We start from the raw sequence: 72,089 nt of genomic DNA, 5'->3' as shown, positions 1-72,089 counted from the left end.
CAGGGTTTTTTTGAGTCGTGAGGACACTAGGACTTTCAGGAAATGATCTACTAGAACCTGCCTACAACATGATGTGAGATTTCAGCCGCTGAGGGGAGCGGCCTTTGGCGAGGGCATTCTTGTTTTATTAAAACATGATCGGAGGCATCCCTGGAATTGAAGCTGGAGCCATCAGACTCAGCTATCTTCCTCTATGCGGAGAGCCACTCATCCCGTTGCTGGGTCCCTACCCAGATGAACTCAGCTAACCCCAATAACTTTCCAAAGGTCCTCCTTCTAAATGAAATCAACCTATGATTTTGAGGACTGAATGGCCAACACAGGAATTTGGGCAAAGGGAGACACATTCAAACCATGGCAATAATAGCATGCAATTATTGGCATGTGGGTACTCAGAACCCAAAGAGAAAGTTAGAGGACAGAAGCAGCCAAGGAATATGCAGGGGAGTAAGGCAGATCAAAGACATTTTCTATGGTAGGGGAGCGCAACAATGGGCAAGCTTAACATGTGGTTCTGATCCGGGTGTTTTTGAAAACTTATTACCCTCTGAGTCATCAGGCTTTGTGTTTGGGATATTCTGAGCATAATGGAATTAGAGACATAATGCATCATGAGTCACTTTTAGAAAAGAAATGTTCTTCGGAACACTAAGATGAACCTAAACTAGCTCAGAAGAGGCAGGGGTGGGGAGCTGGTGGGACCTTGGGCTGACTTTCCTTCTAGCGAAATTCTGGAGGCAGGGGAGGGGCCTACGCTTCCCTCTGCAAGCGGGAAAGGAAATTAATCAACTTTATGGCACTTTAAAAAGACTTGTTAATTTTATAAAACACCACAAGTTCCAGGTTGTAAGGACAAAGGGAAGTTTTCTCATATCTTAATTTCCCACCTTATGATTCAATATGGATCTGACAAAAGAATTTGGACCTTAAGTTTTGACGTATAAAACAGCTATGAATTGGGCCTGGTGCGGTGGCGCAAGTGGTTAAAGGTCCTCGCCTTGCACGCCCGGGATCCCATATGGGCGCCGGTTCTATCCCGGCAGCCCCGCTTCCCTTCCAGCTCCCTGCCTGTGGCCTGGGAAAGCAGTCGAGGACAGCCCAAAGCTTTGGGAATCTGCACCCGTGTGGGAGGCTGGTTCCCAGAGGCTCCTGGCTTTGGATCGGCATAGTATCGACCCGTTGCGCTCACTTGGGGAGTGAATCATCGGATGGAAGATCTTCCTCTCTGTCTCTCCTCTCTGTATATCCGCCTTTCCAATGAAAAAATAATAAAAATAAATCTTTAAAAAAAAACAGCTATGAATTCCTAAAATTAGCATCCTTCTGCATACTTCAACGATCTAAAAGTTGATTTTTAAATAGTTTAGTGAATAGGAGAGATGTAATTTTAATACATAAGAATTAAAGTAAATGTGTAAAATTCAGTTCAGTTTTCCTTGTTAAGACTTTTAATAAATCATCCTTATATTGTCAATTAATGTGAATAAATATTTCCTTCTAAATGCCTTCTCATGTGTCATCAATACTTAAAATCTATCTTTAATTGCTTTCACATTTTAATTATTTTTAAAAAGATGTATTTTTTATTTTCTTATTAGAAAGTCAGATATACAAAGAGGAGGAGAGACAGAGAGGAACATCTTCTGTCTGTTGATTCACTCCCCAAGTGAGTACAATGGCCCGTGCTGAGCTGATCCGAAGGAGCTATTTTCCAGGTCTCCCACACGGGTGCAGGGTCCCAAGGCTTTGGGCCATCCTCAACTGCTTTCCCAGGCCACAAGCAGAGAGCTGGATGGGATGTGAGGCTGCCAGGATTAGAACCAACACCCATATGGGATCCTGGCACATGCAAGGTAAAGATGTTAGCTGCTAGGCTACTGCATTGGGCCCATTTTAAAAATGATTCTTAACAACAAACCTTTAAATGATTTTATTATCTCTACATACGCTTATGGTTAAATTTCTACTCATGGACCAATGTTTAGAAAGTTGACATATGTATATGATTGAAGCTGATATTGTGTATTTGATCGTATCAAAATGACTGTTAATGCCCCCAATTACTTTGCTGCAAACCCAGCTTTCTGCAAACGTCCCTGGGGGCAGCAGATGCTGTCTCAGTACTTGCCCTGCTGCCACTCCCACAGGACACCTGGATGGAGCTCCGGCCAACGCCTGGCGGCTGACCAGCCAATGGAAGATCTCTGTCGCCCTTTGTCTCTAGTGCTGACTCTGTTGCTATTCATTTAAAATAAGTAAACAAATCTTTTTTTTTAATTAACTATTTGTGATGGAATCAATATCAGCTGCCCACTCCCACCATGAGACTAAAAGAACAGAAGATACTGATGTGCTCTTTTCATGGCCCGTGTCAAATATATTTTCCCTAAAACTCTGGATAAACCTCTTATATACCAAGACAGGGTGGGGTAGATAATATTGCTTAAGCATTTTAAGAAAAACACAGAAACCAAACAGTCTCTATCACTAAGATAATAGCACCTGGCAGTGGTATTGCATGAATTACACATTAGAGCAAGATCATTACGCCATAATGTCCATCAGAACTACCAAGGACATTTTCCCAGATTAAAACTTCATCCTACACATTTGTATAATACAGTCCTTAGTATAAGACTACACCAAGCCAGACTCCCTTAAGTGCATAATAGAGACAAGATCTTTGTACCTCTGTAACTTCTGCTGAGACAGCAGTATTGACAGTGCTAAATCCAAAAGTTATCACACCATACATCTCACAGGTTGTCATACATGCATCTAACCGTGGAACCGTAAGGAGAAGAGTCAGGCTGTAAATACCTTTGAAAAGACTTGAAGTCTGGGAAACACCAATGACTTTCGTAATTTTGCTTGACCTGTCAGGGCATTGTTGAGGTTCCCCCAGATTCTGTGACCCAAGTTAAGTTTTGTGGAACAGAGGTGAGGCCGAAAACTTTAGGCCTCAAGAAGTTCCACCCCGGATCTGGCGTTATGTCCCACCAGCGGCTCCAGCCTGCAGGCAACCAGCTGTCCTCATAGACACCATCAGCATTAGCCAGAACCTCCCCCGCTACAGCTATTCAATGGTTCCCAGATTTAAATTCAATCAAAAAGAAAAAAAAACCTTCTAAGTTGGAGCTTTCATTCTTCTGGAGATCGGTTAGTTTGTTTTCAGCTATTAAGTGCTGTCCCCCAAAGAGCCTCCATCTTGCACAGTTACAAGTCTCAGCGTATCTTTCTTAGCACCTGTTTCTCTGTAACTGTCAGGTCCTGCCTGGGACCACTATGCTGTGCCTGACGCTGACTGGCTGGCTGAGTGCAGGTTTGGATCAAGACGTTGGCAGACATGCTGCAGGACTGGCCAGTGCAACAGCTTTTCAATGAAACCACAGCCTTTTCCTGAGTGATAAGAAGAAGTAAAGAAACAGCGAGGACATAAAATAAAGGGGAGAGAAGTGAGGAGACTCCAGCTTTGGGAGGCAACCTACACAGCTCTCCCCCGGGAGCCTTTCCCATGCTTCACCATCAGAGGCTTCAGCTGTGGCCCCTGGCAGGTTTACTACAAGAAAGTTTGTCCTTTTGTCTGCTTTCTCTTCTTAACTTTAGGAAGCCCTGGGCTCCCTTCTATGTTGGAAGACTTGGCGGTGCCCCCGTGTGTTTTCACAGACACTTCCTCCATCTACTGAGTAAGGTGAGGCACATAGCATTTTCCCTCCCTAAGGACATGAATAAATAAATTTTTAAAAATCCACTTATTCAATCTCATTTCTAGTTTAATTTACAGGATGCCATCACAATTTTTAACCTTAATAGAGACTAACATAAGGGAGTCCCAGAGTCATGACAAAGGGTAAAGGATGCAGTCAGGAAACCACAGTGACTGTGATTTGATTTCTAGCAGTCACACCGTCGAATACAGGGTCAGTACATGTACTCAGGCGCCACATGCTGACACTGCCGTCAACCATGGCCAGCACACGCGGTCGTAGCCCATGACATCAGATGACCCTCCGATGTCCTAGCCACCCCTTTCTGAGTAGCCCCTGTGACGTTCACACATGACAAGACCACCTAAGGATGCTTGTGTCAGAACACATCTCTGTCATCAGCTGGCTCATGATGACACCGCACCCGTCTGAAAAACGTGATGTTTTGCTATCACTCACGTCCGTCTCTTGTTGAATTGCCTACAAGGTCACGTGCTAAATACAAACTTGCTTCTCTTGCATTTCTTGGCTTCATCACTACCTGCAATGTGGAGGGGACTGTTAAAGTAGACAAAGAATTTTATAATTTATAAAGTAAAAAATTAGCAAATATGCTCTAGGCCCAGTTGTTTTTTTTTTTTTCTTTCAGATCATTTCTAATTTTTTTTTTCCAACATCAGATGCTGAAAGAAAAATCACAAATTAGTCTACTTTTTAAGATCTTTCAGCGTTAAGGAGGAGAGGATTAGCAATTTGTTGTTTTGGAGAGCTCCCACTCTTTGCTCTTTTATTCTGAACGCTTCCAATGTCGTCCTTCTACCCAACTGATGCACCTGCTCCTGACTGGGATGCCTGACACACCAGTTCTCCGGGAACCATCAGGGCATGACTTTCCTAAGGGGCCCCTCTCCAACAGAATAGCTGTGTTTTCACTTTATTCTGCAACTGAACCTTGAGAGGAAGCTAATCTTCCACAATTCAAGGAAAGAAATGAGTAATTTATGCCACTAATTTAAGAACAGAGGCAAGCATAAAGCATCAAAGACAGTTCTCTGGAAAAAAAAAAGTGAAATGTTTTATAGTAGGTTTGATTGAACTGATTTGACCCAAGGGAGGTTCTTAATGGATAATTAACAAATGCATGAGCATGTCAGTTACTCTAGGCATATAATTCTACATTTTTAAATTCAAATAAAGCAAGCTACTTTACAGGTTTTCAATTCTAGAGTTATTAAAAATAATATAAAAATTTCCCTTTTTAAAATTCTTTGTATTTGACATTTTTAAAGAAATCCTACAGAACATTCATTTGATAACTTAAAATTTTGGACATAGGTGTTCCAGTCTCAGCAAAGCATTTCCTACATGGATCAAGGTTGAGGAGACAAAACACTAGAAATCTTTCTCTTGGGCCTGCCATAATAGTTAGCAAAAGTCCTTGCCTTGGGCCCGGTGTTATAGCATAGTGGTTCAGGTCCTCACCTTGGACGCACCACAATCCCATATGGGCGCCAGTTCTAATCCCAATAGCTCCACTTCTCATCCAGCTCCCTGTCTGTGGCCCGGGAAAGCAGTCGAGGACGGCCCAGAGCACTGGGACCTTGCACCAGCGTGGGAGACCAAGAAAGAAGTTCCTGGCTCCTGGCTTCGGATGGGCATAGCACCAGCCATTGAGTTCACTTGGGGAGTGAATCATCGGACGGAAGATCTTCCTCTCTGTGTCTCCTCGTCTGTACATCTGCCTTTCCAATAAAAATAAATAAATGTTTAAAAAAAAAGTCCTTGCCTTGTACGTGCCAGGATCCCATGTGGACACTGGTTGGTGTCCTGGTGTCCCCATTTCCCATTCAGTTCCCTGCTTGTGGCCTTGGAAAGTAGTTGAGGATGGCCCAAAGCCTTGGGACCCTGCATCTGCATGGGAGGCCCAGAAGCAGCTCCTGGTTCATGGCTTCAGATCAGCTCAGCACTGGCTCTTGTGGTCACTTGGGGAGTGAATCAGCGGATGGAAGATCTTCCTCTCTGTCTGTCCTCTCTGCATATCTGACTTTCCAATAAATAATAATTTTTTTAAACTTTCTCTTAATTGCATGATTTATAAAATCCAATTTAAAATCTAAAACCTAGGTCACAAATGTTCTATAATCTCTTCAGCATTATTTACTTTATTTAAGGTTTGTGAAAAACTGCATATTGCCTTTTAAATTCTTATTCATCATTGCTATTTATCCCCAAAAGACAAAGAGAAAGAGAGGGGTGGTAGGAGACAGAAGGGTCTCTCCTATCTGTGAATCATTCCTCTAATACTCCAAACTGGGGGCTCAAAATTCACTGCAGACCTCCCACACAGCTGGCAGGCATCCAACAGACTGTGTATTAGCAGAAAGCTAGAGTCGAAAGCAAAGCCAAGATTGGAAGGCAGGCACTCTAATATGTGATGTGGGCATCCCAGGTGAATTCTAAATGACTGCATCACACATCCACTGCCCACCCCGTCCTCTTTTTGTGCAGTGCCACTGTGTTCAATTCCAGACCCACTCTTCCTTTGTTCCCAGTTACATGGTATTCTTTTTCTCATGCTTTTATCTCCGCCTCCCCCGCCCACACACACATTTTTTCTTTTGCCTTTGTTGTTGAATAGTCAACCTAATATCTATCCTCCAGAAGGAAAAATCATTAATCTTTTCTATGTACATGGCTGTAGTGCTAGGGTTTAATCAGAAAAACAAATGTAAACAATGTAAGAGATTTGTTATAGATAGTCTCATGCAGTTACCGAGTTTGGTTCTGAGTAGGCAGCTTAGATGAGTGTTGTCTTTGTGTTGGTTAGAAATCACAAAGAACTCCACAGGCAGCCCTGGGAACTGTGAGGGCTTGCTATCCTGGCAGGCAAGCCAGCAGAGCATCCACAATCTGTGGGCACAGCATCAGTGCCCTGGTAAACATGTACAGCCTTCCGAGCATAAAAAGAAACATGGCCATGACAAATTGGAACAATGTGGGAAAGACATCTTGGAAAATGTGGTTCCAGCTTCGCTCTTACGATAAAATATTAATCTACTACTGTACAAAGCAAGGCACCAAGGAAGATTTGGCTTATTCTATAATATTTTTGTGTTACTTTTGGGGAAGTTTTTGATAGCTTGGAAAAGGAAGAAGTTGAATAATGCTATGGCAAAAAATACTTAGGTCTTATATCACTTGTTCAAAACTCATTTTTATTTTATATTTTAATTATTTTCAGTTACATGAAGTACATACACTCAGAAGTTATTTCTTTGTTTTTCCAACCCAATATGTAAGACTCTAATACCTGATCCATGAACTTGGACTCGAGAGAAGAAAAAGCAGAAAAAGTTATTTTCCCACTAAAATCAACGCAAGTCTTCTAGCTCACTTTGTGTGGCTGTGACAGACTGACACTGGCTGGGTAATCAACAACAAAGATGTACCTCTTTTAATTGAGGAGGCTGAGAAGTTCCAGATCAATGGGTTGGCACTGATGGGGGGTTTCTTATAGCATCATCTGATGACGATACAGGGAGGGCAAGACAGTGTCACTAAAGAGACCAAACTCATTTTTCCAACGAATTTGCTCCTGTGACAGTCCATTCATGAGAACAGGGTCCTCACAGACCTACTGTCACATCTGGATTGAGATTCCGGAATACAAACTGGAGAAAGAAAATGGTGCTATTTCTACTAGCTAAGTAATCCCATATAAATATCATAGTTTACCTGCAGCACAGGTGCACAATTTGACAAAAAAAAAAAAAAAGGAATAGGCTTTTTGTAAAATTTTAAATTTTCCAGTGAGAAATTTGGTTGATCACATGGCTGCTATAGGAAATCAAAGTTCCTAGCATCATCCCCAGGCCTTAGCAGAGGTTCTGGAGAAGGTGCTGCTTTCCCAGCCTGTGGATGTAGCTCACCGTTTGAATGCATGTAACACCAACAGCTCCAGGAGCTCTGTGGGTCTCCATCTCTCAGCTTTTCCTTCTACAAGATCTTACCCATGGCCCTCTTCTTTCTGGGACACACTGCACAGCTGCCAGCCCTCTCTGGACCGGCAAATGCCTTCTTGCTTTGTGAGGGCTTCAGTCGTTAGGTGAAGTATCCTACTCAGAATATGCATTTCAGGAAATAGTTTCATTTTAGTCCTTGGAAAAATAAAACTTTTGTTTCTTTGTTGGAGGACATGAAGAAGTATATACTTTCCAATTCAATTCCACATAATTTGGCTCATTATGTCTTTAATGTCACCTTATATACTGCAACTCCAGTTTTATGTTAACTATTAAGAATCTCAATATACAGCAATAATATATAGCAGAATATGCAAAATTATGACATTAGTTCTTTCCCCAAATTTGAAAATACTTATATATGCCAAAAGTACCTTTATATTTGTAGCTATATTTGTGTATATTTCTAGATATAAGCACATAGAGTAGCTTAAGACCTCTCTTTCCTTATTGATTGTCTATTTATAAGCTCCATTTATTACTGAATGTGACAACAACGTTACCAGCTATTACCAAAAGCATTTCTTAGTTGGATGGTATTAACTTCTGTTTCATATGGGTGTCAATTTTGTGTTTATAATTGTTATAAAATTTTGATGTAGTTTTCTCCCTTTTATCAATATAAATGTCCTTTAACTAATGTATAATGTGCTTTCATGTTCTCACAGATTTTAACGGTTATTTTTCAGATATTCAGCTTCTTTTAATTACTATCTCTACAAATATGTTTCATTTTTTCTACTTTCAATCTGCATTAGTCCTTGTATCTAAAATTTGGATCATGTTTTTCTCTTTTTAATCTGTTCTGCCAATGGATGACTATTCCTTAAGAAAACTAATCCATTTACATTTGATATCAGACTGATAAACACAGTACTATCTAGTAATTTTTCCATTTTTCTGTATTGTTTCTAACTTTAAAGTTTGACTTCCTCTAATTTTTTTCCGTTTTCTCAAGTAAACAATTTTTATTCCCTTTTGTATAAAGATATTTTTTGGGATTACCATAATGATTAACTAACATCCTAAATTTATAACTCCTACTTTAACTTTAATGACAATTTCTCTTCCTGCCTATTTTATATTTTGCTGCAAAATTATACCCTTAAATATTACGTGCCTAACATAATCAGTACGTAGTTATTTCTAGTACTTTCATAGTTTAACTGATACAAGCAAAAAAGTGGAATTTTAAGTAAAATATACAGCACTACTGGCTTTAATATTTTTACATGTACTTACTTTTACTGGAAATCAGTTTCCTCCTATAGTCGTAGGGTCTCATGTCCAATCAGTCGGACTTCAAGGGATGCCTTCAGCATTCTTGTTGGTCAGTCCCAATGGTAAAAAACAACAACAAAATAAGCAAACAAATAAAAGAAACAGAATCTTAGTTGATACTGTTACGCCTTAATTTCTTCCTCATTTGAAATTACTTAATTAATAAATTAGAGAAACAGAAACAGAAATACAGCTCCCATCTTCTGTTTACTGATGAAATTTCTGCAAGGTCTGGCCAGCCCAAAGTCCAGAAGAGGCACAGGCTGAAGCCATGAGCTTGGGACTTCCCCTGAGTCTCCCACGTGGATGGTAAGAATTCATGCACCTGGGTTATCATCTGTTACCTTCCAGGATGCAAAACCAGGAAGATGAATCAGAAACAGTGTAGCTAGGACAAGAACTGGCACTCTTGGCCTGGCGCAGTGGCCTAGCAGCTACAGTCCTCACCTTGAATGTGCCAGAATCCCATAGGGGCACCAGTTCTAATCCCAGTAGCCACGCTTCCCATCCAGCTCCCTGCTTGTGGCCTGGGAAAGCAATTGAGGATGGCCCAAAGCTTGGGACCCTGTACCCGTGTGGGAGACCTGGAAGAGGATCTGGGATCCTGGCTTCAGATCAGCACAGCACTGGCCATTGCGGTCACTTGAAATTTTCCACGTAAGTGGGATGTCAGAATCCATATACAGAGTATAGATGTACAACTCCTAGGCATCACAGAGACATTTCATGCAGAACGCTAAAGGAAATCATTAATTTTTAAAATGAATCTCTTTATTTGAAATGGATGGAAGTGAAAAGATATGGATGGAGGGAAGAAGGGAAGGAGAGGGAGCAAGAAAAGGTGAGAGATTCTTCCATATATCACATACTCTGGTTTACATTTACACACAACCACCAAGCTGGGTCTGGATGAAGCCAGGAACACAAAATTTGATATGGGACTTTCTGTGGGTGACAGAGATCTGAGAGCTTCAGCTATCACCTGCTACGTGTCGGGGTATACATTAACAAGAAATGGGACTGGATGTAGCAGGACCTAGACTTGAACTATTATCTCTGATTTCGGATATGGAATTCCAAATGACTACCACTGTGCCAAATATTTGTTCTCAGCTAAATTTTATTTTTACCACCATCATATTAACTTTTGAAGAAAATGCCTAGATAATGGGAATTTTATAAGGAAAATTAATAACTATTTGACGATATATCTAGGGTTTTACACTATCTTGATCCAAGATCCATTCTCTCAGTCACGTGTATACATTGTTGGAGAAAACCATCTATGTTCAACAAGTAGATGTGCTACGGTAAAAATGCATTTTTATAAGCTATTTCAAATAGTTCTGATTTCCAGATAACATTCTTACCTGTCTTCTGGAAGGGGGTCCTATTTAAGACTGAATAGCTATTGATGTGAAGAATCTTCAGAATATGAAAATCTGCTTTTACTTGAGTTATACTGTTGCTTCTTACCAGTAAATAAAAAACAGTAGAGAAATTCCATGACACTTTTCTAATCACAAGTTCCTGAAAATGAAGCATAGAAATCTTGAAAATGATGTTGTTCTCGGGGTCAACATTATGTTTATTTGGGTCTTAACACAACTTCTGGTCTTTCTGCCTTCATACTTAGATTGTCACATTCAGAGTACACATTATGTGGTTCCAGACTGGCTTGCCACTGTCTAGCATATAGCACTGGGACTGGGCTGGTATTCTTAAAAAGCTTTTAATTGCATACTCAGAGTTATTGTTCTTTGGTCCAAGGATGCCTCTCTCTAGTTGCAAACGCTTGTTGTCTAAATAAGAGACTCTGAACAGGAACAATTTCTTTCTGCACTCAAGCTATTTCCATTCTATTAGTGCAAATGAAATAATTATGTCCAGTTACACTTTAAACAATCTTCTAGAATTTTAACAGGCTAATTGTGCAAGAGGTTCTTTCAAAAAATTCAATCTATATATGCAGAGTATTAGATAAGAGCCAGACCTTCTAACATGCAAAAGTGAAAACAAAATGAATCAAGGGTTTAAGCTATAACCTGATTCCACCTACCTACAGAAAAACATTGGGGGAACTCTGTAAGACATAGGCATAAGCAAAGACTTCTTGGAAAAGGCCCCAGAAGCACCGGCAATTAAATCCAAATAAACAAATAGGATTACACAAGCTAAGAATCATCTGCACGGCAAAGGAAACTGTCAGCAAACTGGAGATGCAAGCAACCAAATGGGAGAAAGTATTTGCAAATTATGTAACTGATAGAGGATTAATATTCAAAACATAGAAAGAACTCAAGAAACACAACAAAATAAACAGTCCAGTCAAGAACTGCTCAAAGAACATGAGCAGGCAATTTGCTAAGGATGAAAAACAAATGACCAACAGACACATGAAAAAAGTTTCAGGTTCACCAGACATTAGGAAAGTGCAAATTAAAACAACAATGAAGTTTCACCTCATCAAAGTTAGAAAGAACAGCCTCTGAAAACATTTTTAAAAATGTTTTGAGGATGCAGGAAGAGGTACTCTGATCCACTGTTGCTAGGAATGTAAATTACTACAGTCATTATGGAGGACAGGGTGGAGATTCCTCAGAAATCTGGAAATAGATCTACCCAGTGACTCAGCTCTCCCACTCCTGGAAATTTACCCAAATGAAATGAAATCAACTTGCAAGAGAGTTATTTATAAATCCATGTTTATTGCAGTTCAATTCAGAATAGCTAAGACAGGGAGATAATCCAAATGTCCATCAATTGATGACTGGATAAAGAAAATGAGGTACATCCACTCTATGAACTTCTAATCATCCATAAAAGGAACGTAATCCTGTCTTTTGCAACGAAACTGTCGCAAATGAAAATCAGATGCTTAGCAGGATAATCAGTCTCAGGAAGACACTGATCATGGTTTTTCCAGTATGTGGCAGATATTTGAGAACACACAAAGATGTAGGGATGAAGTGGTCACTTTGGAATGGGATTGCATTTTTAGTCTGTCTATATACTTCAGAGGAAATGTGGTCTTTTACTTTATGCTTGTTGAATATTATGATTATTGGCAAATAAAGCCTGAAAATAGAGTGGATTAAAATGCCTGTGCAAATACTGCTTGGAGCGAGCTAAGGGAGAAAGAAGTATTGGGGAGAGGAGACTGAGAGAAGTGTGATTGTCTTCCTGGAATTGTACCAATAGGATAAATAAAATCTTTTCTTTTTGCATTAATGAAATACAATGAAATACTTATTCCAAATTCTTTTATTGGGAGGATTTGACTTTGGGTGTTTTTAATGCTGCTGTTTCTGAAGGCATGTGCTTCTCTTAACCTTGTTTTTCCTTCTGTAGACTGACAGAGGTCCCTGGATCAGTCAACACACAAAACTACTGTTTGAGCATGGCTTAAAACCATGGAGATTTACAGAACCATGACATTTCACAAACATGAAGTAGGACTTAAGGCTCTTTGCCAGGTAATACCTCTTTTATTTCCTCTTCAACTTTTCTGAGATCCTATTTGACACGCATGTTCTCCATGTGCTTCTGGAAAGGTCATCACCACCAGAAAGTTCCATTCAGTTTAAAATGCAACAAATTAAGCTCCATGTTTACCATTGGCATTTCTGACTTACTGATCACTTGTACATAAACAGTAATGAGGTGTTTCCTCATATAACCTGCTTGACACTACTTTTAAAGTTCAGTAAATGGCTATGTGTAAAAAGCTCTCTGGTGCACTATAACCTAGACATAGGGCTTTAAATGCTACTGCCCACTATTGTATATTCAGAATATGGTATTCTTTCTTTGACAATGTATGCAAGTTGGAGATTTTGTAAACCAGGCAAAAAAGGAATCATTCCAACCATTCCTTTATTCATGAAGTAACTGAAGTCAACTAAATAGGCTGCAAGGAAGACAAAAATGCCAAATTGTGCAACATCATGAAGACAGCATAACTTGGACTCCTTGATTTGCATGCTTCATTTTCATTAGTCTTCAGGATCCAGAGGCTTTATACTTTGAAATATCAGTTTGATATATAATTATAATTTTTAATTTAAAAGTCGAATGGGTTAAAATAGGTGAGCTATACACAAATTATAAAAGTTGTTTCATGATTCCAAATATGTTTCCTTGAGCAGTGTTTTAAATAGGTTTATTTATTTATTCGCAAGAGTTACAGACACACACAGAGAGGGAGGGAATAAGCAAGAGAGATCACTCTTCCATCCACTGACTCAGATGGCCACACAGGTGGCGATGGGCCAACTTGAAGCCAGGTTCCGGAGCTTCTTCATGTACCCCCATGGGGTTCCCATTGCTTTTCCTAGGCCTTCAGCAGGGTGCTGGATTGGAAGTGGAACAGCCAGAAAGAATCAGCATCTATTGGGATCACAGGATTGCAGAGATCAACTTTAACTGCTGCCTCAAAGCAGTTGCCTGAATAGTATTCTCTTTTAAATTTTCATTAAAGTAATTTTATTGGAGCAAAGGTAATAAACATGATTTCTCAATGAATGATGATGTATTACAAAGTGCAAGTGACTCCAGCATCTTCGATATGTGAACAGACTCTCACACCCCACTGTCTGATAGCACACTCTTCAATGGATGATTCTCTCCCCAAACAGAGTATTTCATTGAGCCATATTGGACCAGTGCCTGAAATAATCAGATACAAGTGCATTAGCAAGTATGGTTTAGTGCTTATGTGTGAGAGGGCAAGTCATTAATTCAGTCTCTAAACAACAGAGTATTGCAATATCAACATTTCACGCTCTTTCCTAGGGTTCCGAAATTAATCCCTTGTCTCAGAAATTTTTCTTGGTCAGCAAGTAAATTAGCAAAATACAAAGCAATAAGAACTATAATAAAGGTACATATATTATCTGATTTTTAATCTATTAAAGATTAAAATACAATGTTTCTAATACCAAAAAAATATTTTCATGAGCCACTGATTTTTAAGAGTTGAAAGAGAATAAAAGCCCGCCAAGAGTGCCTGTGTTGAATTTGCAGCTCAAGCTCATGATTCCACCTTTTAGACAATGCAGATCCTGGGAACTAGTCGTGACAGTTCAAGCAGTTTGGTTTACGCCACCCACAGGGGAGACCAGGATTCCGTTCCAGGCTCAGAAGGCATACATAATAAACCAAATTCTTCAGTCTGCCTCTCAAACAACAGCAATAACAACAGTAGCGACACTGAAGAGCTCAAATTGTTTTTGCAATGCTTGCTTCCATCATGAGCCTTTTCATCTTGAAATTTTAAGGCAGACAATACAGACAAAAGTAACATAATATGATTTCTAAATCAGAAGCCCTGCCAGAACATTGAACTGCTCTCTCCAGATAGGACATGTTTTCATGTGTAAGCATGTTGGCCGTGTTTGCTCTGAGTTGTATGACGTCTACAGAAATTTTCTGCAAGTCCCAATTATATGACCATCTCCATGCTGACCCAAAAGGGAGCCAAAATGGTGGGATATTTATACGTTACACTTATTACACTTATGGGCATTCATAAATTATATCAATACACAGATGTGGAACTTCAGGGTGAACCATGGCTCTGTCACAATTCTGCACACAGGACAGTAGGGTGCTTCTGCACCCAGAAGGCTGCGTGGTGCTTTGCTTTGAACTTTGTAAATCTTGTCATTGGATTATATCTCAGCAGGACAGAGTTTTAATACAGCAGAGAAAGAGAACTGGGAGAATCCTCCCAACAATTCCCAGTTGACCAGCACAACAAGAAAATTATTCAGCTGATTAATGTACTCACACATGGACACACACTTTTGGAAACTACTGTAAAGGCATTCCTGAATGTTAGGATGTCACGTTTGTGGGGAGAATACTGGAAATCTAATTGTGCTGTTTAAAAAATTTCCGACGAGGAAGATTTAAAGTGTTATGGGTCTATTATCTGATTGTATCTTTTAATAACCTTAAGCAATTGACTACTATTATTGCACAATCCGTTTTACAGATGAAAAAACCAAAAATCAGAGAGAATAGGGAAGTTCTTCCAAGGTCACACAGCATCCTCACCTGTGCCTGCCCAGAACGGTGCCTTGAAGCAAAGACTGACTGCAATCACCTGAATGATCAGATTCATTCACCTGACAAATCTATTTTGAGTGCCTAGCTGGGAAAGCCACATCAAAACCCAGTCTCCTAGAACGACCTCTGCCTAAGATCCATTGCAGATGGATGAAGCACTTAGATCACACAGTCAATGCAACATTACTACTCTTTATAGAATCCTGGTTCCTATTCAAGTTCTTTTTCTGCTGAGGACGCACATCCATGCAATATATATATCATACCAGTAAGTAATTCTGTGTTTGGCTATGTAGGAAGGAATCAGACACATTAATCATGTTTTGGGTATTTGCGTATGAGGCAATATGCTAGGTCTTTTCCCACAGAATTCTAAATTTCCTTCTTACAATGGCCTTGTAATGTTTATTACTGCATTTGTTAGATAGAGACTTTGAAAGAGTATATGATTTTTCTCAAAATAATGGAGGTTAGAGTCCAGAGGAAGATCTGATGACACTTAGCATTAAAATATTCATTGTATACCTACATGTCCACATAGAGTTATAGAAATAATTTCCAAAGATTTGCTATTTTATTTTTGTATTAATATATTCAGGACTATTGTGCTTTAGGGAAAAATTTATTTAAAACATATTCTCCGTTTTATTCTGAGTGTTTTCTGTGTTAAAAATTAATGCAAGGGGAGTGTAAAATTCATAAAAATGTTATCCTCATGTAAACTCTAAACATAAAAGGCAAATTTGTTTTTTATTTCCTCAGATAATAACATCACTCGAAGATTTTTGCTGTTGCTGTTATTTATTTCTGCTTCTGAATAATGATTTGTACACAGCAGAACGTTATGCAAAATTGATGTGGGTATTTTTGGCTGTTCTTTTATTCCCTCACTTCCTTCTGTTTCTACATCTGCACATGTATGACTTCTTTTACAACTGGATGGCTAGAGGAGGACAAATTGATGTTGAGTTTTCAAAGAGCAATACAGATGTTGTCTAGGGTTCTGAGTTTTATAAGGATGGTTTTCAATACTTGAGAGTATACATCACAGATAATACCGTTTCCCCTCAAGCCCCCCCTTTTAAAGAGACAGATAACGCTATTTCCTTAGGAGATTTGGGTGTTTTTAATCTGATATTTACATTATCACCTCTTTTATGAAAAATGTAGTAATCAGATTTTAACCATGAGCCAGATAGCTAATAAAGTGATGAGATTTGAGATTAGTTGCTGGATAGGTAAGTTAGAAAACAGAAATTACTAGTAGTTGGAAGTCTCTGAATGTATTTTGATTATATCTAGTCATGGCTGGGTGACATGAATTTGTATCACCTCTAAGACTTTTTAGATGGGACTTATCTGTGTTCACACAGCTATGTGTTCAGAGCTAAAGATGCATGGAAAGTAAAGTGTGGGGATAGTCCTGCAGTTCACGAAAAGCCATGCATTCTCTCAATTTTATTAGAGGCACCATAAAACTATGGGGCTAAAATAAGGCTCAGAATCCATCTTCACTCACCATTCTCTGAATCTTAAAAAATCAGCAAAACAAGCACTTCAGAACTTATTGGGTCATTCCATCTAGTGGAAAGTGTGCTATGAGAGCCAGGCTAAGGCATGCCTTTTCACAGATAGACCACGGACACACACACACACACACACACAACTACCACCATAGTTGCTATTGCTGTAACATGTATCTAAACTTGGGAAAGTTTTCTAACCTCTGCTATCATAAATTACTTTCCTCATAATGATATCTATTTCTACCAGCACTGTGGGCATAGCTGAGGTTACACCTAAAACCCTTAATAGATAACGCTATTCCATATTCAGTACTGCCTTTACTACTACGAATAACAAAATGCATATGGTGTGAGCTCCACAGATTCTTGACTAACTTACTTAAGATCCAAAACACAAATATTTATATTTTAAATTTTTCTTTGAGCAGGAAGCAATATGTAAGAATTGATTTATTATTTTATTCATCTTCGAGGTTGCTTTTACTCCAATGATGACAGCTCAGAGATAAAGAGCTGCCTTTATTACCTTCTGTATGCCCTCACATTGTTAAAAGAAATATCACTTAGAAATCTGATGATGCAACAAGAAAGTTGTAGTTAAAACAGCAACATGAAGGATAATTAAATGATGGCATTCAGTTTCAGGATTTCTTTTCGTTTCTGTCTTCAAAATTGTAAACCTAGGTGACAAAATAACAAACACCAGATACCGCCTCCTTCCACCTTGACTTCACCAGTTTTATCCACTCAAGGAAAAAGAACATTCCATTTTATGCAAAAGGTGTATCCACATGAAAGAACCTATTTAAAGGCGCACGCTTTAAGCTTTTTCCTATAAATCATTTTGCTTACAACTGGAAAACTAATTGTTCTTACAGCTAACAAGCATTATCTTTGGTAAGCCAGGTTTGCTTTGTAAAACAATAGAAAAAGAGAAAAGGAAGAACTGTTTCCAGAAAATTATATTCTTTCCATAAGGAGGGAATTACATAAAGAAGATAAAACTTAAGAGGTTTTTTTCTTTTCTTTTTACTTCAGCTTAGTAATTATGTACAATATAATATTAATCTGATTCTTTCTACTTTCCTAGAGAATAATAAATAATTAAAACGCTAATGCAAGTCTCTCTTTCACAAGCCACTCCGTCTTCTGAGTTTCGCACCGACCTCTAATCTGTATTCGAAATCGTTTTATTGCCCCTCCTGAGAATAACTACAAACTTGAGGAGGAGGAGTGAAAAATAAGCCATCGCTTTACATGAAAAGATTGCTCGCCAATTCTAATCCCAAATCAGTTTACAATGTAAATCTGACTCTTACAACACAGAGTCCAATGAAGCAGAGGATAGAGTTATTTAAAATTTTATTATTTCCCTCAAAATAAATCATCCTGTTTCTATTATTTCTGTCACTGAGATCACTGTGCTTGGTTTGTAAAATGTATTGATCCATCCATCAATAAATTGTTTAATCGGTCTTTTGTAGACGGAGATCTGATACAAGCCAGGCATGGAGCCACGAGATTGTGAGACCTCCTGCAGCACGCGCTTCTCGGGACACAGCTTAGCACGACGGAAAGCCACACTTAATATTTTGACCCTTAGAACATCAGCAATGTCACTAGATGAGTGCAATGCAACACTGATCTGGCTTTTCTCCTTCTAAAAGCGAATGGCAAGCATGATCATCTACAGCGTGTATTTCTGCCAGCAGGGATGCCCTTCGCTGTCCAGCAGTGCCATGAGTCATGCTTGGTAGTAGGCACTTTGAATACGATGACTCACTCAATCATAACAAACCTGCTGGCTTGGCATTACTCTCATTTTATCAGAAAGGAAATTGGAACTCCGAGTTGCGGTTTCAACCCAAAGCTCCTTAGTCACAGGGGGACTTATGACAGGAAGCCTACTCTTTCCGATCCGCTTCACAGGGTGCCTGACAAAGTGAGAGGAAAACCAAATCCTGGAAAACTTTATAATGGTAAAACTCTGGGACACGTGTGGTGTCATCAATTACCACGGACACACAGCCTCATCAAAAAGAGTTCTTAGACAGCTATGCCAAGAGCACGTGAGACCTGTCACTATATAAACAATCACATAAACTCTATATTTTTATTGCTTCCTTAAAAGAACATATTTTTCTTGTCCTCATCTTGAACCACTTCCTTTCTTTCTTACTGGTGCTTTATACCAGACATTCCTAGAGATGAAGCAGAAATGGATAAAGGCTTTTGAGGGAAAAAAAAAGTGTCCTGGTGGGTAGACCATCCCTGAGGCTCACGCAGCTCAAGGCAGCTATCTCCAATGGTGTGCTTCGGAAGTTTAAGTGGAAAATATACATGTTAAGTTCATGGCAAGTCTTCATGTTCTGAGAAGGATGAAGTTTGGGTGTGGAATCTTCACTTTGGAACCACAAGTAAAACTTGCTGTAAGTTGCTGGTTTCCCTAAATTAAAGCACCTGTAGTACTATCATAGCTCCAAATTTGGATTTATCTTTGTAATAAAAGGTTTAAAAACTGTTCTATAGGTATGTTAAAGAAACAAGCTGCTAAATGCAGCTGTGAAAAAAGTTTGCTTTGTTTTACGATAATTTGGGACTTTTTTTTATGAAACTAGCTCATATTGATTAAATTATGTTAATTGAGCATTTGGCAAGCTCTGTATTTTTTTTTAATCTGTAAAGATACATGCTGGGGGTCTGATGCAATAGCCTAGCAGCTAAAGTCCTCATCTTGCATGCACTGGGATCCCATAAAAGTGCTGGTTCTAATCCTGGCAGCCCGCATCCCATCCAGCTCCCTGCCTGGAGCCTGGGAAAGCAGTTGAGGACGGCCCAAAATCTTGGGACCCTGCACCCACGTGGGAGACCCAGAAGAGGCTCCTGGCTTCAGATTGGTGCAGCTCTGGCCATTGTAGCCACTTGGGTAGTAAATCAACAGACAGAAGATCTTCCTCTCTGTCTCTCCTCCTCTCTGTATATCTGACTTTCCAATAAAAATAAAATAAATCTTAAAAAAAAAGATACATGCTGGAAATACAAGTCATTCACCTACTGCTATTTCAAAAATTGAATGGTTCTTAATCATCTTCCAGGTAAGACACCACGGCTGAGAACTACACATCCTCTTCTGGAACTGCAACTGTTTATCTCATAGATTTTAACAATTGCTTGAAATGGCTCACACAATTTTCTATTTGAAGCAAATAACCTTTCCTTCTGTAGACTCCCGATATCAGAGAAACGGATTCTCTCCCCACACAACCTTGTGGGAACTGAACGGGAGCTCCGTGTTGTTGAATGACTCACTGCATCGTTTGATTCTCTGGTGACCAAGAGTTGGAGGGTTTGTTGTTTCTTATTTCTCTTTTCGGGAAAAAATTTCTACCTTATCACCTTTGAGAAAATTTCATGTTGGGGTTAAATTTCACAGGTGTAAGAAAGATGTTAAGCTCTTGTTTGGTGACCTTTGAGAAAATTTTGATGGTGTGGTAGAATGGAAAAAAGACTGCAAGGATGTATTTATTTGATTGTGGCAAATTACACATTCCATATTGCTTTGCTTCTTGTAGTCAGACGTGTAGAGGAAGCGTTAGAGACTGGTGCCCAGGGCTTACCCTGGGCACAGCAACTTCGCATACCATTCTAGGATCTTATTTCTAGTCTCTTTATGAAACTAAACGGTTTTTCCTGTCTAAAAATACTTTCGCCCCTGTGACTCCTGCTTCAGTCCATCTTTTAAACATGATACGATAGAAGGGATACAATTCTGATCTAATACCAATATTCCTCAGGTATTTAGCTCCATGTCTGACATGTAGCTGTCATCCGATAAAGCATAGATATTATCGCTAAATATCTTTTAGATGTTAAAGAAATCTTTTAAAATTTTTATTGATATAAAAATAACAGGTTATATGAGCTCCATGTGTTTCGTATGAAGAAGACAAGCACATTTCCCCCACTCTCCTTCTTCCCCAATATTCTTCCCTACCTTCCCCCTCTTCAACAGTATTTTCAAAAACATCATTTTAATCTACTCTATATTCACAGTGAATTTACCACTACTCAATAATCTTCAACAAGTAAAAAGTACAAAGACCACAGGATCATATTTAAGCTGGATTATAAACAAGGAATAAGAGTGGCCATCATATCCCAAAGTGACCATTTCATTCCGACAATCCTTTTCTGGTGTTCTGTGTTAGCTGCCACATATCACAGAAAATATATGATATTTATACTACAACACTGGCTTTTTTCTCTAAGTATAATGCTGTCTAGTTGTAGCCATGTTATTGGATTAGATGGAATTTCGTCTCTTTTTGTGACTGAGTAGTGTTTCAAGATGAACATTTTCTGTGCCCATTTGGAATGAGTCCATATCTTAATTATGAAATCTATCATAGTAGCTTTTCCAATCTACTTAGCCAGGAAATTCTCACATTTGTAGTGCCCTTGATCTATGCACTGATATTGTATGTTGTTAAACAGCATGGTCCACAAGTGTCATTGCTGGATGAAAACACTGTGTTTAGGGTATCAACCTTCTCTTCACAGCTCTTACAGTCTACCAAAAATGTGAACAATGATGATAAAACAGTTGACAGAAAGATTTGATGAAAGCAGCCTTCTTTCTAAAACTGAACAGGAATCACTAAAAAGTGATACAGACAGAACATATTCTATATTAAATTGAATATTATGTATTATCACATATTATCTGTAATACATATAATAGTGATAGAAACCATCAACTGGTTTCAGGCTTGAATTCATAGGGTTTCTCTCCTCGATGTATTTTAATTACTCCTTTAGTGACTACTTATTGTTGATAGAACCCAAGATTAGTTTTGCACAGAATTCTATAGAATAATTTTATGTCTAATTGCTACAGTTTCTGAGTCATACGTAATATTTATATCTATGAGCATTTGCTGCAGATGTCCATAGAAACTTCACTGAATCGAGGTGTGTCAGTTCTCTGCGTTCTTCAAAAGGGGAAATTAACGGCAATACAAAAATTCCATAATTACAGTATTCTAATGTAGACAGCACTATAGGATAACCTACCAACCATCCAATATAGATAATGAGAAGCCTATTCTTAAGAGAAGTATGAGAAACTGACCAGCAATCATGGTTTTATTGGGAATCAACATGGAGCAGTGGGAAACAGATTAAGTTTCCCATGCGAAGTAATCTTATTTCGATTCGAATTCCAGCTGCGGAACATTGGACAGCCACTACTGACCCCAAGCCTTGACTTCCTCACGTGTAAGATGAGGGAGAAAAATGCTTCACCGGCCATTGGGCTCCTTTCAGCAAGTGAACGGGGCCTAACATGCAGTGACATGCAGTGGAACTCATATTTTCATGCTTTTCCAGGATTATTCATTTATACACATGAAATTAAATTTCAAGGGGGTTACAGAATAAATCTAAAGCAAAAATTATAAAAAAGAAATTGTTCTTGTCCTGGCTTTCTGGCCGATGCTTTGACATACCACCCTATTTGATCACTATAGTTATGACTGTCTTAAATGCTTATATTTAATCTCTACAATTTTACATACAATTACCTCTCCATTTTTCCAGTGCTCCCATATGTATCCATAAAGCTTATAAAATTAATAAGCTTAAACAGTATCATTTATAAAATGTCATGATGGGATGGGGTTTTCATTTAGCTTGGATAATCCCTCCAATTGGGATGCTCATATGCCATATCCATATTTGAGTGCCTGAGCTTAAAACCAACATTTGATTCCCAATTGGAAGTTCCTGCTACTAAGAAGCCCTGACAGGCAGGAGTAGAGTACTTACGTAAATTGTAAATTCTCTGATACCCCCATGAGACATTTGGACTGACTGCCCAGCTCCTGGCTTCAACCCCTCACTGGCCCTTGAGGCCAATTGAATAATGAAGCAGCCCATATATGGGCACTCCAGCCTGCTTTCTCTCAGAAGTGAACAGCTTAAAAAATAATAATAAGTTCATGAACAAATACTTCAAATAGAAGTTTATTTTTATGCAAATTTTAAAAATCAATCCATACTAGGTGTTCAACGTATCATGAATGTGCAAGTATTGCCATAGTGATTAGGATGCCGTGTGACCACATGTCACATTATTTTGCGTTCTTTTGCTGATGTTATAGCATAGTTGTTAGGTCGCCACCTGCATTGCCAGCATCCACATGGGTACAAGTTTGTATCTCAACCATTCCACTTCTAAACAGCTCCATGCCAATGCACCCGAGAAAGCAGTGGAAGATGGTCCAAATGCGTGGCCTGCTACACCCATGTGAGACACTTGGAAGATGAACCAATGACCCAGAACGCAGACTTGCCCAGCTCTGGCTGCTGTGGCCTTTTAGGGAATAAACAGTGAATGAAAGATCTCTTCCCTTCACCAACACCATGCTGCCTCTTTCTCTGTAATTCTGCCTTTCAAGTAAATAAAAATAAATGTTTAAAAATGAATGAAAATAAAATGCCTGGATTCCAGTCCTAGGTTCACTCTTAATCCTCACTTCCTGCTAAAACATTCTGGGAGGCAGCATACGATAACTCCAGTAATTGGCTCCCTCTCGTTCATGGATTCATTCCATGCTTTCTGGCTTAGTCTGGCCAATCCCCAGCTGTTGTGGGTATTTGGGAACTCAACCAACAGATGGCATAACTTCAGCTCCCTCACTTGTGTCTCAGCCTTTAAAATCAACAAGCATTTCTCAAAGAAAGATATACAAATGGCCAACATGTTCAAATGATCAACATCATTACTCAATCGGGGATACCAATCAAAATCACAATGACGAAGCAACTCAATGCAGTACGATGTGTTATCACCGTAAGGCAAATCGCAAGATGAGGAAGAGAGAACCTTCGTACATGGTTGGTGGTATTGTCAACTAGTACAACCATTATGGGAGATACTACTACAGTTCCTCAAAAACTAAAGCCAGAGCTAGCATATGACCCTGTAATCCCACTTGAAATCCCGCTATAGAAAACTCATCTGCACTGCCATGCTTACTGCCTCACCCTTCACAACAGCCAGAGAATGGAAGCAAAGTGTCCCTTTATCAAGGAATGGATCATGAAAAGGTGGTACATATGCTCAAAGGAGTACACCTCAGCCACAAAAAGGAGCAAATACCTTGTTATTCCCAACAACGTGGAAAGAACTGGAGATCACTACCTTTGCTGAAATGAACCATGCCCCCAAGATAAATATCATTTGATCTCGTTCACATGTGAAGCCTTAAAAAAGAGTGGTAATATGTATCTTAGGGAAAAAAATGTGGTTCCAGAAACAGGAGAGGGATTGGAATTGACTGCTTGACCAGTAAACCAGAGACGAGGAAGATAGATAACATTAACTTACTACTTTAAAAAGTAGAGTATATATAATATGTTACTATATATATAAATAAATGCTAGTTGCTTGAAAGGAAAAAGATATTTGACCTGACCAGACATTACCTAATGAGCACATATAATGAAAACATCCATACTTACCCAAAATATGACATTTGTATATCTGTTAGTTTTAAACACGTTAAAAATAAAGAAAAATTTCACAAGATACTTACAGAATTCTTTCTATGCTCTATGCTCTTGTCTTTATGTCATTTTATATCGCTAGAGAATGCCTGAATTTCATTACGTGTGTGTGTGTGTGTGTGTGTATTCTTCAAATTACCTCGTCCAAAATAAGATTCCTTGTGCACACTTTTAACTCCTGGGTATCCCAAACTCCTGCAGACAACATTTGCAGCACGCAATTCCCAGTGATCATCACAAATTGTACCCCATTGGCCATTGTGTAAAATCTCCACTCTCCCCTCATGAGGGCCGTTGCCACCAATCAGCCGAACTGTCTTATTTGAAGCTTTAAATAAAGAAACAAAAAATGGGGTTAATCATTGCATGTTACTCGAAAAAAACTTTTTTTTTCAAAAAGACATTTTAGCACATCTTCCCAATAGGTTCAACTATTGGAATAAATGTTAAACTTTCTAGCACCACCTACTGGCAAAGAGGTTAACTGCATGCATCAGAACTGTAAAGATTACATTGTTATAGCTTTGAAAAATTCAACAACCATATGTTCATCATTGTGATATAGATTTTAATAGTTTTTAATATTATACATAGCGAAGTGAAATGACTCACTGACAGTGACTTTTAATCATGTCGGACAACAAGCAGATATTTTATATTAACCTAAACAGAAAAAGGGAAAAACTTATCTTTTACCAGAGGAAACACGGTGACTGCAGTTACAATATTAATTCAGAAATAAAGAAGATCTTTTGAGCCCCCATAATGAAATAAAAATTAAAATATTCTAAGAGTTTTTAAAAATTGGTAAAGTAATAAGCATTAAAAAAAATGAACTATGCCTATGGAAATAAAAACAATGTTGTCAATAATGTCTAATCAAACTTTTTATGTATCTTAATCACGTGACAGAGGTTTACATAAATACATCATAAATAAACACAATGGTCGTCTCTTTACAACTCAACATGTACATTTTAAATGTAGACAGATAAATAGCAGTAATCTATCAAAGCTATAATAACAATCACTAAAGGTGTCAAAATTCTTTAAAAAGACCACACTATTCTAGAAAGCATTTGTTTTAAAAACCATTTAGTTGAAAAACAGAATAAAGGCAGAGACAGAAAATATTCTTAAGAGGGGCATGGTAGGGCCCGGCGCAGTGGCCTAGCGGCTAAAGTCCTTGCCTTGAACACACCAGGATCCCATATGGGAGCTGGTTCTAATCCCGGCAGCTCCACTTCCCATCCAGCTCTCTGTTTGTGACTGGGAAGGCAGGAGAAGATGGCCCAAGGCCTTGGGACCCTGCACCCATGTGGGAGACCTGGAGGAAGTTCCTGGCTCCTGGCTCTGGATTGGCACAGCACTGGCCATTGCGGTATTTTAGGGAGTGAATCATTGGACAGAAGATTTTCTCTGTCTTACCTGCTCTCTGTATATCTGACTTTGCAATAAAACAAATAATGAAAGAACTGACGATTGACTTCTGTGGATGCCTGGACTAGCAATTAAAATCTGCTACTTGGGGCGCCTGCATCTGAAATCCTCAGATGGGAGTCCTGACTCCACATCTAACTCTGTTTCCTTAAGAAGAGAGGATGCAGACCCCAGCACGCAGCAGGTGCAAGTACAGGCAGCTGGATCCCTGCCACACAACTGAGATCTGATAGATTCAATATCGCGGATCTGGTCTGACCTACCACTGGATACTGAAGGTATTTGGACAGTAATCCAGATTATCAGAGATCTTTCTGTATCTCTGTTTCCTCAACTCCAAGTTTACCTTTCAAATAAATAAATAAGAAGAAATTTATCTGTAGAACAATGTAACAGATCTGAAGTATTATGCAGAAACTCAGGGGAGGAAAAAATGTTCTGAAATCTTGGGCCAAAAAATAAGAATACAATATAAACAAAGAGGACTTCAACAGAGAAAAGTGATTGTATCTTTTACAACAGTAAAATTACAGTTGTGATGGCTGACATCTGATGAAGTTTCAGTGAGGAAAATCTGGCATCTAAATTTAGTGCAGATACTCCGAGACAGTAGAATCTGAGGTTCAGCCTCAGCATGTAGATTCTCCCACTTCTATCTTCCTATTATGCCTACCTCTCCAGTAAAACTCTGTTAGATTCCTCAACAAGACCAGGGGCCATCCTCAGATGCAAGGGGAGGTGTGGTGCTCACTGATGAATGAGGTGGTCTAGAAAGATGGTAGCAGCCAAAGACACATCTGAGCATCAGTGTCTCAAAGCTTCTGTGACAAATGATCACAGATTACGCAGCTCAAAGCAGTCATTTGTCCCCCTCCCAATTCTGCAGGCTAGAACTTGGAAATCCAGGTGTCAAGAGAGCCATCACCTGTGAGGGCTCCAGAGGCATCTTCCTGCCTGTCCTAGCTTGGAATGGCATCTGGTGATTCCCAGCATTCCTTGTTTTGTACACTGATCTCTGTTGGAGCTGCTGTGATCTGCTTGCCTGTGCCCCTCAGTCTCCCTATGCTTACACATACCACTCTTGATTTCAGTCAACAGACCAGGAAGATTTCAACTTAAGCTGGTCCACACACACCCTACTTCCAGATAACGTCAGGTTCCAATGTTTCACGTAGGCATGAAATTTTAAAAAACACTGCAAAGTGTTAGAACTCACAACCATAAAGTTACAGACTTGGATAAAACATAACTGGATAAAAGTTTTTGAATTTTCACCAAAATGTTAGATAAGAGGCTACATTAGAACATACAGTTTGTGTACTATTTTCTTCCAATATTTTAAGAAAATACAGATCTAGAATATTTGAGGACTGCAGGATAGTTGGAGAAGAGATGTTTGGGTTACTCTGGAAATTACTGGATAAAAAAAAATTCATCCATGATCTTATTTCACACTCATGCTTCCACTGCTGAGTAACTGTAATAAAGACTGAGAATTTGTGTCTCATGGTAGGCTGTGATACGCTCAGATTATGCAAGTCTAAACTATGAATAAGGCTGCATGACTCCATGTATCAAAGTCAGTAACTTAAAGAGAGCTATTGTTTTCTATATTTGATGTGTTATTCTAATTATCATATGATACTTCATAATAAACTTATTAAAAGAATGGGTAAATACTTAAGAAGAAAGACTTGGTATTTAAAAAAACTCATTATTTATGCATATCCCCACCAAATCAAAAATAAGTTATATTGGTAGAAAATGAACAAAACTAAAAAATAAATATGACAAAATCATAATATGGTTGTTTGAGCAAGTCCTTTTCAAAGATTTATGAGCTACAAGACTATATCTGCCACTGGATTTAAAGACCACCAAGTAATTAAGAACATCAAGGGGCATACTGTTGTCTTAACTGGGTAGTGTTCATATGTTGAAACATTCAATGTCATTTTAGAGCAATCTTGTTATTATTTAATATTTTATTTTTAGGAAAGTTATTTTTAAAGTTATTTTACAAAAAGAAACTTAAAAAATAATACAAAGGATTTTATTTACCTATTTCTGGGTTTTTAAAATTTTTGTTCTTCACTTAAAACTCGGGTACACAAAAAGAGCCAAGTCTAACGTTAAGTTAATGACCGGGGCTTTTTAAAAGTTCCTGTGATAAAACCACATCAAGTGCATTGACATTCTTTCAAATTTCTAAAAACAGAAGTCACATCTACAACATGTAAGCCTTCTTCCTCTAAGCTGTTGAGATCTCAGTATGAGACCTTACTTCAATAAGCCTACATTTGCCCCTTTACAAAATGAAAATAATAGCATCTACCAATGAGCTTTCAGATGTAACAAAAGTGAGGTTGTAGATGGAACAGTATGTGAGAGAATGCATTTTAAACTGTTGAACAGAGATCACAGTAACAGAATTGTTAATTATACTTTCTTCTGAAACTTAGAGTCTGTGAAATAGTAATATGAAGAAGATTTGAGGGATGGTCTTCGGGGAAAAATATGTCTTAAGTTTGGCTCACTAATCTGTCCAGTTACTCAGAGAGTTGACAACTCCATACATTTTTATGAAGTAAAACAGTTTTCTAAAACAACTGTCATGAAGATGACTGAAAATCTACCTTCTCCTGGGTACTGTGTGTGATATTTTGTTTAAGCTCATAATTTTTCCACTGTAATTAGGCCGCCTTACTTGGTAGATGACAATAGCGTCCAATGTCTTCATTACCTCTGCACATGACATGAGAGACCACATTCATGTCTAGTAGCTGAGCCCAGAATTATGTTAGGAGAGATAACTTCAACTTGCAAAAATTCATCCAAGCAGCTCTTTTTGTCCTCATGGAAACATTGCTTCCCTTTGCTAAGCTTAAGCCATGACCATGTTAAACTTATCACACTAAGTGTTCTCTCAGAAAACAAGAAAAATATATAATGGTGTACTTTGGATCGTAAAAGAGCCAGTATTCTCATGGCAAGCATTGGCCTAGCAGATGCTGCTTAAGACATCTACAGCCTAAGTCACAGTATGGTTTCAGTTCTTGTTTGCAGTTCCTGACTCTGGCTTTGTGTTACTAAAAGACCATGGGAGGTATCAAGGATGGTTCACATAATTGAAGGCAACACATAATTGAACACAATACCCACCTAGCACTGGCCAGTATGAACATTTGGGGCAGAACTATAGGATGAGAGTGTGCATTCTCTCGCTTTCTTTTCTTTTTAAACAAAATTTTAAAACCAAAAATTTAGGGGCTTGGCACGATGGCTCAATGGATAATCCTCCTTGGAAGTGCTAGGATAGGTTTCACACCTCAGCTGCTCCACTTCCCATCCCTCTTCCTGCTTGTGGAAAATCAGTAGAGGATGGCCCAAAGCCTTAGGACCCTGCACCTGTATGGGAGAACCAGAAGAAGCTCCTGGCTTTGGATCAGCTCAGCTCTGGCCATTGAGGCCACTTGGGTAGAGCCAGCAGAGAGAAGATCTTCCTCTCTGTCTCTCCTTCTCTCCGTAAATCTGCCTCTCCAATAAAAACTGTAAAAATAAAAATAAAAAAAGTAAGTGATATATTTCAACATGTATACTAGTTGGAAGTCAGGATGTGGTACTTATTTCATAGCAAGACCCGGGTTTTGACTTACTGGAGAAGAGGCAGAATCACTGTCATGAAACAGGATGTTTCCTACTTCCAGCTGGTGGACCTCCTTGGTTGCTTTAGCCAGGTTTGTCACCCCAGCTGTATTACACGCTTGCTTAATAAACTTGGAGAAATAACATTTTTGCCTCTTTGCACATATTAGAAATATTATTTGTATTATTTCAATGCCAAAATCCAGATCTCTATACCAGATCTCTATACCAGATCTCTATTTCTCAATGACTTTGAGCTACTTTGACTTTCAAGGAACCATTTCAGAAATCACATGTGTATCAGTCTGCGGCAAAAAAAAAAAAAAAATCTCCTAAATCACAATCTCTGTATGTCAAACCCACCATATTTACTCCAATGTTTGCCAGAGCTTGAAAACAAGCTCTAGATCAATACTATGAACCCTGGGGTAGTTTTATAATTGCCCATATGGGATCCTGGCACCTGGTGGTGGAGGATTAGCCAGTTGAGCCATTGTGCCAGACCCCTATATCACTGGTTATTAAATTTTCATAATATAACCTCATACTGCAGGAAGATTGATTCACTGCTTATACACTGTTGCCTAGAAATCATTTTTTAAATATTTCTAAAAATTATAAAACAATTCAGAAAGGTTGGCTTAATCTTTCTATGTTGTGCAACTTGAACTATGAGAGAATCTGTTTTACCACAATTGGGTGCTTATAGCATTTATTCGACAATTTAAAACCCTTCACTAGACCTGGCTGTTAGGCAGGGGGAAATTCAAAGATCAACAGAGAGAAAAAAAATTGTTTTATAGAAAAGAAAGTGACTTCCTTTCTGGTTAATATAGCCTACACAGGTCAACCTGATGATTATTGGAACATATGTTCAAGAGAAAGTAAGAAATGAAGAGAAACAGAGAGAGAGTCAAATACTTAATTTGAATTCCCAGATCATGCCATGCCTGAAGCAAAAATCATCTTCCATGCTTCTTAATTATGTAATGCAATTCATCCTATGAATAAGTAAGCTTCAGTTACATTCCACTTAAAAGGTTCTTACAAACACAAGAATATTTCAAAAAGTGTGTAAAAAATATAATTTAAAATAATCTTGAGTCTGGCACAGTAGCCTAGCACATAGCAGAATCCTATATGGGTGCCGGTTCTAATTCTGGAAACCATGCTTCCCATCCAGCTCCCTGCTTGTGGCCTAGAAAAGCAGTAGAGAATGGCCAGAAGCCTTGGGACCCTGTACCCTCATGGGAGACCTGGAAAAGTCCCTGGCTCCTGGCATCAGATAGGTGCTTCTCCAGCTGTTGTGGCCACTTGGGGAGTGAATCATTGGATGGAAGATCTTCCTCTCTGTCTCTCTTCCTCCTCTCTGTATAGCTGACTTTTCAACAAAAATAAAATAAATGTAAAAAGAATAATCCGACTTGGTCATCAAAAATTTTTAGAGTCCCTTTTAAAGAAGTCCTCAGAGTTCATGTAAAATGAGTATTCCTTTTTAAAATCTATGCATGAATTAAAATATTTGTTTTATTTTTGAAATTTCTATCTTATATATTTACTTCTATTTATTTGAAAGGCACAGAAATAGAGAGAGATATGCCATCTGCTGGTTTACTTACCAAATCAACCACCACAGCTAGGGTTAGTCAAGAACACAGTTGGCATCTCCTGAGTGGCAGGTACTAAACTACTTGCCCTTAATCTGCCTCTTTAGAGGCCACACGTTAGCAGGAAGTTGGAACTGGAAGTGGAGGGGGGATTCAATCCTAGTCGCTTTGATGCAAGGTTCTAGTATCTCCAGAGGCTTATTAACCATAAAGCCAAAAGACCCCCCAAAGGTATCTAATTCCATTTCGCTGTTAAATTTTTACAGAACTGCATATATCAGTGGTGTTCATTTGACAAGGAATATCCAAGTGAGTACCTAGGTCATCCTATCAATCATTAATCTCATTAAGTATTGTCTTCTCAAATAGTTTTATCTTGATCATTTCATCTAATCATGAAACATCCTAATGAAAAGACAATCTAATGTGAAAATAGCATATTGGTAAGAAACAAAGCTAACATGTTTTTATAACTGTAAAAGCGAGAGAATACCTCAATTTTAGGCCATCTTTAAGAACTGGAAGGACAACAAAGAAAGTTGATCTCAATCTGAAACATCTGCATCCCAGTTCTACAAAGATGGTGACGTTAGACTAGCCAGAGATAATCACATGTCAAGGAACCAATCAAGTATGCTGTAAGCCATGTGGATTTTTAATAAAAATGTGTCAAGAAACTGAATATCTGTTTTCAGTTAAGGGGTTTGTCTGCCTCTCAGCATTCCTAAGAAATGGAATGGCAGAATGACAAAAACTACTGTTAGGAATTAGGGTCATTTTATAAAAAGAACTCACATCGTCATTCCTTTCAATAGCTCCCCAGAATATCAAGGCCTTGGAATTCCACTCTGAAGCGTATTGAGCAGCATGTGAAGAAGCCCTGAGGGAAGGCCAGAAGTGGGAATGACAGCAGTATCTCAAGGAAGGAGGAGTCAGCAGGTGCAGCCACAGTGGGAGCTGGGGGAAGGCATGGTTTCTTGGACATGTCTTGTGCCAGCAAGTTACCCACATTGTTCCATGGAATTGGAAGAGGAGATTCACTCTGTAAGGTCTGTACCTTCCCAAAGGTTGCCATTCTGCGGGATTCAAACAACAAGCTATCCTTGGGAAACACTTAAATCTGAGCAATATAAAAGACAGTGTGTTTATGTAAAGGCTAGATTCCATACTGCAGACTGGGAAGCCGAAAAGAACCAAGGCCAGCCAGTCCTCAGAGCTTGCAGAGAAAAGGGAAGCTGTGTGTTGGATCTTTGTACATCTGCATCTCTGCACATACCCAGTGAACTGCAGTTTTTGTTAGTACAAAAGACCTGGCTGGAACTGTATTGATTTTTTTTTTCCCTTCTAATTGGTTCTGGGGAGAGTTGGGCTGCTGGGATGGGCACTTAACAGGACAACTACTAACCCCTGGGTCCATTATCAATTTAAATCTGTTTCACTTGATAAGACATATTCAGAAATGCATCTAAGGTGTTAATGAAATGCTGTGCATATTTAGTAACAATTTATTACAGAAAGCTTTAGCCACCCCACTATCAAGAGTCAGCATTTATGCACAGCTATCACTGCTCAAGTACAATGTGTTTTGTTCACTTGTAGCTTATGCAACTGAGAAAATCACATTGTAGAGTTAATAAAGAGAAACAGTAAAATAAGAAAGACATCAAAGCAGACAAAGGATACTGAAAAATGCTAAAACTGAGCCGTTATTTAGGAAGACAGACCACTAACAAGGATCTTTTCCCCCGGTGCACGTAAGTAATTCCTATTCGTGGTGATGGAAGCACCACAGGAAGACCACATTTCTGGGCAACAAACTTGGTAAGAAGACTGCAGGCAACAGCTGGAGTAGTTGTGAAGGTAGAAACATAAACAAATAAAAATTAACAAAGAACTCTTTTTGGAACTTGACCTACTACACAAATTTTTAAGATTTTCAATGTATTAGAAATCTTTTGGAAATCTACTCACGAGAACTCAACAAATCACTGCTTTTTCTTCTTCCTTCTCTCTCTCTCTCACACACACAATCTTATAAAATTTATAAATAAAACAATCCGTAAAAGTTGTATAGGAATTAACTGGAATCACAGGTATTGGATTTGTGTTCCTTCTCTCTTATGTGACCATAGGCATCAGTTTCTAATCTACATAATGGGGATAAAACCAATAATCATCCTAAGGGCTCTTCAGAGGATTATAGATGATCATATATCAAAAGTACCTTGCACTGATTATCAACTGTACAGTCATCAGAGGAGATTTTACTTTACCTAACTGAATGCTTTGAGAGTGACCAGAATTCATCCATGACTGAGCCACATCTTTGGTAGAACTCAGACCAAAGATTAGTGAATTTTTCTTATCATTGTATGCATTTCAAAATAGGATACTCAAAATTTGCATCCTAGTTAGACTTTTATTGGGCATAAGAAAAATATACATACTAACAAACCAGCAGTAACTGAAATATTTAGGACAAATCCTCACAAACCATTTAATTGTATAGCAGGATTATGTATTTATTTATTGCATGAATGAAATGCTTACCCTTCCAAGTTCAGATAAGAACACAGCAGACAACCCACTGTAACAACCACTAAGTTTGGTGCATGCATCTTTTCATTTTATAGTACTGTAACTGGCATATTTTGTGCATTTGAACTGGCTATACACTATTTTGTTTAAAGAGACAAAGCAAAGTCTGTGTTGCCTGCTTTGAAAAATCAGAACTAGTATTATACACCTAACAGTCGATAGTCTGGGATATCAGATGACTTCGGAACTGAATCCTTGGAATTGCCCCAAGATATCCAGTGTGACCCGAGGCTTGCTAACAGAAAAATTCACTGCCCTCCACCTGTCGTGAGTGCAGGGTGAAACAGCAAGTCACATCAACTTCAACCAGGCTCAAACAGGTCCCACTTCTCTACCTGTTCCCATTAGCTGGCTGTTCACAGTCGCTAGGTGGCCAGTTTTGAAGACCAGATGACTGGCAGATTCTCTCCTCCTTCCTCATTATTTTTCTCATTATTTTTCTTTGCAGATCTGGGTGTCATGCAGGTACAGAGTCAGAGGGCACCACTGACAACTCCAATTTGTTTCAGCTCTTCTTGGAACTTTCTCATCCACACCATCTTGGGCTGTGTTTTGTCCTTTGGAGTTTTTGGATTCCTGTTTTATTAGCCTGACATTTTGTTCTGACCTCTGTTGACAGCTTCTGGCCTCTGGCGTGCTCTCTGTTTAGTCGTTCCTTTTATTTATAACTAGCGCTCTTCCACTAGGCTCAGACAAACTCATTGATTTGCGATCTGGTCACAGTTGTGTAGTTCTATCTAACATAAAATCTCATTCTCTAGCATCTCTCGTTTCCTCCATGATATTTCTTTGGCTTCTTGCATTTTCATCTTCTTTAACTCTTATTCTGATTACAGATTTAAAACATCTGCACCTCTGTATTACATGAGAGAGGAATAGCAGTTCCAGTTCAGGGAAGCGCTCCCGCCCGAGTTGAAGCCGCGCACCCAGCGGCCTTGGAAGGTGTTGATGTGCCAGGCGCCTCCTGCAGGGCTGGGGCCCAGCACGTCTGGGCTCAGCGAGCATATCTGGACGGTGTTGAAGTGGTGTAGGAAGTCCTGGAGCTCCATCCTGTGCACGGGGTCCAGAACCCCGAAAGGACCCCGGTCAGAGTGCCCCCAGCGGCCCCACGTGTTGCCAAGCAGCCTTCAGCTTCCAGAACCCCAAATCACTGAGCTCTCCAGATTAACCCTCCCACCAGCTTCTCCACGGCTTCTAAGGCATGTCACCCAGCACCAAGATTCACAAACTTGTTAACGGCAACTGAATAAGATGCCTCCCACCCCAACTCTAATTAAAGCATTTTATGATTTTACAGAGTCTCTTCTCACACACATCTTATTTGATCCCCACAACAACCCTGTGAGGTAGGTGTTACAACATCCTCGCCCCCTCCCTGCTTTTTTAATGCAAGGCAGGGAATGGAAATGGTGAGCTGGGCATGGGTACACTGCTCAGAACTCTGCTAGAATCTGAATGGTGTGACCCGGCAGTGATGTGATGGAAAGGGCACTTGTCAAAATGGCTTCTGCGAATCAACCCACAGACACTGAAAAATGACATGGCATCTTACATTTTTCTTATGCCATTTTTGTCTAACTTTTCCTGACTTTTTTCCAGCCTCATTTTCTTCACTTTTTTAAACCTACACAGAGTATTTCCAGCTCCCTAGAAATATTCCTTTTCCTCCAGGATCTATGCTGGTCACTTAAACCATAAAATATGGAATGGTGTTTAGGAAAAAAAAATTGTCAGCACTGCTTTTTCTTGATCAAATTATTTTGGGGGAAAGTGGCAGAAAATAAAAGGAAAGTTTTATGTTGAGTACATTATCCAAGAGCCACTTTACTTCACTTTAAAACTTGGGGAAAGAATGCGCTGTAATTTGGGGACTGTCAAGACAGGAAGGTAAATAGTCAAAAATCAAATGTTTGAAAAACATTATAAGGAACAAAAAGTCATTAACTTTTTTAAAACCATTACATGCCTGGTCTATGCCCAGTATTAACCTGGACATGTCATAGTTTCCTGTTGATTTGGCCATGTCTCCCAGAGACAACTGGCTCTAAGTCCAGAAGACATATCTACCTTCCCAGCTGTTATGCTCAGCTCCACAAGTAAAGGACATATACTAAAATAATGAGTGCATGAATGATTTCATAGATGCATTTTATTTTATGTCTTCCTTATACCTGCTTGAGAATAATGTATCAAACGTAAAGAGACCACATATAATCAGCATATAAGAGGTTTCTCATAGAACCCAATCTATTAAATTTTAGGTTCAGGAAAAATCTAGGTGAGTGGGTATGGAGAGCCCCCAGTATCAGCAACATATCACAGGGCTGGTTGGAGGGCCTACCTGTCAGTGCATGGGACTCATCCCAGCTAGAATAGAGTAACCAGGGTGGGGACCTAGAGCGTGAAGTGGTGTGAACATGGCAGCAGAGGTCCAAGCAGCACCAAGGACCAGGAGAGGAGGTCGTGTGGAAGCAGGCTGGACACAGGCATCAAGGTTGTTTGGAGTCACAAGGAATATCTTGGAATTCAGTTGTGCTGATGACTTGTCCAGAGTTGATAGGTCTTTTAATGAGATGCAGCAGGTGTCCTGCCCAAGCCATCTGATCTTAAAAGGGTCCTGCCCTAATTCGATCAGCCTGTTGAACTTGGTCCTAACACATACGTAAAAGAGGAAATCAACGATTATTTTGTTGTATTTAAATTGTGTCTGAAAAAAAAATTTTTAATTATGCCAAAATAATTCAATATAAAGACTTTTTGTACCAGAATTAAAGATGTTAGGAATCAATTTCCTATGGAGTAAGTTGGTATTACCTTCTGGAACCATTTGCAAGAATTGATCAAATTGTAAAATGCGTATAACCTTTGAATCAGTTATTCTACTTCTGGAAAATTCGCTATTAAGATTTCCACAATATCACATGAGGATGTTGAAGGTAGTATTATTTATTTAAGCCAAAACAAAAGAAACATAAATTATTAAGAGTTCAGGACTAGGAAACTCAATTACTGCATTATGATGATTTTGATACACCTATATGAAGGTATCTTAAAAAACTTGAGCAAATTAGAATTAAAAGATGGCTTAATTCAAACAATTTTAAAATCCATGCAGTCTTGAAAAATTCACAAAAAATATGTATCATGAAAAACTAAAACTTGATTTATTTCAAGAAGTAGTCCTAAAAGGACAAATATAGGTTTTCCCCTCATCTGAGTATGTATGAGTCTGGCATTTTGAGATTAGATTATTGTTTACAGTCTTTATTCTTGAGAAAAAGTATGGTGCTTTGTGTTTGTTTTTTTCTACTTTCTAGCTCTGGAATTCTTTACCTAACTGAGTGTGAAGCCTGACTGCAGAGTAACTGAATGTATGCCACGGTATAAGTTGAAACACAAATAAAAAAGGAAGGAGAGGGGTAGTTAACTTCATATTAAACAAGTGAGTTAAAATATTAAGCAATAAACTATGTATGAATTTCAACAGCTTTTCATCAAAATCAACTTGTTTGGTAATTTTTTCTGAACCTTTTGAAGTTTTCTTGTGTGTTGGGGTAATGTTCACTCACTGAAGGGAAAGAGGAGGAGCCCTAAGTGATGACAATGACAGACGACAAGCACACTCACTTAAACGAGGGAAGACAGAACATGCCACCTAAGTCTATGTGTAGGATTCTCTCTCTCATTAGAAAAATGGTGTGTACTCTGCAAGAAGAATCCAGAGGTCATGGTCACTTGCACAAAGAAACACGTCTGTTAGTCCTGTCTCAAAGGAATTATGTTCATAAATTAAAAAGAAATACGAAGGTATAACTAAAAGACTTTCTAATTCTACCTAAAGAAGATGCTGAAAATTTTTCAAGAGCCTGAGGTTGCAGAAGACAGTGTGGATAAGCACTTTATAAACTAAGAAATACAAAAGATCATTCCTTATCTGCCCAACTTGAGATCAGAGTCAATGCTGAGAAGCCTCGAGCAAAGGAGATAAGGAAGAACAGAAGATAAAATAAAGCTAGAGATAAAGAGAAACCTACAAAGAAGAGTTCAAAAAGAAGCCGGATTGAAACAAAAGAGAAAAGGGAAGAAGTAGGACAAAAATCATAAGACAGAAGTGACCATATTCATGCATAAATGAACAATGGATGCTAAGGTAGAGATAAGTGCTTCAAGTATTTCAATATAACAATAACAGTAATGATCAAATAAAGCACTCAGAATCTTCAATGGTCTGCCATGCTTCCATCATGGAAGTGCCATGGTAACATTACACTCCAACCACTAATATTCATGCCGGGAACCCCAACTTGTCTACCTGTAGTGTCCAGAAACACAATTTTCCAAGCCATAAAAATCAGTGCCTTACTTTTCAAAGCAATAATTATAATTAAAATCTATGCGATTTTGGTTTATTGGAAGACAAGTCAAGACCCTTCTAAAACAGATTTCTTAATGAATAAAAATGTGATTGTTTGTATCAGCCACTCCCTACAGGCATGCAGCACAGGTGGCTGCTAATGCTGATGCAGGGAGGAGCCCTTTGATTCTCCGGCCAGTGAAGAGACCTCATTCCTCTTTCCAACTCTTCATCTTGTGGGAGCAGTTTAGGTGAAAACATACAAAAGGGTCTAATTTATATATTCCTTGCGTTACAACATGAAGTCAGCATTCCATTGACAACTATCCCATTATAAAATCTACTGGCTGTAGTTTTGAACATTGAGGCCCAAGGAACATCACTTTTAAGGTTGTAGAAACCCAAAACTTTATACATTTGTGAACCTATCTCTCAGGATTCGTAGTTTGTCAGAATTCCCATCTGGAAGGTGTCAGCTCAGTTAGTAGGTGAGGAGGCTGTAATTGTTTCTATTCATGAGCTTGATTTTCCTTCAGTGGCTAGAAATTGACTTGAAAATTGAACAATCTTCTAGGTGTAGTTTTTAGAAAATAGTACTCGGCACACGCACACCAATACAAATGGTTAGGTAGGTTGAAAGAGTTGCATAATTTTATTTTACCCAAATTAAACATGACCAACAGAGAACTCTGGTTAGTGTCTACAGAATCTCTTTGAATCTGTGCTGAAATTCCTAATATTTGCCTCAAAAATGACACCACTGACATGATATTAGTTCATAGAAAAATACACACACACACAAAATAATAATTGATACACTTACTTTGGACGCTTCCACTGCCCTTTTCCCCCTTCTGGCCTTTTTGTCCAGGATTTCCTTTAGAAAAATAAAAATAAGCAAAAAATTGTTTTTATTCAGGGGAATGCACAAAGGTTTGCTTTCATGAACACAAATCTAAAATATCAATGTATAATAAATGACAAATATAATGGTATAATAATATTGAGATTAATGTGCTATCTCAATTTATTCACAAGGGCAAAAACTTGCCTATTTCCCTGAAACAAGCAAAGTTGAAATGCAAGCTGAATGTTTTGTGATAGACACTCTCTTTTCTCTTCCTTTTTAAAAAGTTATTTGTTTTTATTGGAAAGGTAGAATTATAGAGCAAAGAGGGAGATATATATAGAGTCAATTTTCCAACTGTTGGTTCACTACCCAAATGACTGTAACAGCTAACAGCTAGGTCAATCAAAATCTAGAGCCTGTAGCTTCTTCTGGGTTTCCAGACCCTCAGACTGCTTTCCCAGGTCATAATCCAGGGGCTGGATGGGAAGTGCAGAAGCTGGGACACAGACATGTGCCCATACGCGATGCTGTGGACAGGATTACATGCTGAAACACAGCACTGGTCTCTTCTCTTCCTCATTTGATTATGTGTCCTCCTCTGGTGCCCCAGTGTCTCTCATCTCATTCTAAGACTTCTTCTTCTACCCCCATGTTCATTTTCTATGGCTTTAGGCAGAGCATCTCCAAGATTGACTGTGAATGAACTTCTGGGAATACAAAGGTTCTAAGGGCCTCAGATACAGGGCAAGGAAGAATAGGCCCATGGTGAAAGCGTGTCTGGATTTCACCCAGGAGCTTGAGGAATTTAACTTAAAAATCAAGTGCTTTGGCATTGGAACTGTGGCATGGCAGGTTCAGGTGGCTATACCATCAGCACACCACACCAGAGTGCTAGATCAGGTCCTGACTGCTCTGCTTCCAATCCAGCTCCCTGTTAATGTACCTGAGAAAACAGCATCTGCCTTTCAAATATACAAATTCAAACACAGATTTTAGAATAAGTAAAAACTGATTTGAATTATTTCTCTCTGCCACTAAGTTTGCATGCTTATGACAAGTCTTGAAGCACTTTGTGGAATAAGCTTCATCTTATCAAAGTGCAAAACTTCCCTTTCAAAAGTATCCCAAAATTGCTTTCCTAAAACTTTACTGGAAACTGCTCTGAAATATTCTCAGTGCGTAAACAGCCTTTTTTAAACCTTTTATATCACAATTATTTTAAATGTTATCTTAAAATCTAAATGTGTAATAACATTCATTAAGTATTAATTCCTCTAGTGTATCTTGTTTTCATCTATAGTTTCTTTTGAACTTTCATCTTCACATACTTCTTAGAGAATTCTTCAGGGTACTAATTTACCAAATTTTAAAAATCTAACATATAATGAGTAGCACAAGCAAGACTTGAGGCACTTAAAAAGTATAGGTTATCTTTCATTGAAACTTTACTTTGAAGGTTTAATAAAATGACAACCACTGTTATGAAAATAAATTCTAACATTGTAATTCTAATACAGAGAAGTTACTATAATAAATAAGATTTCATCATATCAGGTCAGAAAAGAGGAAAAAAACCGTGAATTGTTCTCAGAAGTCTTTCCACACAGCAATTTGATATTTGTGAGCAGAAAAGCTCAAATGTAAGCAATGACTCTGTTATGTAATAATGTTAATAAGGAGCTACGCAGAGACTGAACCACAAAGACTCTGAAGCAAACTCCTGTATGATTTGTCAGAGATCCTGAGTGGCCATTATCATTTATAGCATTTTAGCTTTAAACCCGGAGTTCGCATAACTTATTTTTCTGACGTAAAACAATTATTTTTGAGTTTCCTCGAAATCTATAACTAATTTTGCCATGATTATTAAATGTAAGGCTTTATTTATCTGTTGAACACAAACAGCCTAAGCTCAGAAATCCCTGGGTGATGTTGATAACTTCAAACAGATTAACAAACACTTCTGTATTCGTTGCTCTCCAGGGGCCTGATGTCAGCACGGCTGTATTAGATAGAGACTCACATAAACCCCATTGCTCGGGATCCCATTGCTCGGGATCCCAATGCTCCCATCCCATCTCTAGTAGACTAATTCTACACTGGTTATTTGTGGCTAGCTGATTTGTCCCCAAGCCTATTGCCACTGGCTGCTCATGAATGTTTATTGCCAATAATCCTATAATAAACCTTGTTAAAACTGATAAAATTCCAAATATGGCAACATCAGCATGTGGAGCAATAGGAATTCTCATTTACTGCTGGTGAGAATGCAGAGCGTAGAATCACTTTGGAAGAAAGATGAACAGTTTCTTTCAAAGCAAAACAGATTCTTCATGGGCTGCAGTAATCTCATCCCTAGGTAATTTCCTGTCTGTGGGGAAAAAAAAAAAGAAAAAAAAGAAAAAAGAAAAAGCCCTGCACCTGCCTACAAAGGCTTACAGCAACCTCATTTGTAATCGGTAAAACTTAAAGACACCAAATGTCTTTTAATATATGAAAGGAACATTATTGAGCCATCAGGCTATGGGTAAAAAATGGGGAGAAACCTTAAACACATATATTTGCAAAGTGAAAGAATCTAGTCTGAAAAGACTACACACGATTTGATTCCAACCAAAAGAAGTTCTACAGAAGACAAAACTAAGAAGAAAACAAAAAAGATCAGTGATTGCCAGGAATTTATCCGGAGAGTTTGGTGATAAGGAAAATGTTTAGTCTGGTGAAGCTATTCTGTAGAATACTGTGGTGGATACACAACACTAGAGATCCAGCCATTATGGATTTTGAAAAGCACATAAACTAAGTAGTTAGTGAACAGTAATCTACCAATATCACTTTATTTATTGATATAAATTAAACAAACTAAGGCAAGGTGGTAGCAGTAGGTTGGTGATATATATGGGAATAATTACTATGTATTTTTTTTTCAATTGACCTAAACTATCCTAAAAACAAATTCTATTTAAGATAACTTTGTAATAAGAATCTGATTCTTTTGGTGATAATCCACTTTGCACTTCAATTTGAAACAATAAACCTACCGCCTTCTGAAATTGCTGCTCAGAGTTCAAAATTGGAACTTAGGACATTGGCACAAACCAGTGAAGATATGACCATTACAAGAGTATATGTTAAAGTGTGGAAAGATGTTGATTGTTAAGCATTATTAATTATTAGTGCAGTTTATTTTACACAAGCAGTGGATTTCAGTCTTGTCTATATTGAAACAACTGGAACTTTGCATAATTTGCCCAGTTGTGGTTAAAAGGGTATTTACATTTTGTGCGGTTTGCTTATCCATTCTTTCACTGTCTTTGTTCTAAGCTACATACTGTTTTTCATGGTGATTATGATTGTGTAGAGTTTGTAAAACCTTCTTGTAAAAAAGAAAAATTAACTATTTTCCTGGGGACAAAGAAATTCCTCAAGTAAGCAGGAATAATCTTTAAAACATCTAAGTTTTAAAATTTTTTAAGTTTTTGAGTTTTCTTTTTAAAAAAGTTTTATAAAGTTTTTAAAAAGAAACTATACAAATGAATGATGCTATTCAAAAATGATATCTTCCTTTAGATTAGAGAAGCAGAATGATAAACATAAAAAAGAGAGAGAAACAGAGATGAAAGAAACATCCAAAGAGAGAGAGAAAGAGCGAGCAAACGCACTCCTGCCCACTGCTTCTCTCCCCATGCCTGCACAAGGGAGGAAGCCAGAATGCAGTCGCAGGTGGCAGGCTTCTAATCACTTCACTTGCTTGAGTTGCCTCTGCTGTCTGCCAAGGTCTGTGTTTGCAGAGGTGGAAGCCAAGAGCCACAGTCAGCTGCTAGACCCAGACATCTAAATGGGCGTGAGCGAACTGACCAACATCTTCATTACTAAGCCAGATAATCATCTTTTATTTTTTTGATAGTCCGTGAAGTTTTAAAAGCCTGCCGGTGGTTGTTTCTTCTGCATATACAACAACAAATGCACCAGATGTCACAATACCTGTCCTCCCAGTCTTCCCTGACTGTCCTGGATACCCACGACTTCCAGGAAAGCCAACCGCTCCTCGATCACCTTTCAGGCCTGGGGGACCTAAGTGGTTGATGGGGAAAAACAATGCAAGCACCAATAAATTTTTTATTGAAATTTAAATGTTAAGGTTCCAAATTAAGCAATGTGATTTCATTAATGATAATGTAATAAGTGACTCTCCAGATAGAACTGTTTTCCTAAAATTTCATGCTGCACCAAAAGATAGTATATACACAATAAAATACAAATATTAATCATATAGTATGCTGCAGGTATCCAATTTTAAAAATTGCTGCTGAAATTAAAGACATAAGAAGAAACAAAACTGAAATTGTAACCAGAGGGCTTGCTATGTAGTTAATCAGGAATGTGTAAATGGTAGAATTTTGTTGGAGCTAACTCAAACAACGCAAATAACACAAACATGAACATTTTCATACACACATATATACACATTACAGTTGTATATACATACATATATGCGAATATACAGGTCTTTGGTTTTAGATGCATATATGTAAACTGGAAAACACTTCTCTTTTTTGTCCTGCAAAAAATCTCTCTCTAGTGACCACAGACAATACATATAAAATAAATTTTATGTTCACAGGGAATAAAATAGTTTATCTGGTGTTCAGTGCTTTAATCTTAATTTAAATGTCATTATCAGCCCAAAAAAATCCAACTAATCACATTTCTAGTTGACTGGAGAGGAACATTCTAAGAAATTAAATATATATTTTCATAATATTAACTTTTTAGAATATTGCTTTCAGTTTACAAGTTTCAGAAGGCATCATTTTAATATGTTTAACTTGAAAAAAAAGGGGAGGGGTTGAAATTTTCTTATGGCTCATTTTTAAACCTATTTAGGATTGATTATCTAGCATCTAAGAAATGCTTAATTTAAGAAGGATGCTCTTGTAAACAACTTATATTATTAATTCAAAATAATTAAGAAATATTTTTAAATCTGGGGCAAACCTTTGACTTCGATAGAAATTAAACAAATAAACCAAATAATAAAATAAGAAAGTGTGTTTAGAAATATCAATTGATAAAAATATTAACAAAATTAGGAAATTTCCATTTCATTTGTTTAATTTCTTTTTAAATTCTCTCATTTAAAAAAGTCTTCCTTACTCTCTTGTCCCTCACAAATTTTTATAAATACTTTCTTCATTAATTCGATAAAGACATGCTGTGAATCTATACTGTACCAATCTCTTTATAGAAACCAATACAATGATTTATTGGCAAATTGTGGTGCATTTTCAATGAGTAAGGACATATATCAGCAAATGAAGCATCAAGAATACTTACGTAGAAATCAGCAACTTGCAATCACTATCACCGTGTTGAGAACAAAACAGACATAGTCTCACTACACCTTTACAAAGGCCAAACTCCTGTGGTTGTACCAATCAAAAAGGGCATGGTACATAACTGTCTATATTCATAGACATTTCAAAGTACATGTTTAACATTTATGGTGATCAAGGTATTGTATAAGCACATGGTGTGAGAAAAAAATCTAACAGGGATCTCAAGAAGCTTATAATTTGGTGGAAATATCAAATAAAAAGAACTAATATCCCAATAGCTTACAATTTTGTTTTTATTATATATTTTATCGTTCTTATAATTTTTAAAAATAGACAACTTCTAAAAGCAGGCTTTTTTTTTTTCCAGCCAGCCAGTTGTTCAACATTTACCAGTGCAAGATCATAAAAGGCATATGTCTTTCCATTTTAGCTGATTTTATGTCAATGTCAAGTAGGATTTCCCACACTTAAGCATTAATTATAATGATGTGGTGGCCTTGTTAAAATGCTGATATACATTCCATACAAGTGGGTGAGAACTCAGGCTCCAACATACCTAATGTAATATCAGCAGATGCCAATCTGCTTATTATTCACACCACAAACCAATTATTGTAAAAATCATATTTTGCTGTTAGTTTTTTTAATGTCAGTTTAGTCATATATTTTTCTTCAAAAGACAACCACTGAACTCACATTTTAGTGAATTCAATAAAAGCTGGACTTAGCTCCAGCTAAAGTGTTCCACTCTTCCTTATATAATACGGCTGACACAGAAGCCACTTCTCATAGTTAAGACTAATAACCTCACAAAGGATGTTTTTGCACTCCGGCTGTCATCCTCACTTTTTATTAATAACAAAACAGTTCTAGTCTTTAAAATTACAAATTACTTATTGCTACTCGTACTTGACTTCTAAAACCACTGAGCTATAAGGCATTCTAGTCATGTATTATAAAACTATTGAGGCTATGAATGCAGTGTCAATGCCATAATTTTGTAGCTGCCATTAACTTATTTTTTGTATGAATATAAACAGAACTGAATTGAACCATGCTTGAAAGTGTGGCTCCTAAATAGTGGCACCTCTGACGAATTTTGTTCCAGGAGACTAGGTTTCTCTGTCTTTGGCTGATTTTTGGCAATCTGTGACAAGGTGAAAATTTCTGACACCTGCTCCTAACTCAGGCAATATAAATACCATGATCCAGGATCTCACATAAAGTCGAAGTTTCAGGAGCTCTCACAGTATTCAAGCCCAAATCCATCATTTGCTAATGGTCTGACAGAAGGGAAGAGAGATCAGCTATCTTTTCTAAGACTGGTATGGTAATCAGTTGCATATCCTAGATTCCCAGCTCTCCATTCAAGCCTCTCTGTCTGGTCCGGAAGACTGGTTAAGCGCAAGGACTCTGCAATCATGCCCATCTGGGTTCAAATAGTAAGTCTGACTTTTACCAGACACTGACCTTAAGCAAGTCATTTAACTTCCCAGTGCATCTGTCAAGTAGAGCTTTTGTCCCTACATTCTATATTTGATGAAATTAAAAGAGATAATATAAAACACTTAGAAAAATTCTAAGCTCACTTAGAAGTGTGTAGCAAATACTTGTGCCAGCTTGTCTTTTCTGCAAATCTTTACTCCTTCTCTTCTTCAATGTTTTCATCACTATTTTGTGAGGTCTGCTATACTTAATGAAATGGGCATAGTTAGCAACGGCCTTTTGTTATGAACAGAGGAAGCAGATTGTTTTCTCCAAAAGAATTCTTCTTTCAGCAAAGCAACAATCTGTGTAGGCAGCAACGTTCTTACTCATAGTCTGTCTGGGTGCATGGGGTAGATAGATGTAAAAGTTGTATGTAAAAGTGAATAAAATATGGTTCCTGTCTTCCAATATTCATATTTAAGATGTGTGGCTGTGATTTTCTCTTCCGGAGGCATGATTCCTATGGTGCAAAGTTCAGGCTATGTAAGAACAGTAAATAGAATTGGTGCATGATGAAAAGTTTGCAGCCAGAAGAACCTCCAGGCATCTTGGTAGGTAACCCTCCATGTCAGGCTATCTTGTAATTGACCTCCCCTGGGAAGGAAAAGTCCATTAGATGTCCTATAAAATAGTTTCTGTAGAAACTAAGGAGGTGTGCCTTTTGCAGCATTGTTGTCAAGGGGTAATAATCCTAAACTCCCCTCAAAGGCCTTCAGATAAGATGAACACTTTATCATGAATTCCCTTCCCCTCTATAATTACTTATCATACTGTAAGCTTGGTGAAAGCAGTGATTCTATTTTCGTTGCAGGTTCTCCACAGGATACGGGACATAGGCATGGAGAGAATGCTCATACATAATCCTTTGAACAAAAAGCAGTTTTCCCCTGTCATGCTTGCAAGGAAATAGCGCACTAAAGGGAATCACTATAATCGTATTTTCAGATGGCATAATGTAACAATACCCACCATAGGACATTAGCAATGCTTGTGATGTACTTAATGCAGTGATCATCTAAGACAGTGATAGGACTCACTAAGCTTTCTCAGTCATATTTTGCTGCAAGTCTAGGAGAGTTTTTCTTGGTCAAGTTGAGTTTAGTGGGCTCAGTTGGATATATACATAAAGACAATGAATTTGCTCAGAACACAACAGAATCACTGTGATTATCTATCATGTATTTACTTCCTGATTTCAGGACCAAGTATGAAGCAATTAGGCAATCTGACAGAGAGCTAAACAATACAGCAATCAAAAATAAAAGAACCCATCAGGACAGATGCTTGCTGGTTTGAACATTTTTGTTGCCATTTATCAACACAATGGCAACCTGAAAACCTAAACGGATCAGTTTGTCACCCCAGCAACTTCATCTATCTCTTTTTCATGAAACTGGATAATGCGTATTTGTGTAAATCAGCAAGTAGTAAACTAACCCTCACTAAAAGTCTCAAAGAAGCTTTGCAATTGTATCTGCTCACGGCATTAACAATATTTGAAAACCTTCAAATCCCTCTATTTCATACATCCACAGTTCAGAAAGAGCTGCAAAAAATACTCCCAAGATGAAGCTTTGTGTAGCAGGTCGCAATCCAGACAGAACTGTTACAGTTGAGTTGTAAAGTTCTGACAATTGCAGTTTGTAATGGAGGAGCTGACACACCCTTGACAATAGTAGTTCTGAGGACTGATTTAATACTGATTATTTCCTCTGCTTATTATATTAATGGATCATTGTTAAGGTCTGCTGAGTGTAAACAGAAGGAATTTTCTGAATTAAATTTTCTTCCTGATGGTACTTTCAAAGGCATACCAAAAACCAACCCACCTAACATATGGAAAATCTTTTAAAATAGTTTAAAAAGTGCTTACCGATTAAAGCTTCATGCATTATTTCTTAAGCATGATGATGTAAAGTTCAGGCTGGTGTCAAATTTATGATTTTCTAATATAACTTGGGCTAGTCAATACATTGATCAAGAGTGGAAAACACTCTTTTGAACAGCACAGATAACTTAAGTTATAATTAGGCCATGGAATACATTCCTCACTTTCAAACTGCAGGAGAGTATTTGATTTCCAGCCAAGAGTAACCTGGCAATCATGTTATTGTTATTGTCTTTCTCATTTTTTAAGAGCAACAAAAGTTCATGTACTCTATCCTTTTCTCTGTGTTCTATATCTTCTTTCAACATATTGCTTTCAAGATTGCAACACAGAGGAAAATAACTTGAAACATATTTCCTGCCTAAAATACAGAGTGGTTCTGACAGCCATAATAAAATCTTGTCTACTCTAGCTAATATTTACATTCAAAATTTTTGAGTTTAAGCTATATTCCAGTCAAGAACTACGTAAGAAACTTCATCCATTTTTCCTTGATTCAAATGTGTTTATATTTCTTGTATCTTAAAAAAAGATACTCTGAAATTTATCCTATCTGAAGATAATTTTCAGTTCTTTTTCATGTGTGATTTACAGTTATTCTGCTAGATAGCATTTGCAATCTAATGCATAGGTGATACTACATCGGCTGGAGAACTGTTCCATCTGGTGACTACAACTAACATGTAACTGCCCAAAAATCAATGCTCCTCAGTAGGTATATTATGTTGCTCCTGGTTATGCTGATGAAAGTCTTCACATCTCCCCCAAAACACACTGCACACACACACCCCCACAGTAAGCAAACAGAAGCCACTCTTCCCCCACATGACTGCATGATGATGTATTCACATCCTCAAGACAGCCTCAAGACAGATGATGAAGTATTCACTATTACCATACCTACTGGACCTGGAACGCCTGGTGGGCCACTCTGTCCAATGGGGCCTCTGTCTCCTTTCTCACCTGGGGGTCCAGGAGGGCCTTTAAAAAAAGTCACAATTATGTATCAAAACTGTAAAGTACAGGTAAAATTGATTTTTCATTTATCAAGGCAGTTCTGTTTCTGTAAAACAGAATGGTTATGACTGACTTTCCTGAACAGAGGAAGACTCTGCAGTGTCCTCTAATCAAGAAGAAAGTCCCAAATTAAACAGCCTGAAGTTGTATGGATTATTTACATGTTCACAACATGAAATAATATGTTGAGTACACATCATGTGGGAAGCACGTCTATGGGAATTATAAGAGCAACACAATTCACACTTTGGAAACAACGTAAATTCTTGCTGTAAAAACTCACTGGAAACTCAGATATTTAACAAGGAAGTGAAGATTCTTGTGGGTGGCAAAGGCTTGAAAAGAATGCTTGGGGGACCTAGAATTTAAGCAAGCTCTTTGAAGAGAAAGTGGAATGAGGAGTAAGAGAAATCTGTGAATGTGGGAGAGTCAAAGAGAAAGGCAACACGTCAGAGCGAATGCAAGAACATCTTACCAAATGAAGTACTAAGTAGAGATCTAAATCAACATAAAGAGTGTAAAATAAGATGAAGAGATTGCAGGGAAAGGTGAGTGATTGCACTTCCCCACATGGCCTCTGAATGTGAGAATGAATAATGACTTTATTTGATTTGAGGTCCTGCAAAGCAGAAATATGATGATCACTTCTTTATGGTTCACTGGTTAATTGCTTAGTGGCCAACAATATAGTTTGTAGGATGATTACATAAAAAAACATATAGAGCCAAAATACAGACACATGCACATACAGAAGCAAGACATTTTAATGGGTACTCTTTCAGAAGGATGGAATCTTGCATTTTATTATTCCTTATGATTTTCTAGAATTTTATATTTTCTATTATAAGTTGTTTCTTTGATAATAAAAATACAATAAAGTATTACTGTTTATTATTACATGCAAAGATAAAGGGGCAGTATGCCATTCAGAAAAGTGATGATATCATAAATGATTAAACCAACACTGTAGCTTGAAAAATTAGGTGGATCTGATAAAGAGAAATGAAGAGAAATAAAGAAGGATGTCAAAAGAAATGAAAAAATGGATGGAATATACTTATCCATGTGATAATCTTTATATGACTTCTTAAAATTCTTCAGGTATTTACATGGTACTCTGTTTAAAATGTATAACAAATACCCCTTAATCCAAGCATACCAAATACAGCTGTGTGTTCCCCTTGGTATCTCTACCTGAGCAAACCATAGCAATTGAGAATGCCTCTTCTAATGTTTATTTTGCTGGAAAAGCAGTCACATAAGCGTAAAGAAGCTCTTCTATCCTGAGATTCTCACCACAGCTGGGACGGGATCAGGCTAAAAGTAGCAGCAGAGACCTCAATGCAGGATTCTCACGTGGCTGACAAGGATCACAGGACTTGAAATGTCCTCCTCTGCTTTGCAGAATGTTTAGAACATCTGTTTGTGTTTGAAAATGTTTCCATCTTATTCTACATTGCATCAAACTTTACTTCTTCCTTTTAAAATATAAAAGAAGCTTAAAATCCCTGCTTAAGGTGAAGGAAAGAATATGTGTTCTACATACTCCATGCAGAAGAAGCAACTGAAGAATTGATTGATCTATCGTTAGTTTGGAGAGTTCAAAATGATCTCTAATTATTAGTTAGGCAGGGGAAAGATTCCAGAAGCTTGAAAAACAATTGACAAGTTGGATTCAAAGATATGCAGAGAACTTAGTACTTATTGAAGATTTATATTTTGAGGGACATTAAAGGTATTGTCAATGAGAAATCATTAGACCTTAAGAGATTTAATTTGATTTATCTTCTCTATTCAAAGGGTTCTATTCTTATCACATCTACATTTGATCCTAAGAAATGTCTTTCTCTGTGTATTTGTAGTGAAACTAAGCTCAAAATCTATTCATTGCAAACTACAGAATTCAAAATACTAAATCCCTGAATTTATCAGTACATTTTTAATTGGTCATTTTCTGAAACCCAAGACATTTTACCTTGAATTAAAGTGATATTTCTCAATGTCTGTGAATGTTCCCAATCCTTCAGTCTGAGATCATTAGTGATGTTATTTAGTACTTTCACTTCTCCTTTTATTTCCTGTTCCAAACGAGCTTGTTCTTGTTTCACAGACATAATTTCTGCTGATGCATTGTGCACACGCTCCTTTAATTTGCTGATTTCCTGTGAAAATTAAGTAACCATCCACAACCAAACTATCAAGAGTGTAAGTTAAGCAACCATGGAGAGGCAGGCATTAAAAAAATAAGCACGACAGAGATTTTATGGAATATGAACATGGGAGTTGGAAATATTTTAAAATAACAAGTCATACACAAAGCATTCCACTTTGGACTAAAAAGCCTAACTTTTTGCATCTATAAGCACCCTGCCCAAGTCAGTTGAGCTTATCTAAGGTGTGTTTCTATTTCCAAATACATAGTTATAAAAAAAAATAAGAGCTTGTTACATGGTTTTTAATTTATGTGAAGTAAAGTTTCTTTATAGTATACTTACAACAGAATTATATGTGGATTTGTAAGTTTCTTAGAAAAATCATAGCAATAAAATTTAATATGATTCTCAGTGGTAATGAAAAGTATGCATAGATTTTAATGTTAAAATATATTAAATTAACAATATTTTGCTTATATACATAAATACATATATCTTCATCTACATATACATGTGAAAGAAATCATTGTTATTGTATTCTGAAAAATGCTCTTAATTTTTACTCAATAATTTATTAAGTGTACTTACCTACTAAATAGAGATGAACTCATTTTCAATACTATAGTAGAAATCTATTATTTTCACATAATCTACAGATTTCTATTCAGATATTTAAGGTACATACAATTTTACCATTTTAAATAATTTTGTGATTAACATCACTTTTTATAAACTCATGTATTCATACTTGTGCTTTCATAGGGTACTTTTCTGGGAATGGATTTGATCAATTACAGTTTTGTTTGGTCAGTAGTAACACACTTTCCTCCAATGATATGCTTCCATTTTGGCCATCACTCTCTACACTCCCAAGCCTACCCCTTGCACCCAAATACTGAGTAACATCAATATATTTAATTTGAGGAGTATGAGCAAGTGAATAAGAAATCATCATGACAATTCACTCTTCAAATTATACTGAAGTTAAATTACCCAGCCATCAAGTCTCTGATTTATTTATTTTTTTGCTTTGCTTTTAGCCCATTATCTGTCATTGTAACATACTTTATGCCCCCATGTTTTCCATTTATATGTGGATACAAACCAGTGGTCTATAATTCCTTAATGTGGGGCTTACAACAAAGTTATGCTGTCTTGAAACAGACTGGAGATGCTGTGGTGAGAGAGTCATACACAGGAGATTGCAAAGCCTTTCAAGATGGTGAACACGCTAATTTATCTAGATTTACCTCTTCGAAGTCATTATAATCAGGCACAGAGGCTCCTCTCAATTGTGCCTAAGTCCATACACATCTTTGCTCTAGATTAGCATTTTTCTACCATACTTCCTTCCTTCTTCACTGTCACCTCAGGCACAGCATTATATATCTAATAAAGATGAGATGGCGAACATGGATGCTTGAGGGACATCAATAAATTAAAAAAACTCCACTTGACTTAATTTAGAGAGCTCCAGATTGTTCCAGTTAGGTCAGGTAGTTTCAAGCAAGACAGTGCAATGATTAGGAGACAAGCAAGGGATTTTAGAACCTGAGGACCTGGAATGATCCATATTTTTCATACCTACAGCTCAGATGGGCTTTTCATTCCATTCTTTCAAAACTGCCCGTGGTGCCCACATTGTCCAAGTTTATTGGGAGGAGGTAAAATAAGTTTCTTTTTTTAAAATGCTATATAATACCTAGGCACACCCTCCATTTACTATTTAGAAAAAGAGCTTGATAGTTTGTAATCTCAATTTTCTGTAAACAATGGAGAGGTAAATTCCACCCAATCTTTCTTTTAGATCCTCTTTTCCTTGGTAAATATTATGCAGGTATCACATAAAAATCTTTTCTTCAAACAACATTTACTGATTCCAGTATTCATGTTAGAAGCAGGGGTGTGGAATGGAAGCAGAATGTGAAAGCTGGTTTTGGGCTGCGTTTCACCAACAGACTCTCCTTATTTAAATTATAAAATGCCATTGTCTTCAGATACCTTAAGATAAAGATGAAGCAAAAACTCCACAATTTTGAGTTATTGAATCACTCAAGTCATTGATACATCCTTTCTTATCCTGTTCAGACCTTTCTGTATATAATTTAGTCAGTCTTCCTCTGATGCTACAACATCAGGGATTTATCCTTGTCTTACATGTGGTGTCAATTCTTAAAAATCACTTGTAATAGTTTATCTTGATAGAAAATAATCTCATTTTAAAAAGAATGAATTCAAGAAAACTATAGTACAGTGATGCCTATATCAGATAGCAAATGTTACATTTTTATAATCTTAACATGATTTAGGATCCTAGGTCTTAGATATTTTGTGAAATGAAGATTTTTTTTTCCACATAGGTACTGAAATTTTAGCCAATTATTTATTTGTGTGAGAAAAAAAAATGTAACTGCTTAACAAAAATGTGACTCAAAAAATTAATGATTTATTTCTAATTCCTTTTCATCAATACAATGTTACCCAGGTCTTAACCACAGGAAAGTCAGGAGAACGCAGGAAATTATATCCTATTGGCCAAACTCAACTCAGAATTTGATTTTGTGAAGAAGTATTGTATCACACCCTGACTCCTTTGTCTATAGCTACATTCAAACTACTGTTACAGCTTTGAATAGTTGAGCCAGAAAGCTCACAACAGCCCACATTTCCATCTTGTTCACTACACAGAAAATTTTGTTGACAACTATTGTGTCACTCTCTTGGCCATAATATAAGGGGATATCCCATTCTATATTCTTCAGCCTGACAGCAGTAGTGCTTTCCTCAGTGCTATTTTTCCTCAATCTTTACATAATATCTTACTTTGCAGGAAGTAAGATAGGAAGTTTAATATCTCTTTGATTCTAAGATGCTTTATTCTATAATGATCCTATCATAGTGAGAAATACACATTATTCAAAATGCAATTCTTTCTATATAGTTATCTGTACATATAAAATTTATAATTCTAGGAGAGGCAAAACAGACTATTTCAAAATTTAAATTTTGTGTGGTATCCATGTAAATGAGGTCACTTTCCTTTGATGATGAAGAAGCTATGCCTACCTCTGCAGTTAAGATAATCTCAGAGTGATGAATGGTTTAGACAGTCCAAGAAAGTACTTTAGTAGTAGTTACAAAGTAAAAACATGTTAAGAGAGTCTTTAGCAAATGGAAAAAATATTGATTCATTGTTGGGAATCTAGAGGAGGTACTAGGTAAACCCATTTGATACCTTTGGCAAGACTTACAGAGGAACAACAGTACATATGACAATATTGAAATGGATCATGGCACTATTGTGCTACCTAAATAGAAAGGATCTAAACGGTTTAAATTCTGACTTTCCAGTACAAACATTCTTACCTCTTGTTCTTCATGTGCAATCTCTTGGATTTTGCCATTCAGTGTTTCTGTGTAGAGGTGCAAATTAAGCAGTGTCATATTCAGATTTATTAAGGAACTAGAGATTTCATCTATCGCCTTCCCATGTCCCTGGACTGAGGAAACCAAGGTACTTAGTTGGAAAAGAACATCATTAAGCCTTTGATCAGTTGTCGCACTGAAATTTTGAAAATGCTCTAAATCTATGAGATTTTCTTCAGTATCTGAGATATATTGAATTCTTTTCTCCATGTTGTTAATGTGTTCCATAACAATTTGTTGAAACTTCATTTCATCTTCACTGTCATTTCCTTTTCCCATGAGAGTAGAAGAGATACCATCTGCATTAATTGAACCAACTGTGCAATTCTTCATTTCCCATCTCAGGAGTTGAGCTGAATGTTTAAGCAAAAATAAAACAAGTTATGGCTCATATCCATAAATGCATCGTTCATTCTATTCTTTATCATCCCATTTTTTATCCCATTTTATTACAACATTTCAAATGCCAGCTTAAATCATGTATTTATTTTAAATGCACACTGTGTGAATCACACTAAATATATCGTGGAGAAGCAAATTCTTTACCTGTCTCAGTTTATATTTGAGTTTGTTACATGGTTATGTCATTCTTTTTGAACAGTTACCTATATGAATCTTTCTGAATTTGCCAGTTAGAAAAAATTTTATAGAATATGAAATGTATTCTAACCTATTTCATGCAACTGTTTTTAGAATAAAACTGCTTAATGCAGTTCAGAATATTAAAGGTATTATAACCTATTCCATAGAACTATTGTTAAAATGAGATAAGGCTTAACACAGATTCTAAAGTAATTGTGTCAAATGTCCAAGCCATGATTATGATGATAAAAACATGGATGGTAAGCAGCAGTAGCAGTGTCATCTTCTATATGAAAAACTGCCAATTTGTGTCCCTTATTCAGCTAAGGGAAATGACGTTTTCAGCTTATATAAGCCCAACTCACAGTGAGTACAGTAGGCAATTGGGAAAGTAAGTTTTCTATGCAAAAATAGCTTTTAAAACTGTATAGATCAGAAAACATATATTCATAGTAGGAAATTCAAATAACATGAATAACTACAAGAAATTAATTCACCAGGCATCTTATCACCTCATATTAGACTCTAAAATTTTGGTGCCAAACCCAGCCCTCTTTTTCTAATGGAACATTATTATTACAAAATAACGATCATGCTTTACATGTAGTCTGGCAACTAATTTTTTTAATTTATTGCTATATCATAAATGTTTTTTCATATTGTTTTGTATTTTTTGTATAAAACTAATTTAATCACTACAGTGTATTCTAAATTTAGATCTTATGGGTTGAGCTAATAAAATTGCTACATTTCATTTGTTCATTTTCAGTAATACAGTCAACATTTTCATGAATAAGCTTATGATTATTTATTTCCCAAGGGAAACAATTCTATCAAATGGAATTGTGGGGATATACTAAACTGCTGATACATATTTTCAAAGAGGCATGTGTCCTATAAGTAAGCTAGTCTTCTGAAATAATCCAGAACAATCTGTATTAAAGCTTCAAAAAATATAAGGTGTGAACCTTAACTTCCCAAGTTAAAATATTACATAATTATACACAACAACAACAAAAAAACTGTCAGACATCATGTTAGCACAAATCACTGATGAATATGATTTTATCAGTTATCCATACATCTCTTCATCTTTTTATATTTTCGTCTGAAAAATATTAGTCAAATTCATATTAGGCTGACCACATATAATCTTGGAAACATGACATGAATTTAAAAAAAAAGAATAACCATGATTCAACTAAATCTTAAAATTTTTAAAAAGTTTCAGTTAATAAAACACTTTAAATAGAATTTTTATGTATCATATTTTACTTTACTCATCCAGCATACCTGCCAATATGAATAACTTTTAAAACTTTAGGAGTACATATTAACTATATGCATATGTTTATGATGACAAATGAAGATAAGTATTGTATTTTGGTACCTTTTTCAGAATTATTCTGGTCTACAACTTAAAGTTGGGATGAGCTACTAAATCATGTTATTAAGACATAGGAACCCATGAGATCTGCTCCATATTGTGCCAAGTTTCATACGGATGTGAACTTAGAAAACCGAACCATTTTCAGCTTCTCCTTAATCCTACTAGGTTTCTATTCTACTTTTAAGAAATAAACCACTTCAGGTTATTCACTATCAATCTAACTATAGATCTTGACTTGATAGTATTTTCTAAAAGCGCAGGGATTTTTGAGTTAGAGTTTGAATTTCTTGCTTCCTGCCATCTGCATCCTACCTGGGCTTTGTGGGGCCTACATTCCTTGGGATTGACTCTGCAGGCCATGGTTTGTGAAGAACACTGAAATTTTCCCAGATAATTACAGTCTTCGTTAGGGAGCTCAACCCCAAAAAGTACTGCTCAGCTCCTCATCTCTAACAACAGACAAGCATCTAAATAGATGGTATAGGGATCACCTCCATTCGTTAGGAGGCTGGTTGGCTGATGCCAGACACATCATGTTCTTTCATGGCTGTAGATATTTGTGTGCTCTGGTGAATATGGTGATTCGGTGAGGTTTCTGGTGGTTTTTAATGGCTAGAACATGAACTAATTTTCACCTCTGGGAAATATTTTTCTAATCTAAATTTTGGCAACTGTTATTTTTACTGGTTCATGATATTTTGTTACAAAATTCCAGTTAAACATAAGACAGTAGAGTACAGAATTAGGATTCCAAAGTCACACTGAAAACACTAGCTCCAATACAGAGACTCAGTACTTATATGTGGGTAATAAGGATAATGAGTCCATGTACTTAGAGGATGATTGTAAAATTATATTAAAATAATCTGGGAAAATTTCATTGCCAAGTGTCTGAACATAGTAAATACTCATAAGATGATAGCAACTAGGACAAGCGTTGTTTGTATTAGCATTTCTTTCTTAGTAAAGGGTTCATTCTGTCTTGAAAACAAATTTTATATGGCTCCTGGGAGAGGAAGTTGGCCCTGTGCTCAGGAGCATTTTCTTGCTGAAATGATTAGTATGTACATAAAAATGTTACTTATTCCCAGCCTACTTTTAAAACAGCACATGGCCAGATATTTTACAAGCCAAAGAGAAGAGTAGCGCTACAAGGCATATAAATTCAAACGCCAATCAGAATTCATCAAACTCAGAAAAAAATGATGCTAGGAAAATATTTACATATTTGCTTGAGGTATGTGTCATCCTTGGAAATACTCCAATCTATCCCAGTTGAAGTTAAATAAGCTCTCAAAAGAAATGTGTACCTGGAGACTATCACATTGAGACCAAGCCACATATTCTAATATTTTTTTCTTTGACAGGAACCTATCTAGTTAACTTTAAAGATGTTTTAAATTATAGCCCTATGAAATATGTGGCTGCATAAACCAGAAGAATATTAATGAGATACAGGCCATTATTTTTCAAGATCTCTTCCCTTTGAAGACTTATGGAAATATATCTTTCCGCTCTCGGTATTATGAGTAGGTTTTTCAGAAAAAGACTTCTCTTTTGTTTTTTTGTATTATAGCTATTGTTAATGTAATTGTTTGTATTTGTCTTTGCACTGACAACTAAAATACTTATGAAATTTGTAGCCCACCACTAGGAGTATATGGGACTTTAGAGTATAATATATATTTGAAACTATCTAGTCTTTTTCATTTTACTTTCACATGTCTATATTCCTCTTATTCCTTTCTATTCAAATTTATCCTATTTTTAAACGCATCACTAACTTTCCAGATTTTTTAACTTAATAAATTTGAGAAACATTGTGTGGCATGAAACTTCTCTTATGGAGGTCATATATAGAAAACACTGAATACTTTGTGCTGTCACAGTAAGTGATTCACGAGTGAGTTGCCAAGACTCAGAGCCCTCAAACACTGTACCTGCCAGTATGGCGATGACGGGGATGAGAACCGCAAACACCAGGAGATACAGGGCAATCAGTGCAGCTTTGAAGGATTTCAGTTTTTCTTGAAGTGGAGGACCATTTTTAGGATCTGTGAAAACAAGCAGGAAAGAACAACCTACTATTAGGATGTTTGTTCTTAATTCATTAATTTTTATAAAGGTATCATTATTTATCTATAGATTTTTTTAAAGTAGAAAGGAGACAGATTGCAGAGATTCATTGATTTGCTCCTCAAATACCCACAACAGCTGAGATTAGACCAAGCTAACACCACAAACGAGGAACTTCCATCTGGATGTTGAACTTGTGTGACATGAGTCAAGTGAGCGAAATTTATCCCGCTGCTTCCAGTGTGCTAACAGGAAGCTGGAATTGTGAGCAGTGCAGAACCCTGAACCCAGCGCCTCTGATATGAGATGCAGGCATCTTAACTGCTATGCCAAATGTACTCATCATTGATGAACAGGTCACCAAATACAGTATAAGAATAAGACAGGGGGCCTAAATAGGTCTTCATTTATGCAATAGGAAGCAATAGGACAATCACAAGAAAAACTAATGCAGATGTTACTATGGATATTTAAGTTATTTATCTTCTCTGGAAACATCTACAAGAACATTGCTAGGGTCCACAAGTTGTACTTGTCTCATTTTGGAACATTAGTTCGTAATTTTTACTATTGATCCTTACAAATGCAAGCAAAAATTTCACTTTTCTATGTTTTTCACATCAGAATACGTTCCAGATGAAGATGAAGTTCCTCAAGCAACTGTAGTCATGCACTACAAACAATGTTTCAGAAAAGGATGGACCTCATATGTGACAGTGGCTCACAAGATTACAATGGAGCTGCAAAATCCCTGTTGCCTAGTAACAGGTTATACATCTCTTGTCCCAATGCAGTGTACTGTGTTTGCAGTGATGCTTGTGGAAACAAATGGATTATACTACCAGCTGTATTAAACTACAGCATAAACAATTATGTACAGAACACAATATTAGGTAATGATAACAGATGACCAGGTTATTATTTTCTAGTTGTATTATAGACTGTATCATTATTTTAGGACACACTTACTATACTATATATTTTTAAGTTTCCAGAATGTACCAAGTCATGCCTGCAACAGCCTACCATTTCCCTACCATTTAGGTTTGTGTAAATAGGCGTTATAATGCTTGTACCATTATGAAAATGCCAAACACAATTTCTCTGTTGTCAGGGGACACAGGAATGACTGTAACTATGAATTGATTCCTACTTTGAATTCAGACAAGAGAAATATTTATTTTATGTGACTACTACACAGAAATATGTGTTTTTTAAAATTTAACTCTACTTCAATAGTTTTCTATCTGGAAATTTCATCCAAATAAAATGTATATAGAGGACTCAAACAGGTGAAGAATAGCAACTTACACCTTGCCTGAACTTGGGGACGAATCACTAGATATTTTAGACTATATTAATGACAACAATCTTTCAATTTTATACATTCTTATATGGTAGGAATTCCAAAAGAATGCTAATTTTAGTAGAGGTATATTGATGTAGAAATGAAACTTATTAGATAATCGTAACTTTTCTATGACTGTGAATTAAACACCTATTAATAATTTCCTAAGGTAATAGTTAAGATACCATTTATCTGTTGTGACAAGAACCAGCTACAATGGGCAATTTATAGAGTGAATTATCAGATGACAACTCTCTGTCTTATTCTTTTTCTCTCAACAAAAATGCTTGGTGCAAGAGTTTGGTGTGATGATGATATAGGATGACGTATGCATCCTATTTCAGAGTGCGTGGATTTGAGTCTTGAGTCTCCTCCCAGTTCTGGCTGTTCTGCTAATGTAGATCCTGGGAGGCAGCAGGTGATGTCTCAGGCACTTGGATCGTTGCCACCGACGTGAGAGACCCAGACGGAGTTCCTGGCATCTGACTCAAACCTAGCCTAACCTTGGCTATGCTGGGCAGAGAGTGGGTCAGACAAAAGATGATCTCTCCCTCTCTCTCCATCTCTCAGCCTGTCTGTCCCTTTTAAGCAAAAATCAAAAGTTATATAATTAAAATATAAAAATTTATTTTTGTCCTTGTAATTTTACCTTCATATTATAAATTTACAAATTTTAGACCTTAAGTAATGTTTTATAGAATACTGAAAGAAAAAAATAAAAGAAACTGCTTAAAGAATAAAGAAGAAAAAGAAAATATTTAAGGATAAAGAACAACCACATGTTTATAAAAATAAGATGTCCCCTGCCATGTTAAACCTGAAACCTAAGCGCTAACATCCCTACAAGTGACACCGAAGTTTCTGTTGCCTTTCTCCTGCTCCCCACCACCTCCATATTTTATTATGATCTTATTCTATGTGTTGCATTGATGCTCACCTTCTTACTCATCCTAAGTACAGCACACAAGATCACCATTGCGGTTGTATGGCCATGGCCAATATTCCAGCTTTGCCTTTAGAAAAGGTCTCATTCATGTCTCCTTAACCTAAGACTCAAACTCAGATACTCTGATAGAAGATGGGGGTGCTCCAAAGGATGTACTAATCCCTGTGCCAAGTGTCTCCCAAAATATTATTTTACTGTCCATATGCACTTGATGTAAGTCTAAGATTGTCACCCTACACATTGACAGTAACTCCAAGAGCAAGCACCTCCACAGCACCGGTCTCCCTTTTACTTACTTGGAGGAAGCAAGGTTGTCATGGCACGAGCATCAAACTTCACAGATTCGGAATAGCTATCAATGTCCTCCTGCTGGTCAGTGAAACTGTTCCACCGCGCCATATTCCTGTCAACACGAGGAAACTGCATTAGTTACAGGCAAAATGGTTGGGTTTCTTTGCATAATGTCTCAATGGCAATTTATAAAGTTCAATGTTATCAAGGAAGGAGTATTGAGCTAAAGGTGTGTGTCCTTCATATGTACCAATAATGAAGCTTAACAATTAAGTTTTGATTTCCACCTATAAAGACTTATCTGAGACCACCTCATGTATCTTTGTATGTACAAATGTGTCCAAGTGACAGACAACGGCTGTGTGGCTGAAAAGAAATCCATGTAATTTCTTTTAGTATAAATGGTTACAAACATTTGGAATTTTCTGTTCTTTTATCAAGGTATTTTCTACTATATTTCGTCAAAGGTTCTGAAATGAGTGTGTTTAACACAGGTCTATGAACCAGTTTTTTCTTGGCAAACCATCTGTTTGCCACTCTGAAAAAAGTCTAATCAGGAGATTAAAGCAAGTTTTTCTCTCAATTCTCATTTTTATTTCTTACTCTTCCTTTCTTCATTTTTCTTTTCCTTTTTCAGAATTTTTCTCAGTGGAGGCAAAACAAGTGAGTCTCTGTTCCTCGTACAGCATAGTCTTACATTTAGAGACACAGTCTATGGCCATGTCTCTTAATATGTATTGGATTTACTTGAGAACTTAAAATGACAGGTCTCACTCGCTCATTTTCTGATAGTTGGGCTGGCAGTCATGTATTTACAATTCTTTTTGTTTGTTTGCCTTAAACATTTATTTTATTTTTCTTGTAAAGTCAGATTTACAGAGAGAAGGACAAAAAGAAAGATCTTCCATGTGCTGATTAACAACCCAAGTGGCTGCGACGGCAGAGCAAAGCTGATTCCAGGCCAGAAGCCAAGAACCTCCTCCATGACTCCCGTGTGGATGCAGGGTTCCAAGGCTTTGGGTCATCTTCTGCTGCTTCCCCAGGCTACAAACGAGGTGCTGGATTGGGAAGTGGTACAGCCAGGACAGGAACTGCTACCCATATAGGAACCAGGCACATGTAAGCCAAGGACTTTAGCAAGTAGGCTATTGCACAGGGCCTATGAATTGACAATTCTTACAAGTCCTGAAGGATAGTTGATTGGAAGACCACATTTTAAAAGAAAGGAAATTGTACAACATTGTTAATTTTTTTGATACAGTTAGTTTAATTCCAACAACTTTTGGTCATTCTTCTGGTTTCCTCTGATTTATGGACTTAATATAGAACGGTTTTAACCAAGCGCACTGGCAGCTCCAGTATATCACATTCAAATCCAGTTCAGAAAAGGAGGGACCACCGTTCATATATAAACGTATAACCTATTTTGGGGAAAGCCATTGTTGGATAAGGATAGGACTCCTGTCCATGCCATACTTTTTTATACTTAGTAAGGGGATTCTTGGAAATAACAAGCCTCCGTCACATATACTTTCTAAGTACTTCTCTCCATAAATTCATATCGATCTTTGCGAGAAAGGGATAGGGTGGAATAGATACAAGAATTCAAATGCCTATTCAAGCACAAGAACACAAACTGAGAAAATATTGTGTGAAGCAAATCCGCATCATTCAAATCTAGACTCCCTTTTTACTTCTTCACTTTTACCTTGTACTATTATTAGCTTTGGATTCGCGTTTTCTTCAACAAGAAAGCAAAGGAAAACAAACAAATTAAACAAACAAGAAAAATCCTGAGACAAGAAAGCTTAGCTCTGTCATAAAAGTTTTAACTCTGAACAATATGTACAAGATGGACTCAAAAAGCACGTGCCCATATGTATCAGAAATATAACAAAAAAACCCAGTTGTTTAAGATTTATTTATTTATTTTATCGAAAAGTCAGAATTACAGAGAAAAGGATATTTTACCCACTGGTTCAGTCCCTACGTGGCCACAATAGCCAGAGCTGAGCCATTCCAAAGCCAAGAGCCAGGATCTTCTTCCAGGTGTCCCACACAGGTGCATGGTCCCAAGGCTTTGGGACATCCTTGACTGCTCTCCCAGGCCACAAGCAGGATGCTAGATGGGAAGTGGAGCATCCAGGACACAAACTGGCGCCCATATGGTATCTTGGCACATGCAAGGTGAGAACTTTAGCCACTAGGCTACCGCGCCGGGCCCAACAAATCAGTTCTTTTTAGACTGAATGCTGTTTTCCCTTCTTTGACTATGATCTTTGTCTTCACATTTGAGATATCTTCGCTCCATTTTCACATAAATGCAATGGGAACATCTCAGATTACTTACTCTGATTTCCAGCAAGAAATATTTATGAAAAAGGTGAAAATGTTTGAATCTAACTAGGTTGTACTACTAAAGGGCAAAGCTTGTATCTATCTGGTTTTGCTCTACACTGCATCTCCAGAGACAAAAGAAACACGGGGACATTGACTGTAAAAACAATGACTCATCTGAAATGTCTTCGGTAAGACTGCAATCTCATCCATTACATTCCTTTAGTTTCTGAAGTGAGATGGATGTTTGGAAGATACACGATCAATGAGTTGTCTCTGATACAAAAACTCTCAGCAAACGGACACAGTCCATGATTCAGATTCAGTCTTCCGTCCCACCTACCTGCCTGCCTGTCTTCCTTCCTTCTCTTTTCCCTCTCACTGTCTTTTCTGCAGTAATTTATTTGACAGCTTTTAGGGTTCTTTTTACACTGCTTCTCACTTGCTTATGCCTTTGCTTTCATTCTGCCAGGCCCCATTGGCAGCTTCCTCATCCCACTGCAGTTTCCACAGAGGCTTTGTCAATGCAATGGTTAGGGAAACTTGGGCTTATTTAGAATGATCTAAATTGCTTGAGATATTGATCAGCCCTGACTATCAGCTTCCAAACATCAATGTTTTTTGGTCACTATATCACTTCAGTTTCCCTCCCAAACTCTCTTCTCTCGCCCTTCCAGGAGTCAAGCTCTTTGAGAATCACAGCTTAGCACAAATGCAGAATGTAGACGGAAAAATAAACACTAGACACTCTGTCAGCATCATCTGCCTTGAGCAGTTTGTGGACACTCCTTTACTGAACATTTGTTGTTGCAAAAATACTCTCTGTGAGCTTCCACAACAAAGCAGACCCTTCATATTGTTTGGGCTGATGTCTCTCAAATCATCAGCTGTGTTTAAATCTCTGTAATATATATTACAGTCCTTTACTAAAGACGATGTGAATTCTTCTGGCAACAAAACATAAGCATTTTCTTGTTTTTAAAATGAGAGAAAGTGATCAATCTTGAATGACAACCCAGTGATCTAGCCAGATCTCAGCAAAGCAGCATACATGTTAGTTTTCTGTCCACTTGGCTCAATGATTACAGCAAACCATCACATCACACGCGGTACAAGAAAGCAGGATGTCAGGATCAACACACATGGAATATTCTCATCTTGAGCGATCTTGTGCACAAATATGTAAGACTAAAAACTTTTGTCATCAATTCATCACTGACATCAAGATGTAAGTACAGAGGCAAAGGCATATTATCAAAGAGAGCAGTTAACTCTTGGGAAGTTCTTCCAGGTAAGAACATAAAACAAATCTAAGTTTATCAAGACAGAAAAATAAGCAGAACCTTGAGGGTAGGAAATTATTTGAGGATGGAAAATAGGCTAGGAGGCAGGAAAGCATGCACAACACAAGACCTTAGAGTGACTCGGCATCAGAGAAGTGGGAACTCGGCATGACTCAGCAAAAGAGCCTGGCCAAGCTTGTTACTGGGAGCCTCCTACCCATCACGTTCTTCTTTCATTTATCTGATTCCTCAACCCATAGCATAATTGTGAAACCACTTTCTATACAAGTTAAACTTAAAAATATATATATTACCTTTGCTTTAGTAGTAAACACTGATAGTAACACACTGTATCATCTGTTAAATGTTTTGTTTTTCTTCCATTTACCCTGTCATAGAGATGAAGGTTTTTAAAATTCTGAGATATGAACTCTCCCTCCATTGCTTATAGAGATGACAATACATATTTTATTGATTATTATTTTTTAAACAATGATTTCCTTGGGAAAAACTCAACACATTTTGAAAGAAAATCCTTTAGCCAATGACTAGTGTTTGTCCAACTGAAAATATTTCATCTTTTAGGGTATTTCCAAGAGCTCGCTCAAAAAATTAAGGATAAGTTTATGGGGAGGGCATGTGGCACAATGTTTTAAGCCATTTTAGCCATTTTACTGGACTGTTCTTCCAATCCAGTTTCCTACTAATGCAACCCAGGAGGCAGAAGATGGCAGTTCAAGTTCTCGGCCCTTTGACACCTATGTGGTAGACAAGGACAGTGTTCCTGACTCACGTTCTCTCTCTCCTTTCCTCGCTCCCTCTGTTTTTCATGCAAATGAGAATAAACTTTAAAACTTTTTTTTTGAAATTTCTAAAATCTGTGCATTTTTTCCTAATTTGTACTTTGCATAATCTATGTGATGACTTTTCACATGCAATTGCAGAAAGGCAAAGGATCTACCAAGGAGATGAACACTAAAAATCTACTGAATGGAGAAATGAATAGAAACATCTTTTTTCCCTCTGGCTATCCTGGAACATCATTAGAAGATTTTTGTCTTCTGGAGTAATGTACCCTGGCACATCATTAGGAGCTCTCTGCTTTCTGGAACAATGAATAGAAGGAATTGGTTCATCATGAACTCCATGGAATATTTTGCAGATACATATATTTTTTCAGAATAAAAAGATTAACCTCATCATAACACTTACCATAGGATTACTGGTGTTTTCTGTTATTACTTTCTTTTTTCTAATATTCATACTCTTCGGGGAATATCATACGCTTCAATGATATGAACTACATTTTTATGTTCATCAAGTCAATACATCCATCAGACCACACAACTCAAATTTTTACATACAGATAAAGACAATGATGAATATTCCACATCAACCTAACATCTTTTTCCAGGATTCTTGATGTCAGCATACCATCCACGGATAGTAACAATATATCATAGCAACCGTTTCAAATTACCACCTGCTTGTTATGACTCAGATGACAGTTCCACATACAAGATATAGAAGCTACCAAAGTACAGAAACCATAATCCAGAGCTTTATTCCAGAACACTCTCACCCACATGAACCTTGCCTGACCACAGGACAACTCCTGACTTCCTGAACTCATTCCTTTCACTTTGTCCCAATTTTTGGAACTCAGCTTATTTTTATCTATCTTGGCCAGGCATCTTGAACAGTAGCAATGAAATAGACAATTAAGGGGAAATCCAAGAGCATTTAAAAGCAGAAGGAAATTAAAAGAATCCATTTTTTTTCGCAATGCCAAAACACAGCACTTTAGCATAGGAGGAAAAAAGATTACACAATACAAACTATTTTTCAGGAAAAAATATGAGAGATACAAACATAAGAAGAAAAATATTTATTATATGACTAAAGGGAAAAAAAGACTAGAAACGAAGGAACTTTCTGATATAGTAGTATAAAAGTAGGAGGTAGCCAAGGTTATCAAAAAAAAAAAAAAACTTCAAGGCATGCAAGGATGTCTACAATCCGCAATAGGTGTTCTGCAATGTTTTTGCTGGTGCAGTTGAATTAGAAGCAGATACGAGAGATCAATAAATAGCACATATTTAAAAATGAAAAGCCTCGCTATTCTCCAGAAATCCACTCATGTTTATGCTTGTGTCTAAAAGAGAGACACTAATGTTGGATGGAGACAGTGCAGTGAAGGAAGTAGAGTTTCACAGGCATGTCTTCCTCTCCCCAGATGGTCAACTGCAGCGTATTTCAGGGCTCTGTGTCTGTCCTCTTTCCTCTGTCTATAGCCAGTCTCTCACTGATCCAATTACTTTCCCTGATTAACATCTCTGTAAGACTACCGACCCTTCCATTTTAATCTTCTGTAGAGACTTCTCAACATTCAAATCCATTTGTGTACCTGCCAAGTAATACCTCTTACTAAATTTCTAAGTTGTATGGCAACAGAGAACAAGGAGAAAGAGAAAAATCATCTATCCACTGGTTCACTCCCCGAATGCTTCAACAGTCAAAGCCAAGGATGAAGCCAGAAACTAGGGATTCCGTGTGCATAGTAGTACTCAAGTTCCTTAGCTCTCATGAGTTGCAGAACATTTAGTGAGATGCTGGATTGAAAGCAGAGATGCTGGATTGAAAGCAGAGGTGCTGGAACAGGTGCAAGTACTCTGACAGCAGATGCAGGCATCCCATGTGGGCCTGGACGTACAATGTTTGCCCCAATTAGCTTGTTTTCAACCTAATGGAAAAATCTAACTCCTTCTCATCATTACCCAGTTATCACTTTGTCCAAGTCACATCAATTTTCTGCCCTTGATTGCCTTAGTAGTCTAATCGTCTAACTGGCCTTCTCCCTTCACTCTGACATTCTCTTGCAGCATTCTATCGGGTATACACCTCCTCTAGGGAGCCAGAACATGTTTCTCCCTTGCCTCAATGCTCCTTAACTTCCCATGCCACTCAGATCCCAGCCAAAAATTCACTCTTTCTTTTTTTATTTTTTATATCTATTTATAATTTTTTTAAGTTCACTCTGTCTTGACCATCAGTCATTTGCTTTCTCCCATCCTGGCTTGGTTTTCCACCTGTCAACCCCAAATCTAGTTTCTTCATTTGCCTCATCTATTGTCTATCTTCTTTCAGAATAGATCCACGTGTTCTAAATCTCCTTGTTTCAGTGACCAGAGTCCCTGACACTTAGAAGATGATCACTACATACACAATATATCATTAAAAACTGCATATATCTACAAAAGGTATGTATTATAAAAATGTATATAATAAAAAACTGTTATTTGTATTATGCAAATACTGTGTATATATTCTTCTTTACACTAGCATAAACTTATTTTAATTCTAATACACACTTTTTCACAGACCCTTATAAGAGACAAGCATCTCATGACTGTATTTCTTACATTCGCTTACATCTCAAGAAAAGTTCAAATTTGATTAATACAGAAATTTCAAAAAGTTATTTTACACATTGGGAAATAAAATACTCTTTTCTTCACTGGTTGTAAGCAGTCAATTTAAACAAAAAAGAAGTGTCTTTAATGGCTCTCCTTACATCAGAGTTATTTATTATTAGAATCACCAGATTTTTGGGGGCAGGGGGAGAAAAGGAATCACCCGATTATTTCAGCTCTTCACCTGGCTATCATAACTATAATCATTTTTAAGAAATGTTACAGTATGCATATGAATGAGGTTTCTTAGAAGCCATTGAGCAGTTCATGACCTCCAAGCGTGCCTTTCCATGCCGTTACTAAATTTGCAGGAAAAAGTAATTTCATGTAGCTACTTCTCTCATGAAATGTGAAGGCACTGGTAAAGGATTGTGCAACCTTTTTGCACTTGTGTAATTTATTAACAGTACATTCTCATGAGAAGTGAAACACATTCCCGCAATATCAGCATTCATGAAGCACACCAACAGTGTATAAGAGATACAGCAGGAAAACTCTAGTGAAAAATGATCAAGGTTAACTTGTTTGGAAACGTAGCCACTTTTGGCTCCAGTTTTAAATTAAACTTTGGTGGTGATATTAGTAAGTTAGACTACAATGTGTCTACCTATCACCATACTACAGGAAAAATGTCCTGATTTTACATATTAAAATTGAGTGTTTTTAATGTAGGTATCTATGGAGGTATATGCTATGTAGTTAATGACACAGTGTATGCATTTATCTTAAATGTGTCTCAGTATTTTTATATTTTAAATAAGTTTTTCAAATCTAAAGCCATCTGTTATCTAACAATTCGACAAATTCATGTTTCCTATTTATACAGCCATTACCCTGCAACAGAATTCTTCATTTTATACTTTGTTTCTCTTTCTTTTGGAGGATAATATTTTACTGAAATAAATAATATTGAAAACATGTTCACGATTTACCTTTATTGTTTTGAAGTATTTTAGGGTAAATAACCATAGTTTGAGTTATCATTAACTGCATCCTAAGTCCATTTTTTTTAAAGATTGTGCGACTTTACAAATATTCCAGTCATATATAACTGTGACAATTTTTTTTAAAAAGTACTCATTAAATGAAGTTTAAAAGTGGCTTTTTCTTCAAATTTTCAAAAACCATTTTTCAAGATATAGTTTTATAGGCATAGGGGTTCTACTTTTAATTCTTATTATTTTTATTACTATTACAGAAAAAAGAGATTTATAATTTTCTTTCTTTTTTATTGGGTTACTATCTTTCTTCATACATTATACTTACATACTTAGAGATATTTCCGGCATGCATAACTATAAGTGTACATAGATAAGTTCTTTATATAGAAAATATGTATTTACCATTTGCCTTTTCATATTTAACATACATTTTTTTTTCTTCTAAAACCCTTCCCTGTCTAAATGTGTCATGCAATTCTTAAGGCTGATTTCATGTCAAGATTTCAAACAAGTAGTAATCTTGCAATACTCTTTCTTATTTGAAAGTTAAACTTTGAGGTTTGCAAGCACAGTTGAAAATATACATAGACACATAATGCAAACAAAACACACTTGTGAAGCCAACTGCTCAGCTCTTAAGCTGTCTTTTGCAGGAAAGTTTCTAGTAGGAAATGGAAACACCTTGAGTCTGATGCCACTGTATTCTTCCTTGGTAATAATGGAGAAACAGCATCATTTTTTTTTTTTGCATCTAAAATCCAGATATGAATATTGGCCATGCCATTATTTAGCCATGTGAACCTAGGCAAAGCTCTTAACTTTTCGAATTGTGAGACATTTTGTAAAATATTACAATGTTGATCACAGTGAGTTTAAAAATTGTCTAGCACATAGAGAGCATTAATAAATGAAGCACAATTATTTTAAAATGTCATGTTTATATTTCAACATTTATTCTGACAATTGCTCCATTGGATATATGGTACTATTTTCTCCATGTTACAACGTAGGAAGTCAAAACTTAATGTTTAAGAGGCTGGTCAATGTCACACAGCTAGAGAGTGGAGAGATGAGATTTGACTAGAAGCATGCAGTGTACCCCCAGGAGAACAGCAGCTCCTCTCACTGCATAGGGTTTATAACCATGGCATAAGCCATCCACAATCCCATGACCAATGGGCATGTCAAGCCCCATTTGCTACCATGTAAATATAATCCATTTTTTAAAAGATGAACTTAACTTCTAAGATTTCCATGAACACGGTTATTTTAATAGTTTCTTTCTCTTCTTGAAGGAATTGTTCTCTTCTTTTATATTCCCATATTAGCAATTTGTAACACTTCCATAATACTGCAAGGTGTCTACTTAGATATATGTTTTAGATCATAACCACTGTGAGGAAAATAAAATCTCTTCATCACCTCTAGTTCAGTGAAGTGTTATGGTAGATTTCCAGTCAATATTTACTATATGAACAAGTAAAGAAAATAAAACACATTTGTTTTAAACAAATAACTGTTATTCAAAAACTGAGGAAGGAAAGGAGAATAACTAAAATGTGTTAAAACATATTTGAAAAAGTCAGTATTTTTCAAAAAGATGCATAATTACAAGACAAAACTGTACCTTTTTCAAACAAAAAACATCTAATATGTTTCATATGCATGTATACATACACATACATTTTCACTCACATAAACTTTAATAGAATTCCTATTTTTTATTGAAAACAACCAAACCAAAATATTAGTAAGTTATTAGTAATAATATTAGTTGTACTATATCCTGTACCACAAACAAACACAGAGTACATACTTAAAATCAATAGGAACAATTCTGGAAAAAAATGTTAAAGTAAGTCTTTTACCGTGACTTCTCGGAGAATGCAGCAGTGATTTATCCACTTCCCTCTCTTTAAAATTGAAACCCAAAATATTTATCTCCTAGTATTTCAACGTCTGGCCCATGAAGAAAGGAAATGACACATCTGAGTGTTGAAAATCTTTCTTAACAATGTATTTCAATAGCACTCTTATCACTGCACAACTTTGCAAAATCTAAATTTGTCAGACAACTGACTCCTCTTCCCATTCAGGACATAAAAAGAGAAAACAAAAGAGAGAAGTTAAAGAAGAAACAAGGGTCATTGGAATACTGCACACAGCTTACAGAGGGTGGATTTTTTTTCTCCTTATAAGAAGTTAGATATACCTTCTGTAACATTCACTATTCCCCCCAGCAGTAGGCAAGTGTCTAGGTTGCATTTTACCTAGGCAAGCATTACACTGATGGGAGATTTGATGGATTACACTAAGGCCAGATTTGTGTTAACTAAACCAGTGTGCCAGCAAAGTTGCCTATTCTATTCCTTTTTTTTTAAAAAAGATATGTCAGGGGCAGGCTCCGGAACACCAGCAGACAGGGTCTGGGTACATACATACAAGCATGCATAGGCCCCAGGTAGGAGGGCAGGATCCCAAGGCAGCATAAATATACTGCTAGAGGACTGAGCTTGGAGGTTTACATGCTCACAGGCATGGGAAGCTGTGCATGACTCAGGGAAGCAGATCTAGAGATGTGTGGCAGGGAGGACTGCTGAGGGAGAGGTAAACAAGGGAACTGAGACTGATTTAGAGGAGGGAAAGTAGAGGTCATTTTCATGCCAAACCAACACATCCATTCACGTGGGAGACCTGAGCTGGGCTTGCTGGTATAACCACCATTTACCGGCACACATGAATGCCATGGTTGGGGGGGCCTGTCAAGTCTCGACCACAGCATCTGCTGGTGAGTGTTGGGGCAGCAGGTGGGCCAGGTTAGGCTGGGCCATGACACTAACTAGCATGTGAGAAAACTGAGTCTGGAAGCAGATTCTGTAGAGGATCAATGTACAATTGAAACTGTGGGACTGCCATACAGCTGGTTTGCTTAATGGCTGGGGTGGTTCCAGGTCAAACTAGACATGATCATGGAACTCATCAACATTCATGCATACTGGCTTTGGGAACAGGCTGGGCTGGTTCAGGCTATAGCACCCACGGGCGTACCCAAGTATTGGATGTGGGGCAGGCCAGGCCACAACATCCACCAGCACATCCAAAGGCCAAGACTGGGGGGGGCGGAGAGCAGATTGTGCAAGATAAGGGCATAGACCCACTGGCACATGTAAGATCTGATCTGGGAGTGGGACTTGTGGGGGAACTTGGGGAACTTCCCTTGTGGGCTGTAACTCCCTCTGGAGAGCACTTGAGTCAAAGTTGGGTGTAGGCTAGGCTGGGCAAGGTTGCTCCATTTGTCAGCAGGTGTGTAGATTGGCTCTGTAGAGGGTGGACTGAGCCATGCCAGGCCAAACTATAGCACACTGGCATACACAGCAGCCAGAATGGGATGTGGACTAGGTTAGGCTAGGTTATCCAACTACTGATTTGCATGAAAGCCA

The 72,089-nt window shown here is 37.3% G+C and overlaps 1 protein-coding gene across 5 annotated transcripts; it reads right to left on the bottom strand.

Moving 5' to 3' along the window:
• Positions 1–12,950: 12,950 nt before the first annotated feature.
• Positions 12,951–70,616, bottom strand: MSR1 (macrophage scavenger receptor 1). Of its 5 annotated transcripts, XM_040966299.1 has the most exons (11): positions 70,518–70,616; positions 69,262–69,346; positions 60,621–60,727; positions 57,895–58,008; positions 53,923–54,335; positions 50,379–50,565; positions 48,287–48,367; positions 42,656–42,745; positions 38,645–38,698; positions 24,317–24,505; positions 12,951–13,678 (listed from the first exon to the last, which is right to left on the bottom strand). In XM_040966299.1, the coding sequence occupies exons 3-11, from the start codon at positions 60,721–60,723 to the stop codon at positions 13,545–13,547; spliced, it is 1,365 nt and encodes a 454-aa protein (XP_040822233.1). In that variant the 5' UTR covers positions 60,724–60,727; positions 69,262–69,346; positions 70,518–70,616; the 3' UTR covers positions 12,951–13,544. The 5 variants fall into 5 exon arrangements, with proteins under 5 accessions (XP_040822233.1, XP_040822232.1, XP_040822235.1 ...); XM_040966298.1 differs by lacking the exon at positions 69,262–69,346 and having other exon boundaries at positions 70,518–70,611; XM_040966301.1 differs by lacking the exons at positions 69,262–69,346; positions 70,518–70,616 and adding an exon at positions 70,466–70,486.
• Between the last annotated feature and the right edge of the window lie 1,473 nt (positions 70,617–72,089).

This window comes from Ochotona curzoniae, unplaced genomic scaffold, assembly GCF_017591425.1.
Source record: "Ochotona curzoniae isolate NIBS_2020 unplaced genomic scaffold, NIBS_Ocur_1.0 scaffold_4505, whole genome shotgun sequence".
NCBI classification, from domain to species: domain Eukaryota; kingdom Metazoa; phylum Chordata; class Mammalia; order Lagomorpha; family Ochotonidae; genus Ochotona; species Ochotona curzoniae.
Note: the sequence above shows the minus strand (reverse complement) of the source record. Positions and strands in the feature narration are given on the sequence as shown.

Excerpts from the sequence above, each read along its gene's own strand:
- MSR1 (XM_040966299.1), bottom strand. The coding sequence starts at position 60,723 with ATGGCGCGGTGGAACAGTTTCACTGACCAGCAGGAGGACATTGATAGC. Across the intron at positions 50,566-53,922 it reads TTGCACATGAAGAACAAGAG|GAAATCAGCAAATTAAAGGA; the intron begins GTAAGAATGTTT and ends TAATTTTCACAG. Across the intron at positions 48,368-50,378 it reads AAATATCACTTTAATTCAAG|GCCCTCCTGGACCCCCAGGT; the intron begins GTAAAATGTCTT and ends CTTTTTTTAAAG.